The sequence below is a fragment of the Cryptomeria japonica genome, chromosome 10 (assembly GCF_030272615.1).
Source record: "Cryptomeria japonica chromosome 10, Sugi_1.0, whole genome shotgun sequence".
NCBI classification, from domain to species: domain Eukaryota; kingdom Viridiplantae; phylum Streptophyta; class Pinopsida; order Cupressales; family Cupressaceae; genus Cryptomeria; species Cryptomeria japonica.
This window is the reverse complement of record NC_081414.1, coordinates 657950027-658022115: the sequence shown is the minus strand read 5'-3', so window position 1 is coordinate 658022115 and position 72089 is coordinate 657950027.

The window sequence follows — 72089 nt, the reverse complement described above, 5'->3', positions numbered from 1 at the left end:
TTTTGGTTTGTCCTTTCCTTTGAAGTCCTCTTTGTTTTCTTTGAATAGTTTGATAACTCCTTGTTCAATTAAGACTCTTTCTGTTGCTAGGCCCTTTTCAATGACATCCTTGAATGTAGACAAACAAGCTTTTCTGAGATCATAGCCAATAGCCTTGTTAACATTTTGTGTGAACATCTCCACCATTTGTTTCTGCGGGATTTCACAAGAGCATCTGCTAGCTAAGTTTCTCCATCTTTGTAAAAATGACGCAAAAGATTCTCCTTCCTTTTGTTTAGTATTGCACAAGGTAGTAACTGAGACATCTGTTTCAATGTTGTAAGAGAAATGTTGAATGAATGCCTCTACCAAGTCGCCCCATGACTTAATACCGGGAGGTAATTGAGAAAACCATTCCATCGCTTGATCTCCTAAGCTCTGTGGGAACAACCTCATTAAGTATGTTTCTTCTGCGGCTACCTCAATGCAAGCTGTGAAGAATTGTCTTATATGTGCCTTGGGGTCTCCTCTCCCTCTATATTTGTCAAATTTTGGCGTTGCAAAGTGTGGAGGAAACGGAGGCATTGGAATGCTCTTATCAAAGGGATAAGGGCATATATCTCTCATAGTGTATGTAGGTTTTGATGTGCCCATGTCTTCCACTTTCTTTTGTAGATCTCTAATTTGTTGCTCCAAATTATTTTTGGGAGGAGATGGATTTCTTGTAGCATGTCCCATGTTTGAAACACCCATTTGAGGAGGAACTTGTTGCATATATGGATGATACTGATCGTAGACATGTCCATATGGAGGTCTATATTGTTGCGACATATATGGAGCACTTGGCATAATTTCTTGTTGAGGGACCCCATATCTGTTTTGTGTATATAAACCATATTCAATAGGCCTTTCATTTTCCATTGTGCTGCCCCCAATTTTGACATGAGGTCTCCTTGTGTCAAAATTTTGAGGATGTCCTTGTGTATCCACTTGTCTTAATTGACCCATATCTTGAGCATGTTTTTGAACATAAGGCCTCCATGATGGTCTTTGGGTGTAAGTATCATATATTTGAGCTTGTGTATGTGGGATTGCTGGTTTTTGAAGCAAAACTGATGGTGACTCCGACATCATATTATTGGGTCCTCCACTATTTGGTCTCCTTTGATCCATGTTATGTTGAGTTTGTTGTGAAGGTCTATTTTCCATAAGTTGAGATAAGTCAAAATCATGCGGTATTTTGGCTCCACTTTGTGCCATCATGTTTAGAAAGTATTGACGATCTCTCCTCATTATCTCTTCAACCAATCTATTGAATTGAGGATCCATTATAGATTCTTGTATGTCTGCTGATAGTATTGAAGAATTGTCCACATTATCATTGTGTGTAGCGTTGTGTATAGCGTTTGCGCTTTCCACATTTGGATTGTGTCTATAAACATTCATGTCTGGTAATGTAGTGTGCTTAGGATTGTAGAATACATCATTGTCATACTCATAAGAACTCATGTTTACGGACCCTTGAGCTTCTTTAGCTTTTCTCCTAGATTTTTGAAGACGGGTTTCAACCATGAACTAGATGTTAGACCAATATGTGGGAGACTAGACGAAAATGACAAGAGTATGGAAGACCAAGAGTTGTATGGAATGTAAATGAATCTGAAGTTTACTTGCAATGTCCAAAGTGTAAGACCAAATATGTATGTAGTAGAGTAGGTGTGACTTCCAAAGAGAGGATAGTTTCTCTTGATGAGGTAAGCTGACCTTGACTCTAAGTAAGACCAAATGAGACCCAAAGGTAAGAAACCTTGATGAGGGACCACTTAGCAAAGTGTAGTAGTATGTAGTGTGTTGACAAAGTATGATGAGGACAAGCAAGTGACCTTTTGACTCAAGTTTAGACAAGTATGAATGTAAAATGAGGTATGAAGCAATGATGGACTGTGTAAGACCTTAGAACAGGCTGAATGCTAGATGAAACCTGAAGAGACAACCTAGGAAGCTCAAGTATGCCGAAACTGATTTTCTTTGTTTGCTTGACTGTTAAAGTTTTTCAAATCCTGACACAGACGCCTCTGTATACTTCACAGACGCGGTTTCAAGACACAGACGCTACTCTGTTTGACGCAGACGTGATTCTGAGATTTTCCTGTTGATGTTTGCTGGGACTGTAACAGTTTTTTTTTGCAATTGTGGACACAGACGCGCCTGTATACTTCACAGACGCGATTCCCAGACACAGACGTGTCTCTGTTCGACACAGACGCTGATAAAAACACAGACGCTATTCTATACTTCACAGACGGTTTTAACAGACACAGACGCGTTTCTGTAACCTTAGTGCAATCTTTCCTATCTGTGAATTTGTTTTGCTGTGACCAAATCTGATTTTTTTCGACTGTTTTTCGTGACAAGAGGACACAGTGTTGATGACCCAATGTTTGCAGACTGTTTAGACTCCAAAAAGTGTGTTGTTTGATGTAAAAAGTTTTTGCATACACTTGAAGACACAAAAGACACAATGTTTTGCTGTTTTGTTTTGAATGTTTGAGTGTTTAGCATAAGTCAAGCACAATTCTTATGGCTGGCCAGGACAATAGTTGTTGATCCCACATGGGGTTTTACCCCCGAGGCTACGCTATTCAGAGCGGATACTTAGATGCTTGACCTCACTGGCTCCACCCTCGGCACTCACTTCTCGGGTCAGCCAAGCATCAGTCCCCATGAAAACTCCCCATGGCGAACTTTGTATCTCTACTAAGAACCGTATGTGTGTGGGCCGCTACCAGAGGTCCGACCTCCTGCCTCAACAACTAGAAGGATTTGGGCATCTAAAACAAAATGGTGCTAGTAAGGGCATCCGCTCGTGTGGCCATACATGCGGCACTTTCAGCTCTGTAAATACAGAAGGCTCCCAGCCGGTAGGGGTTACGCCCTACAAATGATCAAATAAATTTGATCAAACGGGTTTATGGGGAGACATAGTGTCGGTATGAACTAATTAGCACACGTTATTCATAGTTTTCACCATGAATACATTTGATTATAGTGGCTTGGAAGAAGATGGCTTTTCTTTTGCTACCACTTGGGTCGTTCTCTTCTCACTAGTAGTCCTAATGACCACACGAGAAGACAGGCCCTCTAAAGAGTAAACAAAAAGAGCCTATTGCTCAAGACACAAAAGACAATGATTCAATTTTAGTGCACTAATTGAAGTGTTTGCTAAGCTATGAAACAAGGCACACAATAAAAATTACAAAACCCTAGCTAAGGCCCTGCAACAAAATTGTTAGTAGTTTGGGTTGTTTCAAATGATAACCCCTTCCTGCAAGCACACAAGTTAGGTAAATTTTAGAAAACCCAAAAAGACTTTGTGAAAAGGGGCCTTCAACAAAACGTATTTGCCTCCAAAGCAAGCTGCACAAACCAGGTTAGCTAGATCTGCAAAGGTTAGCCGAAAATAACCAGATCTGAAACCCTAAGTACAAAATCTGAAAACCCGAATCAAAGACTCTTGAAAAATTTGCAAAACAGAAAGCACAGACGCCTTTATACCAGACACAGACGCGTCTGAACTACACAGATGCGGTCCAAGGTCACAGACGCACCTCCCGAACACAGACGCGATAAGATCAGTCACAGACGCGATTAAAACTCTCAGACGCGATTCCAGAAACCTGCAAAAAATAAAAATCGGCAAAAACACAGGCGCGATTAACGATATCACAGACGCCTCTGAAACACAAAAACGCGATCTGAACGCTCGCAGACGCGGAAAAAATCTAAAATGTCATCAAAATCATCCGATCTGCAACTTCAAAAATGCAAAATCTGCAACAAAATGTTAAATGCAAAGGGACAAGAGTCCCACCGGGCATGCCAAAATGTATATGGTGAAAATGGATAACAAATAACAACAATATTGAAAGACTAAAATGGATTCAACCACCAAACCCTAGCCTAACAATGAACAAAGATCCACCATAACATATGAAGATAACCTAAGACAATGCAAAATAACTCAAAATCACAAAGATTATACCATCACATGTCCAATAGGGTTTTGATCTCCATTCTTCCTATCTCCATTGATCTTGCTTGATATATTTGCTCTCAGATTTTTGTATGCACAAGAGCTCAATAAAGAACGGAATGTGGTTGCCAATGTAGCAAATTGCATGGAAGATCATTAGCATGAGTGATTAGGGTAAGTCATTAGGGCATTAGGGTTTGACAATGAAGAAAGCATCTCCTTAAATAGAAGACACAATATGAAATGGAGGGTTAAGATTGAGAGGTGTGAAAAGAGAGGTCGGCTAGGATTAGAGGGTAGGTATAAGAAATACCAAAATAATGAAAGAGGTAGGTAGTGTAGGAATTAAGAGATGAATGACATGTGTCATGTGTAGAAAAGGCTAATGAATTAATTAAATAAATAAGGATTTATTTAATTAATAGAAGAAGTGGGATAGTTAAATAAATAAAATATTTATTTAATTTAGGAAAAGGATAATTTAAATAAATAAATGTATTTATTTAAATGAGAAATAAGGCTAGAAGAGGATAAATGAATTAATTAAATAAATAAAAATTTATTTAATTAATAGAAGAATTAGGCTTAGATAATTAAATAAATAAAATATTTATTTAATTAGACATGACAATTTTGAGTGTCTACAATATTTATTCATTTGGACATCAATTCATATCCATAAACCATTGAATAAATATTTACATATAAAGACAGTTTATTAGATAAATACTCTAATTGATCTGTTAAAAGGGACAATATTTACTTTGTAATCATCATCTAGAAGATTTATGTACTTGATCTTTTTTTGATCTTTAACATCTCCATAAAGCTAGTCTCTCTTAAAAGTCCACCTAGGAGAACTTGTCTCTAGTGATTTGACAACATCCTTATGGTATTTTAAAATGTTGTTAGTACTCCTTAATATCAAATAATTGAAGAAAAGAATATAATAGGTACTAAGTGTTAAATCACTCTTATCTCCTATTTTTCTTTTCTTTATATAACCTCTTACTGCCTTTTCCTAATGTCAGGTTCCAATATGTATTTTTATAATAACACTTAATTATCTTATTCTCAAGAATTTACCTTTTTATTTTATTATATTTCATACTTTTATATATTATTTAAGTATATTAGACTTGATTTAGGACTATTTAAGTTGATATAATGGTTATATGAGCCTATAAATGATCCACATTTGTGATACCTCAAAACCTTCTATATTAAGAAAATGTTACCATTAGCCCATATTCTACATTACTCCTACTACTTTGTTCTAACTTCTTAGTAGTTCTTCCACCTACACTAGTATACACCATGTACATTGTTTATCCTTTCTCCTATTTCTTGCCTTCTACATTACCCTCATGCCTATCTCATGCATCATTATCTCACTAGTCACAACATTCTTGGCCACTGCATTTCTACATCTACCATCATTTCTCCTATAATGTCTATTCCTTTCTCTAACCCTTTGTCCATTCCCATGCATATATTTCACCATCCTTCCTAATATGTCTCTTTATTAACTTGTTACTTCTTTCATCCCTCATATTTATCATTCCCATCCATCTTCCATATATTCCCATGCACATGCTTCATTATCCTTACTCTTCCATTTCTCTTTCCTAACCTCTTACCTCTTTCATCCCTCATAATTATCACAACCATTCATATACACACCATAATTTCTTTCAACCTTCTCTTATCAACCATTCAACCTCTACCCTAGATGTGTTAATTCATAACATGAATTAGGAAAAAATTGTAGAAGTAAGAACCAATAGGAAAGGTGAAGAAGAATTAAAAGATGCTCAATATAATCCATGGGCTTATGATAATATTGTTGTACATCCACTACCTATGAAATTTTTGGCACCTTCTTTCTTAATATATGATGCCAAGGGTAAACTTAGTACACATTTAAGGTCATTATCACACGAGTAGAATTTTTATATGAGGATAACTTCTATGTCAACTATTTCTAAGAAGTCTTAAGGATTATGCTATAGAATGGTTTTTTTACTACCCTTGTTGGGACTCAAATGTTTAATGTAATTTTTCTCGAGTCCCCTCCCTGCTATGTATCTTAACTCTTTTAAAATCATCACTGTAACTAATTTCAAATAGTCTAAATTAGCATCCCGTAAGTCAATTTTTTCTAAGTATTTCCTTGCATCATTCTTCTTTTAATAATAGTTGCAAGAAATAAAAAAATTTATATGTTTGAGGTTGTAATGCCTAGCAAAATACCCTAGAGAAATACACTAACTAACATGCAAAATAGAGATAACAATTTTTTTTTTAAAACATCACATAATCTAACACAACATATATAATCAACTACTCATATTCATTCAACCAACATACAATTACTCGGCATAGACATAATACACAAATCATGATACACAAGCGGAAATAAAACACATTTTAACATCTACCTTCCCTAGGGTATCTCAATGCCACTACTTTAAATACACAATTAACAATTCATAACCATTAATATCCATTCCTAACATGATATCATATAAATTTCCATTAACCAAGTGAAACCTAAACATGCTATCCATATATCTCTACATGCATACACACATGATCTGTCACTTTAACATAGATTATTTGAATCCATTTATGAATACTCTAACCATCCAATTAAGTTCATTTTTAAGCACCAATACAAAATGTTCCTAAGCCTAACCATTCATTTCCTTTAACATCAAATATAGATTTCAATACCAACTACTATTAAATAACCATAGGAATATGAACTAATTACATCATCTAAATACAAGGTACACAACCATATTTCAATGTCAATATTTCCAATTAAAGAATCATTCCCAAGATACAGGATACATAATTTTTCCTAAGTAACATCTACTAGATTCATGAGTACAATGTCCTTTACAACAATGAGCATAGCTCTTAAATACAATTACATATACATGTCTAATGAATCATGAACAATAAGCTACTATAAATATCCATCCATGAGCTGAAGAGATAAGAGATCCACATCCATGCAAAGGATCCAAGAAAAGCATCCACTGAAGAACATCCCAATGGAAGACACCAACCACCTGACCATGTGGAACCAAAGGAACCACCCCCCGTGCTAGGAGATGACACAAAATCCCACACATACTCTAGATCTAAGCTGACACCTATCAACCAAAGAGGAAAAAGCTCAAACACAACCAAAAGAAACATACCAAATAACCAAGAAAACCTCCAAAGGCGACTCTAGAATAAGACATAAGGAACTAGGACCAACATATAGGGAAAGAGTGCCATCTCATGCTACCACATAGGATACACATGTGGAACAGTCTCAACCTTTGAGGAAATCAAGGTAATACGGTTTACCTGATTACCAGATCTACCACCTCACTCCGGTCTCTGATCGATGAGATGGGTGTAGTAAAACACATTTATTATCTTACTTAGATGAATTACTCTACCCAATCCACCTAGAATTAATTATTATGTCATCACTTATCAATTACAATGGAAAACCTCCAATGAGCTATCCAAAAAGTATAGACCCTGACTCTCTTACTTAAGAATCCTAGAAGTTTATTCCTCATGACCTTGGTAAAGTCATGAAAGCCCACTCCCCTTACTCAAACAAAAAGGTTCACAAAACAAAATCCAGCTAGCCAAGATAGAACATCATATATCACATAGGTTACATAGACTGCACAACATCATAGATAAAAGAATCCATAGTGAGGTATCACTCCTCTTGCGACAATACAAGTGATCAAATAACAAATTAAAATATTACACCAGACATCCAAGAGTATTCAGAAATGAAAACATAGGCTCTAGACAAACCCCTAGAAAAGATTGACAATTGGAAAAATCCAATCTGAATTCAAAAAATCTTGAAAAGACACAAAACATAGAAGAAAAGATAGAACAACGCTTTTACTCTACAGTTTAGCACTTTTGACATACCGGATAGTGCATATACCTTACTTTTTAGTGCTTGCGATATACATAACATCGCTTCCATGATACAGATAAGCACATTCAAACTAATACAATGCCTTTAATGATTAAGATAGCGCTTCTGATAGGTATGATCATGCATATTACAAATAGGATAGCACAAATGATCAATGGGTTAGCGCTTATGCCATTTTAGTGCAAATACCCAAATACTCAGACTAAAACATTAAACTTACGGGAATAAAATAAATTCAAAGGCTTAACCAAAAGACTCGAAAATATAATCAAGAGGAACACAATCTCCATACAAACCTAAAGAACCAAGTATCAAGCTTAAATAACAAGCATATAAGGCTTATCCAAGATTTTCAGAAAACAACTCTCGACATTATCCAGACATGAAAACTCTCAGACAGATTGACTCAGACTCCTGAATTATATTACACAATATAGAGGATCAAATACAAAGACCAATCCTCTAATCTTTAAGCAAGAATTAACATACAGGGATCTAACAACACACAAGCAATATTCATACTGTCGGCCATACACAGCTATGAAAAATTTGTAGAGAAATAATTTATTTCCCCAACTATAGTTAAACTTTATAATAAATTTCATAAATAGAATTATACAACTATACAAACTATATAAATAAAATATTTTGCACAAAAATCCTGAGAAAGCACATGAAAGACAATCTTTTCAAATCTGAAAAATTCAAAGGTAAGAAATCCTCTGACCTGGTAAAAGCTGATAATGAAAGAAATAATTTGCTGAAGATAAACCAACAAGCCACAATCCAAATCCAAAATTGCAGAAAAATACTTTTGGAGCCAACCCCCTTGAAATCATAGGAAAGCAATTAAATAGAAAACCACAACCAAAACCATAGAATATGTCGACCAATAAAAATAATAGATAAAATATTATTCCTTACCAATCCATATCAAACTCTAAGGTAAATATGAATAAAATAATATTTAATTTATTTACCCAATAATTCAATCAATCATGGGAAAGAGTAGGTAGAATAATATTTAATCAACCCAAGAGGTAAATAATAAATCAATCAATTAAAATAATACTCATGGGCACAATTAACTATAAAGCCCAATAAATAAATACAATAAACCAAGGGCTATAAATAAATTAAAGCCTCAATAAAATATAATCAAAGGCTATTTAATTAATTAAATATCAAAGCCTTATTATTACAAAGAAAATAGTAATATCCATAATAATTCAAAAATCCCAAAAATAAAAAATAATAAACATCTAATGACTATAAAATCATTTACCAAATATATTTTTTATTATTGCCAACTATATTTATTTCTTTTATTATTATAAACTACATAAATCTATTAATTTAATTTGACATTATTAAACTATATAAATTACTTAATTAATTAATAATTAAACCAATCAATACACACAACACTGCAAACATGCCAACAAGAGACAACTCGAGAGATCACTCAACACTGAACTGCAATTCACACAAGATGGACACGGGTAATCAATCTTAAACCTAGAGTCTAGAATATGATTTTATGTCATCTTCAATAAACTTGCCATTGGGATAAGACACGCTCAGACCTATAAAGCCAGGTGGAGTCGATGTTTGATACCTACAAATCCTACATCCAAAAGCCATGATACAATATATATAATATATAATACAGGCAAGTGATAGAGAATCGCTATGGCACATCCCGCTCACAATGAGTGATGTGACATCGTCCCTATCACGAAGACAATAGAAGACACTCACAAACAATCAAGAAATATCATAATCAATCTCACATCATGAATTAGAGTTAGCACATCATAAAATATCATCAAATCATCATAAAAGAGTATAGACAACACATAGAAGGAGATACATATAAGTCATCAAATGAGCACCTATCATCATAATAACCCATATAACAATTCATAATGTCATCACCCTCATGGAATAGTAATGCCAAATGCAATATAATATGTCTAATATCTGAGACAAAGCATCTAAATCACATGTAAATCCACAATAGTATAATCCAGGCATCACAAACTAGTCTATTCTATGACATAATAGTTTATCGAAGCACAAAAGGAAAACATAAATCAAGGAGGGACACTACATCCTCCCCTCCTTATCGCAGGCTTACTCCTAGAAGCCTAAAACAAGTAGGGAAATAAATCTCTCCAAACTGCACTGCATCCTCCCAAACTCTAAAGAAACATCGCTAAGGATCCATTGGGCCCTTATCATCACCCTATTGTGAACCCTGAGGATCAACCCCAGATGTTGTAGGACGCACACAATTACCAAAGAAAGTTGCTCTGCCATGAGGTGAAGCCTCAATTGATGAATCCTGATGCATATACTGATGGACATCTGCTACGAAAAATATGCGATGAGGTCTACCTGCATCACCAATCATGGGCTTTGACGCTATTGGCCTCTGAATCGACATCTGAGTAGGCTATTGAGAGCAATCTCTCACGTAATTTCCTTGTTGAGCACAAGTGAAACAACTACCTCTGGTAAAACCACGAATGACTAAAGGCAAGCTAGGCTGCTGAAAACTACCTCCACTAGAGTTTCGCTGAGAACTCTACATTGGTTGATTGACATGAAAATAAATAGCACGCTACCTACTATGCTCTCTACAAGCCTATGATCCATGTTTACGGGAAGTATCCTGAGCTTGAGAGCTCTCCTCCTACTAACGATGTTCAACCTTGGATGGTGGAGGTTTACTCCTAGCAAATCCTGATAATTGAGACTGCACACCTCTCGCAACCGACCCAAGAACTAGAGCACTAACTGTCTGTCCACCTATCACACCACCTAAAGTTAAAGAAATATTCTCCTCTACTATCCATGCCTTCTCTACATCTATCTCCAAAGTCTTAGGTTCATGCATACGCACCTCACCACCAATATGATCACAAAAACCTCTCACAAAGTGCTGAATCAACATTGGCTCATCATTCACTATCCCAACATACTACTCAAGCTCAAAGAAACTATGCTTGTACTACTCAACTGTCATATTCGGCTATCTCAAATCATGAAACTTACCAGGCTTCCTTTGCCTCCAATGCTCTGAAAGGAATCGAGAATTAAACCGCTCAAGAAATAACTCCCATGAAGCTGTCGCAATGTCTAGGTGCAACTTCTTCTCTTCCATATGCCACCATGTCATCATAAAATCATGAAGATGTATAATTGCACACCTTGCCTTAGTGTTACCACTACACGGCTGCATAGAGAAACACCTACCCAAGTCCAGCAACCATGTCTCTGCCTCCATAACATTGCCTAAGCCATCAAAAGTAGGAGGGTGAGTCCTCATAAGATCCCTCATATGACCTATTGTAACCACATCTTGATTAGGTACTGCATCAACTCTCCTTTTCGAGCTGACCACAAACATTCCCTCACTCTTTCATTCTCTACCTCTCTATCTTGATGACTAGCATGATGAGATCCTTCTTGCTGATTTGCCTCTTGTTGTGGAACCAACCGATCAAGAAGTTCCTGAAGCACATTAACCAATTGTGGAATCGCATCACCATCTCGTGTTCCTTCCACCTATTGTTCATGCTGCTACTCCTCATGGTGTGACTCTTTTGAAACCTTAGGCCGAGGATTCATTCAAGTCCCCATGTGACCACCATGGTCATGAACTCTACCTCTAGCAAGCATATTTTCTAAGAGAGACGCAAAATACTATAAGATAAAATCTAAGGCAGCTAAATGCAAGAAAACAATGAGTAGGGATAAACCACTAGGCTACCCCATGCTAAAGTGATAACATGCACAATGGGCTCATGTGAAACCAAAGTACCTAGTGTATGAACTTGGGCTCTAATACCAAATGTAATGCTTGCCAAAATACCCTAGAGAAATACACTAACTAACATGCAAAATAGAGATAACATTTTTTTTAAAACATCACATAAGATAACACAACATATATAATCAACTACTCATATGCATTCAACCAGCATACAATTACTCATCATAGACATAATACACAAATCATGATGCGCAAGCAAAAATAAAACACATTGTAATATCTACCTTCCCTAGGGTATCTCAATGCCACTACTTTAACTACAAACTTAATAATTCCTAACCATTAGTATCCATTCTTAAATTGATATCATATAAATTTCCATTAACCAAGTGTAGCCTAAACATGCTATCCATCTATCTCTACATGAATAAACACATGATCCATCACTTTAACATAGATTATTTACATCCATTTATGAATAATCTAACCATCCAATTAAGTTCATTTTTAAGCACCAATACAAAATGTTCCTAAGCCCAACCATTCATTTCCTTTAACATCAAATATACATTTCAATACCAATTACAATTCAATAACCATAAGAATATGAACTAATTACATCATCTAAATACAAGGTACACATCCATATTTCAATGTCAATATTTCCAATTAAATAATCATTCCCAAGATACATGATACATCATTTTTCCTAAGTAACATCTACTAGATTCATGAGTACAATGTCCTTTACAAGAATGAGCATAGTTCTCAAATACAATTACATATACATGTTTAATGTGTTAATCTTAGAGGATCCGGTTAATATTGAGAGGGGGGTGAATCATTATTAAAAACAATTTCAAACTTAAAACTCTAACTTGAAAAACTTCACCTAATCAATCATAAACCAATAATAAACTCTTTACCACTACCGACAATCACTGATAATCAACTGTTAAACCGGTTTATCGGAACTTCTCATTAAGTGTTCATCAAAATGCATAAATTGAAAGTAAAACATAGCAACACATAAAAACATTCACCATATGAACACCATGCTTTTCACGTGGAAACCCAAATAGGGAAAAACCATGGTGGGAATCGGTACCCACAAAAAATATTCATCCTTTTGGAATGTGCCTTGTTAGAAGCCTAGCCCAGTTAGGAGCTTACAAAGATGCCCTACTAGGAGCATACCCTATTAGAAGTCACCCGGATAAGGGATATAGATGATGAGCCATGTTAGGAGCTTTCCCCTATTAGGATCAACCTCACAAGAGGATTTAACACTTAGATGTTGAGCTACTTGGTTAAGAGATTTACAATGTAAGGCTTGTTAGGAACTACCTGGTTAAGGGGTTTTGTTGTTGTAACTATTAGGATAACAACAATGAATGATCTGGGTATAACACTTAACTGCTTGCTTGATAGGATTGAATTCTTGCTCCAAATCTGCTACACTCTAGCATATCTCATACTCTTATTCAACTTCACACTCTTCTTGAATCCAACGACACAAAAAATGTCAATTGTACCAACATAAATAGCCTTTACAACTTAGTCGGTTACAAACTCTAAGACTTACAACATAAATCATCACAGATCATCATATGAATCATTACAATCAATTACAACTATTGAATGATCACCACATCTCGATCTGATACAAAGTGAAACCCTTAGAATACTCTTCTAAGGGCTTGGCTGATTTCCCAGAAATTCCATCTTCAAACATGCCAAAATATAATTCAAAAACTTCACGTGGTTTGTGCCACATCATCACCAACATTTGAACTTGATGTAGATCACTGCCAAACTAAAAATTATAACCAATTAAGAGGATTCTTTACCGGTCCTTAAACCCTTCTTAAACCCTAGAAAAAATAAAACAGAAATCATAAACATGATTTCTGATAACCAAAACATGATGTGGTTTTGGTCAGATACATAATACAATGATAAAAAATCGCATTCAAAACCGCAACACTTAAATCATCATTAATCGCCAGATCTAATCAAAACATTTCCTCGTTAACTGGTTCAGGCCCTAATTCCCAGTTCACTGTCTTCAATACCGATACGGCATTTTTGGAAGACCAAAAAGATTTAGATGACAAAATACAACATAGTAAACAATAGTTGACATTAATGACAACACAAATAACTGATCAAATTCATCCAATCATGGAATCTCAATCTCTTCATCACAATGTCATCACAAACAATCTTTTACTGGTTTAGTCATTATTGCTCATCTGCATCAGTTATGCCAATCATGCCAACATAATGAATCATGAATGCTAAGATACTATAAATATCCATCCACGAGTTGAAGAGATAAGAGATCCACATCCACACAAAGCATCCTTTAAAGAAAATCCCAATGGAAGAAAGGAACCAACTACCCAACCATGTGGAACCAGAGGAGCTACCCCTCATGCTAGGAGATGACACAAGATCCCACACACACTCTAAATCTAAGATGACACCTATCAAACAAAGAGGAAAAATATCCAACACAACCAAAGGAAACATACCAAATAACAAAGAAAATCTCCAAAGGCGACTCTACAACAAGACATAAGGAACTAGGACCAACATGTAGGGAAAGAGTGTCATCACATGGTACCACATAGGATACACATGTGGAGCCATCTCAACCTTTGAGTAAATCAAGGTAATACGGTTTACTCAGTTACAAGATCTACCACCTCACTCCAGTCTCAGATCCATGAGATGGGTGTAGCAAAACACATTTTTATCTTACTTCGATCAGTTACTCTACCCAACCCACCTAGTATTAATTATTATGTTATCACTTATCACTTAAAATGGAAAACCTCCAATGAGCTATCCAAACAGTCTAGACCCCAGCTCTCTTACTCAAGAATCCTAGCAGTCTATTCCTCATGACCTCGGCACAGTCATAGAAGCCCACTCCCCCTACACAAACAAAAAGGCTCACAAAACAAAATCCAGCTAACCAAGATAGAACATCATATATGCACAAGAAACAATATTGTATATCACATAGATTACATAGACTACACAATATCATAGATAAAAGAATCCATAGCAAGGAATCACTCCTCTTGCAACAATACAAGGGATCAAATAACGCATCAAAATCTTACACCAGACATCCAAGAGTATTCATAAATCACAACATAGGCTCTGGACAGACCCCTGGAAAAGACTAACAGTTGGAAAAATCCAAACTGAATTCAAAATATATGGAAAAGGCTCAAAACACAAAAGAAAAAGCAGAACAACGCTTTTAGTCTACAATTTAGCACTTTTGACATATAGGATAGCGCATATACCTTACTGTTTAGTGCTTGTGACATATAGAACAGTGCTTTCGTGATACAGATGATGGTATGATGAAAGAATAAGTATTCAGTAGAATACTGAGAGGGGTGGTGAATCAGTATATTGAAAAACTGATACAAAGTTCCTAAGTTCAAACTCAGTCAAACAAAGTAAACATATCTCAGTCAAGATCAATATTCATAGGAATACTTGACATTAACTGGTTTAACTATTATGCCAACTTTTAACACTAAACACCTTCAATCTTGTAAACATCAACAATGCTTAATCATAGCTCGACATATTCATCTCTCAATACTTATACTTAACATGCCTTATTAGAAGTTAATAAAATCAACAAATAAGATCATAGCCAGAAAAGCATTCACCACATGACACAAATGTTTATACGTGGAAAACCCAAATAGGTAAAAACCACAATGAGATCGGACTCACAAGGATAGCTATCTGAACTCTTTCGAAGTTCATCCTGTTAGGAGCCAAAGCCTATTAGAGCTTTACAATAAGTCCCATTAAGAACTAATTCTAGTTAGGAATCACCCAGTTAAGCGATTTATAAATATGCCTTGTTAGAAGCGCAATGCCCTTTTAGGAGTAACCTCATTGGAGGATTTAAGAATACAAGCTAATGGACCACCTTGTTAGAGGATTTAATGAGTAACCAAGCTTATTAGAGCTTACTTGGTTAAGGGATTTTACTTCTGCTGTAATTGTTAGAAAACAATAGGTTTTCTTGATCTGTCTGAGTACCAATATCTTTGCTTGATGAGATCCTTCTAAGCTTCAATCTGCCTTCACTCAACATGTAGATCCATTCACTGGTTGGGCAAGCACACACTCAACAATTTTTCTACCAATCTTGCCAACAACCTATACAAACAACTTCATCGACCTTAAATAGAAAATCAATTAGGTCGGTAACATAACAAAAAGCTAATTCTCATCATTGATATTACAAACATGTCAGTTCAATCTTGACCATTAGAAATCATGACAATCTCTTCACATTCTCCAAGACAATACCAATCATTCCATGATCACCACTCCATTGGACTTTGTAACTCTTCACATGCTGTGCATTAAATGTAATCCACTTTGCTCCTTCCCTATAAAATAAGAAAACATGCCAAACCAATTTTAATTTATGCTTATACAATGATCACACGTGTCTCCATCATTACCGCTCATCAAATAATAAACCAACAAACATGATTGGTTAGGGTTTAACAACTAATAGGATTTATCGGTTACATTACATAGAAAGGTTTAACCCTTTACACTGGTTCATTGATTCAACTTACAAAATTTACATACCAGTTACAACATCTTTTACAACTCTCTTCTTACCGGTTACTAGCCAATATAAAAAACAACAATATCAGCAATCACATGAATACCGTTTACTGGTTTAATTGACATGAATGACAACATATCATTAATGCAATATTTATGTTAAATACCAAACAAACTCAAAATGCTAACAATCTCCCTCTTTGGCATTGATTGCAATACAAATATAAACTCCTCTGATTGCTACTGAGATTGGTGAATAGGAATCCTGGTTTACATTACCAAGTATTCACCTTGCTCTATGTGTCTTCAGCCTACCACTAGTGAATAGGAATCTTGGTTTACATTACCAAGTATTCACCTTGTCAGACACATAATTCTTCTCCTCAATCACATAATTCTTCTCCCCCTTTGACAACAATGCCAAAGTGAAAGTAAAACATGTAATTCTGCTCTCACTGTGCATCAACATCATTCTATAACTTGATGCTCCCCCTGTGGAATACATCCACTCCTTCATAAATCCATTTAAGATTTTACGAGAAATTTAGGGATTGATGCAATCAACATCATATTCAACTAGCTTCATGAAGAGGGACAACCCCCAATTGACTTCTAAGAGACTCAAAAGTGGTCTTAGGTAGAGGATTGGTAAAGATATCTGCAAGTTGCTCCTTGGTAGAAACATGCTCCAAGATAACATATTTACTTTGAATGTTTTCCCTCAAGAAGTTATATTTCAATTCAATGTGCTTAGTCCTTGCATGCAAAATAGGATTTTTAGAAATGTTTATTGCACTTGTATTATCACACAAAATCTTTATAGGTTATGAGATTTTCATCTTCAAACCTTCCAAAAGGTGCCTCATCCACATAGCTTGTGTGCAATTCATATAAGCTACTACATATTCACTTCAGTAGTAGATTGTGAAGTGCAACTCTGCTTTTACTACTCCATGAGACCAACCTTCCTCCTAGAAAGAATGCTCCATCGGTAGTACTCTTCCAGTCATCAATATTTCCTGCCAATCAACATCTGTGTATGCCTTCAAGTCAAAATATCCACCATATGGATACCATAATCCATAGTCAATAGTACCTTTCAGATATCTAGATATTCTCTTAGTTGGCATCAGATGTGCCTCCTTTGGATTCTTCTGAAATCTAGCCATAATACCAACTGCATGGGCAATATCCGGTTGACTGTGAACAACATAGTGTAGTTTGCCAGTCATTGACCTATATTCCTTTTCATCTACAGACTTAGAAGCATCTTCCTTGGACAATTTACAACCTTTAAGCATTGGGGTTCCAACTGGTTTACAATCACTCATACCAAAAGTCTTCAAAACTCCTTCACATACTTGGATTGAGTAATGAAAATACCATTCTTCATCTGCTATATGTGTAAGCCTATGAAATTTTTTATTTCCCCTACTAATGACATCTCAAATTCATTTGTCATTTGATCTGTGAAACAATTACTCATGTCATCATTTCCTCCAAATATAATGTCATGTACAAATACTTCACTGACCAGTATATCATCTCCTTCAGACCTGAGATAAATGTTGTTGTCATCACTGGTTCTAGCAAAGCCTATATTCATTAGATGAGTATGAAGTCATTCATACCATGCTTTGGGTGCCTACTTTAATCCATACAAAGCTTTATACTATTTGCATACCACGTCTTCCTTATCTATCAATGCATAACCATCAGGCTGCTCTATATAGAGCTCTTCTTCTAGTATCCCATTCAAGAATGCAGACTTGACATCCATCTGGTATAATTTGAACTTCTTATGAGCTGCAAATGCAAGTAGTGTTTTGACACCTTCCAGTCTTTCTACTGGTGCAAAAGTTTCTCCATAGTCTTCTCTTTCTTCTTGCACATAACCTTTGCATACTAATCTTTCCTTATTGCGAATTACAACACCATCTTCATTTAACTTGTTTTTGAATACCCATTTAGTACCTATAACATTCTTGTTTACCGGTTGGGGTACCAGGGTCCAAGTGTTGTTCTTCTTAATTTGTTCCAACTCCTCCTCCATAGCTTTCACCCAATGATCATCGCCAAATGCCTCCTTATCATTCCTAGGTTCAAAAGTGGATATCATGCAAGAGTTCTCTCTTATTCTCCTTCTAGTTAGTACTCCAACATCCTTATCTGCAATTATCTGTTCATTACTGTGATTCAGTCTCACATACCTAGGAAAAACATGATTATTCTCTTCAGGTTTAGCTTCTTCATTGTCATCTTCCTTTGAGTTTATTTGTTCCGGTTGAACAAGTACATCAGGATTTGCTTTACCGGTTTTTGATTTAACAGTTTTATGTTCCGAAAGCAAAATTCAAGGGTCTTCATCCTTCTTCACAGAACTAGTTCCTTCTGATATTTCAGGACATTCATCTACATGAACATCAACACTCTCAACAATTTTTTGTGTCTGGTTGTTGAAGAATTTATAGGCCTTACTCTTGGTGGAATAGCCAAGAAATATGCCTTCATCACTCTTAGCTTCAAACTTGCTTATTTAGTCACCTCTTGTAATAAAACATTTGTTACCAAATATTTTAAAATAGCTAACATCAGGTGATCTCCCATACCGGTATTCATATGGGGTCTTGTCCTTACCTCTTTTCACCAGAATTCAGTTCATTGTGTAGACAGTTGTACTTACAACTTCTTTCGAAAAAGTTTTTGATACACCTCCTTGTATCAACATAGCTCTAGAAGCTTCAACCACTAATTAGTTGTTTCTCTCTGCCATACCATTCTACTATGGTGTCCTTGGTCATTAGCATCACAATATTTAGTAAACTCTGCATAAGTGAATTCACCGCCTTGATCTATTCTTAGACATTTTATGTTTTTGCCACTCTCTTTCTCAGCTAAGGCTTTGAATGCATTGAATTTGCCAAAAGATTAATTCTTATCCTTCAAGAATGTGACCCACACCATCCTTGAACAATCATCAGTGAATATCATAAAGTATCTGTCACCTTGAATGCTTCTTGTTCTTATTGGTCCACATAGGTCTGTATGAACCAAATCTAACAAGTGCTCTACTGAGAAGGACTTTCTCTTGAAAGTTGAAGAAGTCATCTTTCCTTGTTGACATTCTTTGGAAAGAGCATTAACCGGTTTGTCTAGTTGAGGCAGACCTCTTCATGTCTTAGAGTTGCTTACTTTAATAATATTGTCAAAATTTATATGACAAAATCTCATATGCCAAAGCTAGCTATCATCTATTTTTGTAATCAAACAATTGATAACTTAAGGATTGAGATGAAATAGATTACCTTTGGTCTGTTTCCTAGTTGCAATCAATTCACCTTTGTTGTCAAAGATTTTGCATATACATTTCTAAACTCCATTGGGTAACCTCTGTCATTAAGTTGTGCCACACTTAACAGATTATGCTTTAGGCCTTCAACCCAATAAACATCATCAACACTTCTTTTCCCATTAAGAGAAATAACTCCCTTAACTTTTACCATACAGGGTGAGTCATTGAGAAATCTAACAACACTGCCATCAAATTCCTTCAGGGAAAGAAATTTTCTCTGATCACCGGTCATGTGATGTGAACAACCACTATCAATGATCCAATCATCAAAGTTATCCATTTTGGATACTAGTGCTTCTGATCTGATACTTCTTCCTTAATTGCTACAAACACAATATCTTCACTAGCATCATCATCATATTCATCATCAGTAATACCACTATCAATAGCTACAAGACAATCTCTCTTGCCTTTACCCTTGTACTTCTTAAATTTATCTCTCTTGTAATCATTTTCACCATTAGGGCAATTTGCTGCTATATGACCAATCTTGTTGCATGCAAAACATTTCAATGGTAGCTTACCTCTATATTTACCAGTGCCTCTAGGCAATCGTTTTGCCAACAATGCTTCAAGTTCCACTAAGTTGTCTTCATCATCAACATCTCTATTGGATCTAGATTCATAACTATGCCGGTATCTCTACTTCTTCTCACAGATGGGTTAGAGACAGAAGCTCTGAATGCAAATTCTGATTTCTATACACTACCATCATAGCGATTTAGTTCAAAAGCAGTAAGTTTGCCAATAATAGAGTCAAGAGTTACCTTTGTCTTGTCAATGGATTTCAGCTCCTGAATAGCTGCAACTCGGATAGCATAGACCGGTAGCAAGGTTCTCAGTACCTTACTAATTATTTTGGCATCTTCCACTTTTCCTCCTGCACTCTTTATTTCTCCAACTATCTCTTTGATCCTTTGACCATACTGTTGGATGTTCTCACCTTTAGACATTCTCACGTCATCAAGCTTGCCTCTTAAACTCTCTTCTTTAGTAATCTTAACATTCTCATGAGCCCTATAGATATCTTCAAGTTTCTTCCATACTTCATATGTAGTTTCAAGACCATGAACATCTACACATTCAACATCAGACATAGAACTGATAATAGCTTCTAATGCTTGGTGATTTTCCTACTGTTCTTTCTTCTGAACATCACTCAAGGGTCCAGTAGGTGTAGTATACTTATGTTCTATATGATCCCAATACTAACTACCAAGACTCTTAATGTAAATCTTCATTCTGTCTCTCCATATTCTATAGTTATCTTTGTTAAACTTCAGACCTTCTTTCTTCATCATGATCTACAAGATCTTTTCCTCAAGCTATTAGGCTTTTAGATTGAGAGGACCTAAGATGCTCTGATACCAATTGATGGTATGATAAAAGAATAAGTATCTAGTAGAATACTGAGAGGAGGGGGGGGTGAATCAGTATATTGAAAAACTGATACAAAGTTCCCAAGCTCAAACTCAATCAAACAAAGAAAACATATCTCAGTCAAGATCAATATTCATAAGAATACTTGACATCAATTGGTTTAACTGTTATGACAACTTTAACAGTAAACAACTTCAATCTTATAAACATCAAGAATACTTAATCATAACTCAACATATTCATCTCTCAATGCTTCTACATAATATGCCATATTAGAAATTAATCAAATTAACAAATAAGATCACCACCACAAAAGCATTCACCACTTGACACAAATGTTTATACATGGAAAACCCAAATAGGTAAAAACCACGGTGAGATGAGACTCACAAGGATAGCTATCTGAACTCTTCTGAAGTTTGCCCTGTTAGGAGCCAAAGCTTGTTAGAGATTTACAACAAGTCCTGTTAAGAACTAATTCTGGTTAGGAATCACCCGGTTAAGGCATTTACAAAAATGCTTTGTTAGAAGCATAATACCCTGTTAGGAGTAACCTCGCTAGAGGATTTAAGAATCCAAGCTAATGGACCACCTTGTTAGAGGATTTAATGAGTGACCAAGCTTGTTAGAGCTTACCTGGTTAATGGATTTTACATCTGATGTAATTGTTAGAAAACAACAGGTTTTCTTGATCTGTCTAAGTAGGACTATCTTTGCTTGATCAGATCCTTCTAAGCTTCAATCTGCCTTCACTCAAAGTGCAGATCCATTCATTGGTTGAGCAACCTCACACTCAATAGGTTTTCTACCAATCTTGCCAACAACCTTTACAAACAACTTCATCAATCTTAAATACAAATCAATTAGGTCGGTAACATAACAAAAACCTAATTCTCATCATTGAGATTACAAACAAGTTAGTTCAATATTGACCATTAGAAATCATGACAATCTCTTCACATTCTTCAAGACAATTCCAACCGCTCCATGATCACCACTCCATTGGACTTTTTAACTCATCACACGTTGTGCATTAAATGCAATCCACTTTGCTCCTTCCCTATAAAATAAGTAAACACGCCAAACCAATTTGAGTTTATCCTTATACAATGATCACATGTATCTTCATCATTTCCGCTCATCAGATAATAAACCACCAAACTTGATCGGTTAGGGTTTAACAACTGATAGGGTTTACTAATTACATTACATAGAAAGGTTTAACCCTTTACACCGGTTCATCGGTTCAACTCACAAAATTTACATACCGGTTACAACATCTTTTACAACTCTCTTCTTATCAGTTACTAGCCAATATAAAAAACAACAATATCAGCAATAACATGAATACCATTTACCGGTTCAATTGACATCAATGAGAACATATCATTAATGCAAGCTTTATGCAAAATGCCAAACAAACTCAAAATGCCAACAATAGATTAGTGCATTCAGACTAAAACATCGCCTTTAATGATTAAGATAACACTTTTGACATGCATGACAACGCATATGAAAAATAGGACAACACAAATGATCAATGGGTTAGAACTTATGCCGTTTTAGCGCAAATACCCAAATACTCAGATGGAAACATTAAACTTATGGGAATACAATAAATTCAAAGGCTTAACCAAAAGACCCAAAAATATAATCAAGAGGAACACAATCTCCATACAAACCTAAAGAACCAAGTATCAAGCTCAAATAATAGGCATATAGGGCTCATCCAAGATTTTTTAGAAAATAACTCTCCCTACATTATCTAGAGATGAAAACTCTCAGGCAGATTGACTCAGACTCTCGACTTCTATTACACAATATAGAGACTCAAATACAAAGACCAATCCTCTAATCTTTAAGCAAGAATTAACATACAAGGAGCTAACAACACACAAGCAATATTAATAGTGTCGGCCATATAGGGCTATGAACAATTCATAGAGAAATAATTTATTTTCCCAACTATAGTTAAACTTTATACTAAATTTCATTAATAAAATTATACAACTATACAAACTATATAAATAAAATATTTTTCCCAAAACTCCTGAGAAAGCACATGGAAGACAATCTTTTTAAATCTGAAAATGCAAAGGTAAGAAATCCTCCGACTTGGTAAAAACTGATAATGAAAGGAAGAATTTGCTGAAGACAAACCAACAAGCCACAATCCAAGTCCCTCCAAGTAATCCAAATCCAAAATCGTAGAAAAATACTTCTGGAGCCAACCCCCGTGAAATCATAGGAAAGCAATTAAATAGAAAACCAAAAACAAAACCATAGAATATGTCGGCCAATAAAAATAATAGACAAAATAATATTCCTAACCAACCCATATCAAACTCCAAGGCAAATATGAATAAAATAATAGTTAATTTATTACCCAATAATTCAACCAATCACGATGAAAGGGTAGGTAGAATAATATTTAATCAATCCAATAAGTAAATAATAAATCAATCAATTAAAATAATACTCATGGACGCAATTAACTATAAAGCCCAATAAATAAATATAATAAACCAAGGGCTATAAATAAATTAAGGCCACAATAAAATATAATCAAAGGCTATTTAATTAATTAAATATAAAAGCCTTATTATTACAAAGCAATATTAATAATAATATCTATAATAATTCCAAAAGCCCAAAAATAATAAACAATAAACATCTAATGACTATAAAATCATTTACCAAATAATTATTTATTTATTTTATTATTGCCAACTATATTTATTTCTTTTATTATTATATACTATACAAATCTATTAATTTAATTTGACATTATTAAACTATATAAATTACTTAATTAATTAATAATTAAACCAATCAATACATACAACACTCCAAACATACCAAGAAGAGATAACTCAAGAGATCACTCAACACTAAACTGCAACTCACACAAGACTGACAAGGGTAATCAATCTTAAACCTAGAGTGTATAATATGATATCATGTCATCTCTAATCAACTTGCTATTGGGATAAGACACACTCAGACCTATGAAGCCAGGTGGAGTTGATGTCTAGTACTTGCAAATCCTGCATCCAAAAGCCACGATGCAACATATATAATATATAATACAGGCAAGTGATAGAGAATCACAATGGCACATCCCGCTCGCAATGAGTGATGTGACATCATCCCTATCACGAAGACAATAGAAGACACTCACCAAAAATCAAGTAATATCATAATCAATCTCACATCATGAATTAGAGTTAGCACATCATAAAATATCATCAAATCATCATAAAAGAGTATAGACAACACATAGAAGGAGATACATATAAGTCATCAAATGAGCACCTATCATCATAATAACCCATATAATAATCCATAATGTCATCACCCTCATGTAATAGTTATGTCAAATGAAATATAATATTTCTAATATCCAAGACAAAGAATTTAAATCACATGTAAATCCACAATAGTCTAATCCAAGCATCACAAAAGAGTCTATGCTATGACAAAATAGTCTATCGAAGTACAAAAGGAAAAGATAAATAAGGGAGGGATACTACAAAGGCATTATCTAGTAAAATCTTAAGTCTATGCAGGTTGTTGGACTTTCATACTTGTAGGTTTATCTATCTTGATATGTTATTCACCTATCCTCACTTTTTCCCTTTGTCCTTATCAATTCATCAAATTTATTACATGAATGTTTACTTTTTTGTATTGTAACTTGCATATGCATATAGTGTTATATGACTGCTAAAGTGGGGTCTAAATGTCGCATTATAGTGTTATATGCATGCTCTATTAGCACTCATTATAGTATGTTTCATTAAACTATGCATTATAAGAGTCTCATATGCATTTAATTAATAATTATTTTAAACTATAAGTCCTTTGTTGATGTTAACCTCATCACACTCTCATTTGGCTCCTTAATTTTAAGTCTACCCTTTATCTTTTAATCATATTGATTTATCATAGATCCTACCCTATTTCAAATATCAAAACACGTTTTCCTTACCTAAACATTCTGTGTTGTCATGCAAACATCTTTTTGGCATTAGGATCCTGTTATTTTGTACCCCAAAGAAGTTTTCCTAAAACTGTATGGACAGGTGCACCCCAAGCATCCCAATCTAACAAATTTCTCTATGAATTGTGGGAGGATAATCAGGTAGTCATATCCTATTCAAATCTATCTCTATGCAAAAAAAATAAAAAAATCTAAGTCAACTATCCATCAAATTAAACTTGGAATCTCATATACATAACAATTCTTTCCTCATTTGTGATATCTATCTAAAATTATCAATTGAAGGTGAAAACTGGAGATATCCTTATGAAGTAATGGTGCTACTCTTAGGAGGAATTTCAAATCTAAAAAATATTCATCATCAAATCTTCATCAACATTCATCAACCATAGAAGCTTCAAGAGATATTGGATGAAAATAGGGAATTATCGACTGATGATTGGCTTGTACCTCTTCTTAAGGGATTTGGTATGGTTTCATGTTGCTCTCAATATTTATTTCATTAAGCTTTAGATCTACATTTTTTTGTTCAGGTTATGTCATTAATATGTTATTGCATTCAAATCATATCATTTAGGGTTTTTCTCTAATATATTTGAGTAGACTCTAGATTTTATTTATGCACTTTAGCTCATAGAAATCTTAGACACACTTAAGGTTCAAGAGAACACAGACTATTTCAATTTCAATACTGACAATTTGTGGAGGTGGGAATCACCAAAATAGGTGGTTAAGAAAGGAAAACCTTTATATAGCCATGCCCCCCTACCCTCTTTTTATTTTACAAGTGCAACTACAGGTTTCTGACAAAGATAGGAGATCCTTAGAAAGATACAGATTAGTACCATAAATTAGGACAAAATACCCTAGATTAGGGCACTTTAGTCTCCCCTATCAAAGACCAAGGTACTCCAGGAATCCTAGTCCTTAGAAGTCTACACCAAATTTGGGGTGAGTAGAGTATAAGGTATTAGAAGGCTAGAGCACTTTGGGTGACTTGATCAAGTGAATTTGGCCATAGATTTTAGTAGCAGGTGCACCTCTATATTTAACGTTCATTTCTATACTTGTTGTGAAGTTTTTTTTTTCTATGCATTAGTTTGTTATAATATTTTAGATTTTCATTTGCATCATATCTAGATCTTAGTTGAATATTATTTCAAATCCATACACTTTCCAAAGAAGAAAAGGAATAGAATTTGTAATGTACCATTTGACTCTCTTTGTCAAGAGTTAGTCAAATTCAATCACATCTTTGTGGCTTCATATTCTAATGCTTGTGTGAAAGTGGATCTTAACGTTAATCCTACCTTTCTCCATGTTCATCCTAAACAAATATTAGTACTAAAATTTCTTCATCTACTTTGTTTATAGGATATACTACATCTTCCTCTCCTATCTGATGACACAAAAACATTGACCTCAATCCAAGGTTTAATATTATGTTATATGCAGTAAGCCTCTATGCGATGCAATAAAAAGGGACAAATTATATATGCATTGTGTAATAAGTATAAATTAAATTATAGTAAATTATATATATTCTTATATATATAACCATTACATTATATATTAAAGTTCCTAATTGTCTTATAGATGTCTATTTTAAATTTTGCATTCTTTACTCTCACTTAAGTCATCTTCTTTATCTCATTTGAATCCAATTTGAATATAATTCACACTCTTATGTCCTACTTTTCCCTTGTTTATACAACCTCTCAAAAAAAAAATTGTAATTCGAGGTTCCATCATATATTTTTATAATAATATTAAAATATCCTATTCTCAAGGATTTACCTTTTAATTTTATGAAATTTTACACTTTTATAGTTTTTTTAAACATATTAGACATGAATTAGGTCTCTTTACATTTTATATAATGGATATATGAGTCTATAAATTTGAACTCATATTTGTATTACCTCAAAACCCTCTAAATCTATCCAACACTACCTTTAGACCATACTCTACATTGCTCCTACTACCATTTTATAACCCTGTAGTAGTTTGATTGTACCTACACTATTACACACTATCCATTGTGTATCCTTTCACCAATTTCCCATCTTCTTCTATATTACCTTCATGGTTATCTCATCCACCACTATCCATCTAATCACAACACATCCAACATCCATCCATTCCCATGAATATGCTAACACTTTTCACAACCATGATTCACATACAGATCAAAATGGCCTTCAACTTTCTCTTAATCCATCCTCTAGCTTAGATCTACTAATTCATAATAGGAATTAACAAGAGAATAGAGTAGAGGTAAGAACCAATAGGAAAGTTAATGATGATATCAAAGATGGTCAATATATACCATAGATTTATTATCACATGAAGAGAATCAGTATATGAGCATCACTTCTATTACTATATCTAATAACTCTTAAGTGTTATGCGATAGAATTGTATTTTTTATTACCCTTATTGGGACTTCAATGTGTAATTCCATTTTTTTTGTCCCTCATCTTCTCTATTTATTAATTAGTTTAAAATCACCACTTATAACCACTATGAGATATTCTAAGTTGATATCCCATGTGATTCATCTTTTTTGTAAGTATTGCCTTGTGTCATCCCCACGTGCTAATAGTTGCAAGAAGTAAAAAAGTTGGAATTTTGAGGTATTTTCTAATCAAATCCTATCTCTATTCAAGTTTTTGGACATTTAAACTTGTAGGTTTATCCATCTTGATATATCATTCACCCATCTTCACCTTTTCCCTCTACTCTTGTCAATTCATCAAACTTCCCCTTCTTGGCATGCCTTTTCTCTCTGTGATGTGGTGAAAAATTAGGGTTTCACCAAATTGTATAGTAAAACCCTTGATTTTTACTTAGAAACCAATTATATTAAAGAGGGGTGAACCCTATAGATCTAGCCTCAAATAATCAAGGATGGGGCTAAGAATTCCTATTGGATTCACTGGATTAGATTTTGTAGACACCTAAAATTGTCATGTCTAATTAAATAAATATTTTATTTATTTAATTATCTTAGCTTAATTCTTCTATTAATTAAATAAATCTTTATTTATTTAATTAATTCATTTATCCTCTTCTAGCCTTATTTCTCATTTAAATAAATACATTTATTTATTTAAATTATCCTTTTCCTAAATTAAATAAATATCTTATTTATTTAATTGATCTCACTCCTTCTATTAATTAAATAAATCTTTATTTATTTAATTAATTCATTAACCTTTTCTACCCATGACACATGTCATTCATCTCTTAATTCATACACTACCTACCCCTTTCATTATTTTATTATTTCTTTTACCTACCCTCTAATCATAGCTGACCTCCTTTTACACCTCTCAATCTTATCCCTCCATTTCTTATTGTGTCTTCTATATAAGGAGATGCTTCCTTCATTATCAAACCCTAATAATCTTTTATGCACTTGACTACATTACAATCCTACTTGCAACCACATTTCATTCTTTGTTGAGCTCTTGTGCACATAAAATCTAAGAGCAAATATATCAAGCAAGATCAATGGAGATAGGAAAAATGGAGATCCAAACCCTATTAGAAATGTGATAGTATAATCTTTGTGATTTCATTTGATTTGCATTGTCTTAGGTAATCTTCATATGTTATGGTGGATCTTTGTTGTTGTTAGGCTAGGGTTTTGTGGTTGAATTCATTTAGCCTTTCAATATCATTATTATTGTATCCATTTTCACCATATACATTTTGACACGCCCAGTGGGGCTCTTGTCCCTTTTGCATTTAACATCCTTGTTGCAGATCTGACATTTTCAGTAGCATTTTGATATTTTCGCATCTGCGTACTTTTGGATCGCGTTTTTGATTTTCTAGCGCATCTACAACATCTAGAATTGCGTCTGTGTTATCAGCAATATTTTATTTTTGAAGATTCTGGAAATCGCGTTTGCGTTCCTTAGTCGCGTCTGCAATGTTTTTAGCCATGTCTGTGTCCAGAAGTCACGTCTGCATTCTGGAGCCGCGTCTGTGTCTCACAGAACCACGTCTGCGTCATGAAGTCACGTCTATGTCGAGGGTAATCGCGTCTGTGTTCACCGGTTGCAAATTTTGGGTTTATTGATTTAGTTTTGGGTTTTTGCATTTAAAGTTTCAGATCCGGTTTATTTGGAGCTAACATTTTCAGATCTAGCTAACGAAATTGGTGTAGCTTGTCTTGAAAGCAAAATCGTTTGGTTGAAAGGCCCCTATTTTCACAAAGTCTTTTGGATCTAAAATTTACCTAACTTGTGTGCTTGTAGGAAGGGGTGATTATTTGAAACAATCCAAACTAATAACAACTCTTTGTTGCAGGTCCTTGGCAAGGGTTTTTTGGATTTTTATTGTGTGCCTTGTTTTCATAGACTAGCAAACACTTCAATTTGTGCACTAAAATTGAATCATTATCTTTTGTGTCTTGAGCAATAGGCTCTTTTTGTTTAATCTTTAGAGGGCCTATCTTCCTATGTGGTCATTAGGACTACTAGTGAGAAGAGAACGACCCAAGTGGTAGCGAGGAAAACCCACCTCTTCCGAACCACCATAAACAACTATATTCATGGTGAAAACTATGGATAACGTGTGCTGATTAGTTCATACCGACACTATGTCTCCCCATAAACCCATTTGATCAAATTTATTTGATCATTTGTAGGGCGTAACCCCTACCGGCTGGGAGCCTTCTGTATTTACAGAGCTGAAAGTGTCGCATGTATGGCCACATGAGCAGATGCCCTTACTAGCACCTTTTTGTTTTAGAAGCCCAAATCCTTCTAGTTGTTGGGGCAGGAGGTCGGACCTCTAGTAGCGGCCCACACACATATGGTTCTTAGTAGAGATACAAAGTTCACCATGGGGAGTTTTCATGGGGACTGATGCTTGGCTAACCCGAGAAGTGAGTGCCAAGGGTGGAGCCAGTGAGGTCAAGCATCTAAGTATCCACTCTGAATAGCATAGCCTCGGGGGTAAAACCCCATGTGGGATCAACAACTATTGTCTTGGCCAGCCATAAGAATTGTGCTTGACTTATTTGAAGCATTCAAAACATTCAAGACCAAATAGCAAAACATTGTGTCTTTTGTGTCTTCAAGTGTATGCAAATTTTTTTTTTTTTTTTAACATCAAACAACACACTTTTCTTGGAGTCATTTTGAGTCTAAACACTTGCAAACATTGAGTTCTCATGAACACTATGTCCTCTTGTCACGAAAAATAATCAAACAGTCAGATTTGATCACAACAAAATGACTTCATAGATTGGAAAAAATTGCACAAATTTTGTAGAAACGGGTCTATGTCTGACATAATAGCGTCTATGTTGTATAACCGCATCTGTGAAGGGAAGAAACACGTCTGTGTTTACAGAATCAACATTGCAATTTGCACAAAATCTCAGAAACACGTCTGTGTTGAATAGAGCCATGTCTGTGTCAGGAAACCGCATCTATGAAGTATATAGGCACGTCTATGTTCAGAATTGAAAAAACTTTTACAATCCAGCAAACAACCATAGTCAGTTTCGGAATTCTTGAGCTTCCTAGGTCATTTCTCTAGGGTTTCATTTAGTAGTCAACCTGTCCTTGGGTCTCACATAGTCCATCATTGCTTCACATCTCACTTTACATTCACAATTGTCTAAACTTGAATCAAAAGGTCACTTTCTTGTCCTCACTATACTTTGTCAACACACTACATACAACAACACTTTGCTAAGTGGTCCCTCATCAAGGTTTCTTACCTTTGGGTCTCATTTGGTCTTACTTAGAGTCAAGGTCAACTTACCTCATCAAGAGAAACTATCCTCTCTTTGGAAGCCACACCTACTCTACTACATACATACTTGGTCTTACACTTTGGACATTGCAAGTAAACCTCAGATTCATTTACATTCCATCCAACTCTTGGTCTTCCGTACTTTTTCCATTTTCATCTAGTCTCACACATCTCGGTCAATACCTAGTTCATGGTTGAAACCCATCTTCAAAAATCTAGGAGAGAAACTAAAGAGGCTCAAGAGTCCACAAACATGTGTTCTTATGAGTATGATAATGATATCTTTTTCAATTCCAATCATACTACATTACCTGACATGGATGCCTATAGAAACATTCCAAATATTGAGAACATGGGCACTACAAACAACAATGATACACACAATGATGATATGGACAACTTTTCAGTACATTTAGCAGATGTGGAAGAATCCATTATGAATCCCCATTTCAATCTATTGGTTGAGGAAATAATGAGGAGGGATAGACAATACTTCTTACAAATGATGGCAAAAAGTGGAGCCAAGATACCTCATGATTTTGACATGTCTCAAATAATGGAAAATCGACCTTTGCAACAAACTCACTCCAACATGGATCAAAGAAGGCCTAATAGTGGAGGCAATAGAGGACCACATATGGTACCTGAATAACCATCATCTTTGTTTCAAAAACCAAAGGTCCCATACACACATGGTCAAGCATATGATACTCACCTTCATAGACCATTATGGAAGTCTTATGCAGACAGATATGCTCAATCACATACCAATGCTAAGGATCAACCACCAAAGCAATTGGATATTCAAAGGCATGCTCAAAATTTGGACACAAGGAAACCCCGTGTCAAATTTGGGGGCAACACATTAGAACATGACATGCCTGTAAAGTATGGTATACATGGATAAAATAGATATGGCGTTCCTCAACATGAATCTATACCAAGTGGTCCATATACGCAGCATCATTATAGACCTCCTCCATATGAACATGTGTATGATCAATATCATCCATATATGCAACATGCTTCTCCTCCAATTGGTGTCTCAAGCATGGGGTATTGTCCAAGAAGTCGATCTCCACCTAAGAGCAATTTGGAGCAACAAATCAGGGACTTACAAAAGAAAATGGAGGACATAAATACACCAAAGCCAACATACACAATGAGAGACATATGTCCCTATCCATTTGACAAAAGCATTCCAATGCCTCCATTTCCTACACACTTTGTGATGCCTAAGTTTGATAAGTATAGAGGAAAAGGGGATCCTAAGGCACACATAAGACAGTTTTTCATAGCTTGCATTGAGGTAGCAGCAGAAGAGACATATTTGATGAGATTATTCCCACGAAGCCTAGGTGATCAAGCTATGGAATAGTTCTCCCAACTTCCACCTGGTATTAAGTCATGGGGTGATCTAGCAGAGGCATTTATCCAACATTTCTCCTACAACATAGAGATAGACATATCAGTCACTACTTTGTGCAACACCAAACAAACGGATGGAGAATCTTTTTCATCATTTTTACAAAGATGGAGAAATCTAGCCAGTAGATGCTCTTGTGAAATTCCACAAAAACAAATGGTAGAAATGTTCACCCATAATGTTAACAAAGACATTGGCTATGATCTAAGAAAAGATTTTTTGTCCACCTTCAAGGACATCATTGAAAAAGGCTTAACGATAGAAAAGGTCCTAATTGAACAAGGAGTCATTAAGATATTCAAGGAAAACAAAGATGACTTTAAGGGAAAAGACAAACTGAGATTTTGGAACAAAAACAAGAACATAGTCAATGATGGTGTTGTTGACGCCAACACAGTGCGACCCAAATTCATCTTTTCGGGATCAAGTTCTACAAACAATCAAGTGAATACTCAAACAACTTCTAGATCATGAAGGAAGTACACTCCCTTGGGAGAACCACTTGAATCAGTCTTCAAAAAGCTAGTGGCAAACAAGGTCATCACAGTTCCAGATTTTCCTCCATATGAACCAAAGGTCAAACCAAATTGGTGGAATGATGATGAGTATTGTGAATTTCATAAGAGAAAAGGTCATAAGATAGGAAATTGTCATCAACTGAAGAACATCATACAAGATCTCATTGATAAAGGTGATATTGAGATTGAGGGACACTCGTCTAATCAAGAACATGAGATGTTTAAGGAACCATTCCCAAAACATGACAAGGGAAAAGCTAAAGCCACAGAGGACCAAACCAACTATACCAGAGCATCCTAAAACTATGATTCAAGTATCAATCACATCTTGATGGACAATTATGTCTCTACCATTATCATCAAGGAAAAAATGTCTGAGAATTCTACCTGAAGACCCAGGATTGTCCTAAAAGGTGTTGGATCTTCTTTCGAGCCTACCTCTGAATGTAATGTCACAACCCGCTGAGGAAAATTCACTTTGCAGGGTGCTCCAGTCAAGAACACTACTTCCTCATCAACCAAACCTAGGTATGACCTTGTAGAACAGTTAGGGAAGACACCCACGCTCATCTCCATTCTTGAACTCTTGCGCATATCCCCTGCACATAAAGCCATTCTTGACAAAATCTTGAGAGATACCGCCATTCCTACTGATGTGAACGTGGACCAGTTTCAAGCCATGGTGGGACACCTTTCCATTCCACATTCACTTACATTCACAAAAGCCGATGACGCCTCCGTAAGTCAGCCACATAATGCACCGCTACATATTGAAGCCTTCATACACAAACATAGAATAAAACGAGTCCTGATAGATGGAGGAGCTGGTCTAAACATTTGTACATTGAGCACAATTAAACAATTGGGATATTCTGATAATGCTGTGAATTCTACAAATCAAATCACCATCAAGGCATATGATCATGAAGAGCATTCATCCAAGGGCACAGTCACCTTGCCTCTCAGAGTTGGGCCAGTTACGAAGGATGTGGTTTGTCAAGCCTTGGATCTAGATCTCACTTATAATATATTGTTAGGACGTCCTTGGATTCATCCGAACAAGCAAGTAACCATCATGATACTCAAATGGGACCCTACTACCTTTCAAAGATGGGGCGAACTGGAAGAGGAAGATTTATACAAAATGCTTTACAAAGACATTGAAGGTGACACACAAGATCACATCAGTCTACCATGTGAGAAATATGGCAAAGGCTTCAAAATTCTACAAAAATTCGGGTATGATGGAAAAAGCCCTCTTGGGTTACGAAAAGAAGGCATCATTGAACCTTTACAACCTGAATTGACATTTAAAAAGGAACGCTCGAAAGGACTTGGTTTCCTGACTTCCAAGGTCCACACTCAAAGGATAGAAGAAGCCTTACAAATCAAAGCTGCCAAAATTCAACAAGAGGATCGCTATTCCACAGACTCCAATGAATGGGAATGGGGCTCAGATAAATCCTCTAGTGACTATGAGCTCACCGAGACATTCAGAGAGCCAGATGAACCCACAAAAGAAGAGGAATTTAATAAAAGATTCAAAGTTGGTCAAGAAACAACCCATGAGGATTCCACATAGTCCTTGTCTCAAGGTCCTAGGTTGAAATCACATAGGATGAGAACCCCTGTCCCAGAATGTGCTACTAGTGATGATAATTTGGATTCGCTCACAATCGAGACTGATGAGGAGAGTGCCATTGATGACCTCGATAATTACCTTGACATACCTGAATATAACTGCATCTTCACTCTTAGCCCCGCTAACTTCAAAGACATTGAAGTCCTTCCCCTTGTTCACCACCAACTCATTGACTGGGATCATGAAGGACCTGCACAATTTGACACATTCCAAAATGATGAAGCTTTTATTGACTATCTTGGCATACAAGACGATCTCCCCCCTGGGGACCATAAAGCAGGATACAGTATAGAACTCAATAGCATGGCATATTTTGGTGAGGGTGTCGGACCTTCCAGTCGCAAAAATGTGAAAATAAGAACAAATCAAGGGTCTTATGGCGAAAACCACATTGTGGCATTGTCTGACCCCAAAAAAGTAAAAAGAAAGGATGTATCTAAGGGAAAAAACCTCTCTGAGGCACCCGAAGATGGAAGGCTCGACATTCTCCCAGCATCATATGAGGAAAAGTCATCCATGTTGGTAGAGGAGACTATCAAAACAAACATTGGTATAGAAGAGGTTCCACACAACATATTCTTGGCTCAATCGTTGACGGAGTCAGATAGGTCAAAATTCATAAGTTTCTTCAAAGAACGACAAATCAACTTTGCATGGTCATATGCTGATATGCCTGGATTAGATCCAGATTTGGTAATGCATCATTTGACAGTCAAACCGGGGGCAAAGCCAGTGAAACAGAAATTAAGAAAAATGCATCCACAAGTGGCATTACTAGTCAAAGCAAAACTTGATAAATTATTGGATGTCGGATTCATACGCCCAATTGATTATCTTGAATGGATCTCTAACTTAGTGCCTATCAGTAAACCAGATCATAGCATCAGAATATGTACAGATTTCAGAGACATCAACAAAGCTTGTCCAAAGGATGACTTCCCATTACCAAATATTGACTTGATTGTTGATCTCATGGCAGGTCATGAAATGTTATCATTAATGGATGGATTCTTTGGTTATAATCAAATAAGGATCACACCTGAGGATCAACACAAAACATCATTCACTTGTCCTTGGGGAACTTTCTGCTGGAATGCCATGCCCTTTGGGCTAAAAAATGCAGGTGCTACATATCAAAGAGCCATAACTACTATATTTCATGATCTCATGCACGTAACCATGGAAGATTATGTCGACGACCTCTTGGGCAAATCAATAGATAGAAATACACATTTGGACATACTTTCAGTCATCTTTGATCGGTTGGAAAAATACAAAGTAAGATTAAACCCCAAGAAATGTGTCTTTGGAGTAACCTCCGGGAAGCTTCTAGGATTCATTGTATCCAAAAGAGGAATCAAAGCTGATCCAGCAAAAGTCAAGGCCATCTTGGAAATGCAACCACCAAGAAATATCAGTCAACTTCGATCCTTACAAGGCAGACTCCAGTCCATATGAAGATTCATAGCACAACTTGCAGATAAGTGTAATCCTTTTCAGCACCTGCTACATAAAAACATCAAATTCAAATGGGATGATAACTATCAACAGGCTTTCCAGATGCTCAAAGATTATCTTCTAAATCTGCCAGTTCTGATGCCACCAGTTCTAGATCAACCTCTGTTACTATACATATCAGCTACTTCAACAGCACTGGGGGAACTCTTAGCACAACAAATTGCTAAGGGCAAGGAAAAAGAAGTATACTATATCAGTCGCACATTGGTGGGATATGAGCTAAACTACACACCAATTGAGTGTGCATGTGAGTGTGCATGTCTCACCATGGTTTTTGCTTCACATAAATTATGACATTACATGCTCACTCATAAGACTAATTTGGTTGCAAGGATAGACCCATTGAAATACCTTCTCAATAAAGCAACACTTACTAGGCGACTGGCCAAATGGATAATGATCCTGAGTGAATTCGACATCGAGTATGTGGACAGAAAAGCAATAAAAGGACAAGCCATCGCAAATCAATTAGCAGATGCTCCCATGATAGATGATGTTCCTCTAAGTTCAGAATTTCCAGATGAATCCATTTTAACAATGTTAGATGTGAAGCCATGGCAACTGTACTTCAATGGCTCATACACACAGCATGGGGCAGGAGCTGGCATCCTCTTTATAACTCCTCAAGGGGATTCTATACCAAAGTCATACTACTTATCATTTCCTTGCACTAACAATATAGCGGAATATGAGGCATTAACAACAAGATTATGGATTGTAGTTCAGTGGAAGATCCAGGAACTTCGTGTTTTTGGGGACTCTCAACTTGTCATCCATCAAGCAACTGATGATTATCAAACAAAAGATGAAAAATTAATGCCTTATAAACAAATGGTGGATGACCTGAAACAACACTTCACCAAGATAGATTTTGAGCAGATACCAAGAGAGCAGAATCGCGTCGCAGATGCCATGGCTACAATTGCTTCATTGATCGATCTACCTCCAAATGAGACCTGCTATGAGTTCTTGGTGGATAACCTTTTGGTTCCTTCATATGAGATCATGCCTACTGAGATGATATGTGTCGTCAGTCCTGAGTCCCAGTTATATGGTTCCATTTTCACATACCTCCATGACAATACCCTACCTCCTGATCTATCAAATAACCAACATCGCACTTTCATTCACCAATCGTCTCGATATGTCATTTTAGTTGATATCCTATATCGATGAGGTCTAGATGGCACTCTTCTTCGATGTTTAGAAAGCGACGAAGCTCAGATTGCGTTACATGAGGTACATGAAGGGATATGTGGTCCACATGCTAGTGGTCCTACCTTGGCCAAGAAACTCATCAGGACTGGATATTACTGGCCCAATATGGAAAATGACTCATATCTGTTTGTCAAGAAATGTAAGCAATGTCAAATTCATGGAGACCTCATACATGCACCAGCACAAGAACTTCAACCAATTGCGTCTCCTTGGCCCTTTTGTCAGTGGGGACTTGATCTCATAGGCAAGATTCACCCTCCTTCTTCCAATGGTCATAAATTCATTATCACTGCCACAGAGTATTTCACAAAATGGATTGAAGTCATGCCTCTCACACAAGTCATGGGAAAATAGATTGCTACATTCATCCTCAACTATATCATTTGTCGATACGATATTCCTGTTTCCATTATCACTGATAACGAGCATCCCTTCAAAAATCAGGATGTTCGTGAACTCTGTGACCACTTCCATATTTCCCTTCGTTTCTCCATGCCATATTACCCCCAAGGTAACGGTCAAGCTGAGGCGTCTAATAAAACAATCCTTAAAATCCTCAAAAAGACAGTCGACAACACTGGCCGTAATTGGCATATCCAACTTAATCCTGCACTTTGGGCATACCGCACAAATGTCCACACACCTACAGGAGCTACACCCTATTCACTTGTCTATGGCGCTAAAGACATCTTTCCTATTGAGTTCGAGCTACCCTCTTTACGGGTCTCTTTACAAAACATCATTAGTGATGAAGACTATAGGGTCTCTCGCTTACAAGAACTGGAATACTGGATGAACAAAGACAAACTGCTTTTAATCATCTCAAGGCTTACCAACAATGAATGAGTCACAGCTACAATCACAAGGTCAAGCCTCACACATTTGAGGTAGGTGATTTGGTTCTTAGAGAAAACCCCAAAAATTAGCAAGACAGAGAGAATAAGGGCAAGTTCGAACCAAATTGGCTTGGTCCTTACATCATTACAACAACATATGGATCTGGGGCATATCAGCTCTCATCTATAGAAGGTGAACCTTTGGAGGATCCTATCAATAGCATGCAGCTTCGCAAGTTCTACACATAGCTCTTTAGAGTATCCTAATTCAAAAAAAAAAAAAAACATAAAAACAAAAAAAAACATTACTCGGTGAAAACCTAGCAAACAGGCACCTTGTGACACAAAAAACATTGAAAAATCAAAAAAAGTAAAGAGAAATAATTTCGTCCAATGGTGAAAACCACTTCGGTGGTGCCCTGGGCAAGTACCATGGTGAAAACTGGGTCACCAGCACCATGTGTAGAGACTTTTCTCCTCCCTCCTTCAGGATTCACTTTCATCACTTCACTTTGCACACACTCACAACCTATTCATTCATAATAAACTTACCCATTCCCATCATGGCTTGTTATTGATCTACCCAAGATTGGTTAGCCATTCATAATAAACCTCCCTTTTTACCTCCCTTTCCATCCATAATAAATCAGATCCTATCTGTGGCTAAGGCAAATCCTACGTCTAGTGATGGGTGTGGAACTGAGAACATCACATGTTTCGAGGAGTACAGTTTCTTCCAGCTTCCTTCAGTCTATCTGTGCACAATTTGCAATAAAGCAACATTTGCATCACAGATCCACAATAAAGTTTCATCTTCTCCACAATAAAGTATCAGTTTCATGGATTCAGTCAGTTTCAGATGAGACAAAACAGTAACAATGGGCTTCAACAAATCAAATCTTTCAACAGACTCAAACAACATTATGGTTTAGTGCTATCTATCCTTTTTGTGAAAGTAAACATTGTGACCACAATCAAATAGACTTATACAAGTGACAAGAGATACTAAACTTGAGGACTACAGTGGATGTTGGTGTCGAGTCTTGGTTTTCTTTTTATTTTATCTTTTGGTGACATGTCTTTTAGCTTTTCCAGGATGTCTCTGACTAGAGATTCTATCTCTAGGATGTCTTTGACTAGAAAGGCGAGGATGGGGTATTGTCACCTATTTGTATTTGCTGTCTATGGATTGTCTCTTAGTAATGCTATGACTTGTCCAAGGATATGAGGACACTGTGAGTCTAGTGTGAACTGGGGCATTCCTTGTTTGCAACTGTCTTATCTCCATGCAAACGAGTACAATGACTTTTTGGGTTGAACATATGCCTTGATTGTCATAACCTACTTGCCATAATAAAGCTCAATGATGATAAATCACAAGAAGCTCTTTCACTTTCATATCTTCTATCTTCCATCCCCATTTCTTGATTGACTTCCATTGTCCTTCTTGAGTCCATGTAGCCTACTATCACATGACTGAGTATAATGACACACCAAAAACATTTGCATTTCATGTAGTTGCACCTACATTATCACATGTTAGCATTCCATACATACATATAGATATCACAACTACATCACATCCTAGACACAACACTTGCACAATTTACATTTGCATTATCATATTCATCTGCATTACATACATTCTCATTTGCATCATGCATACACATATAAAACATAAAAGAACCAAAAAAAAAAAAATATTGCATTGCATCATGTACATATTTGCATCCATATCATAAACATCACATAAGAATATCTCATCACATAGGTACACACACATATAGCTACTGCAAAGATGAATCATCTCATATATATATATATATAAAGTGTCATGATACAATGATGTCAAAATCATATGGCTACAATCACCCGAAGGTGTCTACATCATCATACAAAAATGGTACAATACTGATACATAGGGAGCCCTCTATGGCTATGATGAACTCCCTCCCTTGGAGCCACCTGGCCTCAATGGAATCTGAGCCCCTGAAGGACCCACCCCAGGATCATCCCTCCTATCCCCTCTATCTAGTGGTGGTGGAGGACCCATAACCCCACCACTCGATGCCTATCTCCTCCAGCTCCCTCTCGTAGTTGTCGCTATCCGCGATGGTCTATGGAAGCTCCTCACCCGCTGATCCACTAGCACTGCACCATAATAGAGATCCCGCCAGTAGGCAATCTCCTCCCTTGCCCGCAAGACATAGGCATATCCGGCCCCTGTGTCCTCTGCTACCTGGCTCCCGGCCCTCAGTGCTATCTCAACCTCTGTGTAGTGCTGAATGGCCTAGTCTCACTCTTGTTTAGTATCTCAAAGTTTCCTCCTGAGCCTATCCCTCTCCCTCTCCAACTCCTAGATCTCATCTGCCTGTCCCTGGCAGATCTCCCTTAGCTCCGTCAACTCATCCTCCTCTGCATCAGCCCCCTGTGGCTCCCTCTGTATGGGTGCCTGCCCCTATGCCTGTGGCTATACTGGTACTTGTATTGGTTCCTGTACTAGCACCTGTACCTGCACCTGTTTGGGACCCTGTGCTGCTGGCACCTGTAGCGGCAATCCACCGCGACCCCTCACCACTCGAGCCTGCCTATCCTCTCCACCCTCCCTCCATGATGCAACCCTCCTCTCTCCAACTACCCCCCTCCTCCTTTGTCAGCCTCTACCCCCATCAGCTCCACCATCATCATCATCCCCACCACCATCTCCATCTAATGGCTCTCCTGGATCCGTCAGGCATGGGAATGGATGCTCGACCCAGTATGTTGTGTACTCGACATCCATGCTGGCATCCTCGATCTCTGGCCACATGTCCCAGGGTAGGGGCATCATCTCTATAAGCTATGTAACAACCTAATCATATGATAACAGGGGCCCAAATTGCGCCTGATCTCTCACAGTCTGTGCATACATTCCTGAACCCTGTGGCATCCGCTGGATCCTACCGAACTGCCTGCCAACCCTGTCCACTAGCTGCCTCTCCAGCACATAGGGCGTCCGCCCAATCAGGTACCTGCTCTAGAAGGTGTAGTGAAGCTCTACTGCATCATCCTCCCATTGCTCGCATCCTAGGTATGGCCTCCATATGACCATGTCAATATCATCAATCACCCACCGCCAATGCTCTAGCCTGCCAATCCATGGCTTCGACGTGATCATGTCGTATAAATGTACAAAACTGCGTCCATGACCTTTACCTCTGAAGTGTATCGGTCTCATCACTAGCAGATGCCCATAAGCCCACACCTACAACAATGTTACCCCATAGCCCAATCTCACTGATCCGTGGTATACAAACTGATGCAGCTCATAGTAGAGGTGTGCTAGCACACACGGTCCCCAGGCATATCTGGTGTGCTATGTCACTAGTGTCTCCAATGCACCTCCCCAACCTACAGCCAACCCCCGTGTCACTCTATCAGGACACAGGAACCCACTGATCGCTCCTCCTATCACTGCTGGCAGCGCTAATCCTGTAGCTATCATAGTGTCCCAAGCCACGTGCCTTGCCCTCATCTCCAAAACTGGGTCCTGGAACAGTCATCTCAGGGCCTCCCTATCTCCATCTCGATCATATGGGATCAGCTCCCCATCAATTGGTATCCTCAAAATCCTATATACATCCTCGAGGGTGACTGTCATCTCCCCCATCAGCAAATGGAACGTACAAGTCTCGGAGTGCCATCTCTCCGCCAGCGCAGTCAACAGTCCCATGTTCACCCAAAACTCAGGCACATACAACACATGTCTCAGTCCCATAGCCTCGATCGTAGCTCTCTCCTCGGTTGTCAGCTCAGGTCGCAACCTCTGAGTCGATGGGAATCTCTCTCGTGACTCCAACATAGGCAAATACTCCTGCAGTCAAGCAAATCAATCATGTCAGTCATCGTGGCATTCCCTGTTTATCACAAAATGCTACTGTTTATCTAAATGCATATGGCATTCTATCCTAGTGACACTCACTGTTCATCACAAAGTGTTTCTTCTATCCTAGTGGTACTCCCTGTTCATCACAAAGTAATACGTGTGTGACACTCACTGTTCATCACAAAGTGTTGCTCACATTTGCACTCACTGTTCATCACAAAGTGCTGCTCATATTTTAGTACTCCCTATTCATCACAAAGTACTATATCTTGGTACTCCCTGTTCATCACAAAGTGCCTTGATCTATTCTAGTCTTCCCTAGAGGACCTGCTTGAGTGTATCCTCTCAGCAGTTTATCCAATCGACAGTGTATGTTCATCATAGAACTGCTGATTTGACCTAGAAGACACAAATTCACATTTTTTTGACACAAACACGCTTACCTAACATAAACACACTTGAAGACTGCACAAACGCACCTGAAAAACACAGATGCACCTGACAAACACAAACATGCCTATGCTTTGCACAGACGTGCCTGGGCGAGATAGACATGCCTTCTTGGCACAGACGCGCCTAAACATCACAAATGTGGCCACATTTGGCACAGACACGCTTGGCACAAACACAGACGCGCTTCGCAAGCACAGATGCGCCTGGCACCAATGCAGACATGCCTAGACGTTTTTGGATCCTATTCTAAGCGCATTTATTGCCCTATCTACCATGCATTAATGACAATAATAAATGCATCAAAGTGTTTCTATTTATCCTAGTGGTACTCCCTGTTCATCACAAAGTACTACGTGTGTTGCACTCCCTGTTCATCACAAAGTGTTGCTCACATTTGCACTCACTGTTCATCACAAAGTGCTGCTCATATTTTAGTACTCCCTGTTCATCACAAAGTACTATATCTTGGTACTCATGTTCATCACAAAGTGCCTTGATCTATCTTATCCTAGGGCCTATGCTTGAGTGAATCTTCTTGAGTAGTTTCCTAATTGGCAACGTATGTTCTATCACAGAATTGTCAATCCTAGCCCTATTTGCTATCCTAGTTTTCCTTAGAGGACCTGCTTGAGTGTATCCTCTTAGCAGCTTATACTCTACCTAGCATGCATTAATGACAACAATTAATGCATCAAAGTACGAGGAGGTTTGGTGGTACTTACCGGTTCTCCTGCCTTTGCTAGCCTCTGAAATCGGTGAATGCGGTCGAATCTGTGAATGAAGGCCATCTCTGCTGACTGCTACTGCTCTATTTTCGCTCTGCACTCTGCTCTCGTGGATGTGTGGATGACAATGAGGATGTATTTTCCCCCATGGTCTATCTAATAGACTACCCTAACCCTAGCCCTCACCTCCCGAGTTAGTCTTCTTTATCCCATGACTCTGTCACTTTATCCGGTCAGTCCATTCTAGCCTCTCTTTCTTATCGAGAGATTGTCTACAATCTTTTTAGACATTTTCATCCAATCTCTCGAGGGGGCATATCATTCCCATCTTGGGGTAACTCTGTATCAGTTCATCTTATCTTCTTTGAAACAACGCGACAAGCTGCATTGTCTCAAAGAGGGGCAAAATGTAGACACCTAAAATTGTCATGTCTAATTAAATAAATATCTTATTTATTTAATTGATCCCACTTCCTCTATTAATTAAATAAATCTTTATTTATTTAATTAATTCATTAACCTTTTCTACCCATGACACATGTCATTCATCTCTTAATTCATACACTACCTACCCCTTTCATTACTTTATTATTTCTTTTACCTACCCTCTAATCATAGCTGACCCCCTTTTACACCTCTCAATCTTATCCCTCCATTTCTTATTGTGTCTTCTATATAAGGAGATGCTTCCTTCATTATCAAACCCTAATCATCTTTTATGCACTTGACTACATTACGATCCTACTTGCAACCACATTCTATTGGGCTAGGGTTTTGTGGTTGAATTCATTTAGCCTTTCAATATTGTTATTATTGTATCCATTTTCACCATATATAGGTTTTAATACCCTCTTTTAATTTGAATTGTGAAAATGCTGAAATTAGGGTAAATGTGTTGAACTTCCAGTGATTACGCATAAACAATGAACTACAATCATCAAATAGAGCCACACACTTGGATATGAGAAATATGAGGGCGTTCAATTTTATTCCTAAAAGTACATCCTAAAATGTCGAGACTAGAATACTCGTCGCTTTGGTCCTCCACACTTTTGTCATCCAAAGGGGAACCTATTCATCTCTGTGAATAAAATCGATCCTAAGAGTTACAACTTCGTACGTGTTCCGAGACATAGTAGAGAAGGGAAATTGGTTGGGAATAGGGGTTTGCCTTAGGTCAAACCCTGATTTTGGAATTAACCAAATGAAATGTAATTGAATTGTTGTAGTGGAAATGGTTTCCTGTTGAGTGGAATGCCAAAAATATCTTGAACACTAATGTTATACCTTTTTATGGAGTTTTATTTGTCTCCACAAGGAACTAGGGTTTCATATAGTCTTCATAAATATAGAACATGAATATCAACTCCAATGCTTGAATATTGACCTTACTTCTACTCCAATGCTTGAAAAAAGAATAATTGCTTGATCACTTGAATTTGAATGAATACTTGATTGCTTGAATTTTCCAATTGATTGAATGTATATCAAAATGAGATGGCTAAGCCTCCTTTTATACATGCTTGTAAAAAAATAACATAATTTTTTGACATGAGCTGACATGTGAGATTGAGGTTCTCTCTCTAATCATGTTACCATTGAGAGGCCCAAAAATGGACCCTGATTGGGAGGACTAGAGCACCCGTGGTGTTCTAGTCTTTGAGGAGAAAATTCCTAGTGACTTGGTCTGGATCAATTAGGGACACAAGAAGTTGGGGAATAAAGTGTGCATGATGAAAATTTTGAGCTTAGTGCATGGTGTGAGAAGAATTAGGGCTCCAATCAGGCCTCGAGACACAAACGCCAAGGTGAGGGCCCAAATGATGACAAAATTCTAACTAAGTACAATTTAGGATGCTACATTTAGCCTCCACTTCAGTAGAAGTATGAGACTAAGAATTCTCTTAGTGAAGTAAGAAGATTTGCTTTGAAAAGCTTTTATGAAGCCACCAAAGAGAGAAGATACAGCAAGCCTCCAATGGGCTTTAGGATCTTACTACTTCAATATCAAGATAAAAGGGACATCATAAGAGATAGAGAGAAAAAGAATGACTAATAGAGCCTAATAGGGTTCACTTACTTTGAGTCATAAAAAAAAAAATACCAAATTACAAAGCAAAAGGTCTAGCTTGCAAAGTAACTTGAGTATTAAGATATGTGAAAGTGTATGCAAAAAGTGAAACAATGAGTAGAGTGTATGCCCCCATGTTAAAGAGATTTTATATGTCTCATTGGGAGAAATTTCTTTAAGGTAGCTTGCATAAAAAAAAAGCATGTTACCACAATGATATGCCCCCAAGAAAGGAAAAATCAAAGGATAATGGTCACAAAACATATAAGGGTTCTATTAAATTTGGGGCCAGTATGCTCTTATGATAAATAATGTATATATATTTTCATTGAATTGAACTCATCCCCCAAAGGAAGTAGAACCATAATGGAAGAAGGACACATGTGTTTTTGAGTCAACAAGGAAGAGATCAAAAGAGATCTCAATGCGTTGCATCATCCTCAAGTAGACAAAACTAGGGACAACAAATAAAAGAAATAAGAAATAAATAGAGGAATGTTATGAACAAGCAAGAGAGGAGAGAGAGATAATATATGGCATGAATGAAGCTAATCAAGAAAATCATCCACCTCCCAATCTTGTTGAACATTGTTTTGGGAAGATGGACAAGATTTAAGAGGAGAAACTTTGAGCATGGAAGATGGAGCTATTGCAAGTCCCAAACAAGGACCATTCTCTAATGACGAGCTACTTTGTCTGTTACCAGGAGCTAAGATTAATTCTTTTGAAAATTATTTAGATTAATCATTGTCAACATCAACAAGATCATATTAATCATTAGAATCATTAGTATCATCATTGTTAGCATGAACATCATTTTCATCCATTTCTTAGTCAGGATTAATAAAAATAGGATCTCTAATATGAATAGAACATGAGCCATCATCTTTCTTAAAAAAATTTAATCTTGGATATTTAGGTTGAAATTCCTCCCCATGGTTACACGAAGGCTAGAAAAATGGGACCAAGTCAACGTACATTGTCTTTAGGGAGGAAATGGCTTGAGAATAAATTTCATGAGCCCTAGCATGGAATCTTTGTCGATGTTCTCTCACATAATGGTTTCTTTTAGTTTTAGTTTAGGGTTGTGAAAATATAGGATCAATGCAAATAGGTTTATTCTCTTCCTTTAAAGGAGGAATGTGAAAAGGTCTAATAGGTTGAAAGAAAGGAGATGTCAGATGCTTCCCTTTGCAAGATGTAGGAGCCATGACTACAACATAATGAGGAGGAATAGAAGGTGTAGGAAGGAGATCGGGTCCATCATGAGGAGGAGGAATAGGTCTAGAATCTCCAGGCTTACTCAAAGATAATATCATCTCATTCTTCCACGTTTGATAAGATTGAAAGAGAGCATCACTACGAGGCTTAAAAGGCTCAAATATTTTAGGCAAAAAATAATCAAGGTTAACATCTTTATGCCTCACTGTGGGTTGATACATGTTATGATTGATTCTTATGATTTTGTCATTATGAGGGAATTTTAAGCATTTATGAATAGTAGAAGGAATCTATTTCATGGAAGAGAGCCAAGGATGTCCCAACATCACACACAATTGATCCAATGTAGGAATAATAGAAAAAATGATATCTAAGCACTTAGTACCAACCTCAAAATGAAGAACTTAATAGAACCAATCATAGGGTAAGAGAAACCATCATACACCTTAACCACCACATCCAATTTATCATATGTTACTTGATGAAATTGTAAAGTATAAAGATATTCTTTAATTATGGCATTCACCATACACGTTGGATCAATGAGAACCCCTCATGAGAGTTTGTCATTGATATTCACAATGATATATAGTGGGCCATTAGGTGCATCAATAGTCTCACTAGGATCAAAGGGTAATGCATAGATCCTTAGGAGGTGTAGGTTTATAAAAAAATATTCACCACATTCAAAGCCAAGTTCATTGAGAGAAAAATCAAGATGCTCTAACTCAACCACATTAGTAGAATGGAAATGAAAAGTATTAGTAAAGATTTGGAGATTTTGATTAGGAGGAGCTACTGATTTGTTTCCTTTGTAATTTACACCTACTACAGATATGGTATTGTTATCAATAAAGCCTTGAATCCTACTCCTTAATGAATAACATTTTTCAATGCCATGACTAGGTAGAAAAGGTTTGGATGTATCAATTGGCTTGATGGGAGGAAGTTTCAACACATTTTTTTAACAATTGTGTCATAATGTTATGCAAAGACTCAGAAAGAGGAGTAAATTCTTTTCTAAAGTATTTGGATAAAGGAGGTACACCTGATGTCGCATCTGCTACTTTATTATTGATGTTGTCATTGAACTTGATGTATCCCTTGTTTGTTTTAAAATTCACAAAATATTGTTGAGCATGTTCTCATTCTTATCAACTAGAGCCATTGAAGGTGATGATTCAAAATTACAAACTTGAAGCTAGGATAATTATGAAGCACTGTGCACAATTGCATAAACAAGAAAACTTTGAAAAAAGAAGTTTATCCTTAATGTCTTTTTGTAACCTAGAAATAAAAATTCTTTGAACATCTTGATTAGACATAGAATAAGCAATTTGAGAATACAAATATTTATATCTACCAATAAAATTAGTTACTTTTTCTTTAACACCTTGCTTACAAAGAATCAAATTAGTCAAAGTAATTTTAGGACCAATATTATTGTGAAATTTTTGAATGAAAGCATTAGCTAATTATTGAAATGATGTAATACAATAAGGAGGCAAAGAACAATATCATTGCAAATCTTTTTCCCTAAATGTTCTATTAAAGAATTTAGCCAAAAGTGTTTGATCATGAGAAAAGTCACTAAACAAAGTTTGAAATTTTTTTACATGACTCAAGGCATCACTCTTTCTATTGTAAAGCTCCAATTGAGAGACTTTCATATGTTTAGGAGGGACAACATGGACAATGTCATCAAATAATGGGCTCGCATTATCAAATGTGGGTACATTAAACTTAGATTGGGTAATGGAAGATAGTTGTTGTTGCAAGGATGAAATGGTTTGGGCTAAGTTGTTGATGCTTGTTTCGGTGCATGGATTGAAATTGGACATATTGGATTGGGATGGAGTAGTAACATTGTTGTATGTAGGTTGAGGTTGAGAGTAAGGAGGTGGAACACTATGATACATAGGTATGAGAGATGATTGAGTCACAAATGAAAGACTCATGGAAGGAGGTACATGAAATAAATTTTGATTCAAAAAGTTTCCCCCTTGAGTAACATATAACATGTGTACTATTAATATTTTGTGTGGAAGTAGTCATGATAGAAGATGTGAATGTAGGCACTAGGCAAGGATGTAGGCATATGAATATAATGATTAACTTGGCTAGTAGCTTGAGTATAACCAAGGAAATCAACACAAATTTTCATAGGAATGATATTAGTGTCAACAATATGAGAAAGGGCATGCAATAAATCAACATGAAGTTTATCACTTTGTACGATTCTTTTTAATCCTTCAATCAATGGGATTGCCTCACTTTCGGGGTATTGCTGACTCATCCATTGTTCAAATACATTATCAATCTTCTCCAATTGATCAATGAAAACCCTAGTTAGTGATTCATCCACATCATGAGAATTATGAAAAGAATGGGGATAAATGACATCATTTGTTGGATTAGAGGAACCACTAGCATTATCATGAAATAAGTTATCCAAATTAGCATCCATATCCGTAGTAATTAAACCTTGGGAAGATTTAATTCTACAAATTCTTCTCATAGGAACATTGTAGGTAGGACTAATGGTAGTAAAACTCATGCACAAAGGAGGGAAATTTAAATTGCAAATTGAAATTTGTGATTAAACAATGCAAAATTTTATAAAAAAGATTGATTAACCAATGAATTAAGAAATTTGATTTGTGATTGTGAAAGATAAATGCATCTAGATCATAGCATAGCATATCATAAAGATTTGATGTGATGATTTAAAAAATTATGCAACCCACATGTAAGTTTAGAATTATAAATTAGGGATTTTGTAAATTCAACCACTAAATTTATGTGATTCAATTGAAAATTAAATCTATGAATGTTTTTTTTTTTAAATTTGAAATTGCATATAAGTAATCATATCTAAAATAATAAATCCAAATTAGACAACCCACAAGCTCAATTTTAGAATTAAAAATTAGGGTTTTGTGAATTTAACTTGTAAATGTAATTCAATTGAAAATTAAACTTGCAAATGTAAAATTGAATTTGAAAATGCATAAACACTCAAATATAAGAAAATGAATTAGAAATTAAGAGTGTAAGATGTCAAGTTCACCAAAATGTGATGTGGTGAAAAATTAGGGTTTCACCAAATGACATAGTAAAAGCCTTAAATTTTACTTAGAAACCAATTACATTAAAGAGGGGTGAACACACCAAATCTAGCCTCAAATCAACAAGGATATGGCTAATAATTCCTATTGGATTCACTGGATTGGGATTTGATAGGCACTTTTATGTTGAATTATGAAAATGCTGAAATTAGGTTAAATGCATTGAACTTTAAGTAATTATGCATAAACAGTGAGCTAAAGTCATCAGATAGAGCCAAGAACTTGGATCTAAGATATATGAGGGTGTTTGGGTCTATTCCCAAAAGGTCATCTTGACAAATTGGGACCAAAATGCTTGTTGCTATGGTCCTTCATACTTTTTGTTATCCAAAGGGGAACCTATTTGTCTCCATGAATAAAGTCAATCCTAATAATTATACTTTTGTACTTGTTCGTCCACATAGTAGAGAAGGGAAATCGGTTTGGATTAGGGGTTTACCTTGGGTCAAACCCTAGTTTTGGAATAAATAATGAAATAAAAAATGAATTTTAATTGAATTGTTGTAGTGGAAATGATTTTCTTTTGAGAGAAATGTTGAATAATGTTTGAAACACTAATGTTATACCTTTTTATGGAGTTTTATTTGTCTCCACAAGGAATTAGGGTTTCATGTAGTCTTCATGAACATAGAACATGAACGTCAACTCCAATGCTTGAAAGAAGATTACTTGCTTGCTCACTTGAATTTGAATGATTGCTTGATTTCTTGAATTTTCCAATTGATCGAATGCATATCAAAATGAGAGTGGTAAACCTCCTCTTATACATGCTTGTCGAAAACAATTTCATTTTTTGACATGAGCTGACATGGGATGTAAGCTCCTACTATAATCATGTTACTATTGAGAGGACCCAAAATGGGCCCTAATTGGGAGGACCAAAGCGATAGTGCCCTGGTCCTGACCAATCAGGGACACAAGAAGTTGGGGAAGAAAGTGTGCATGATGAAAATTTTGAGCTTAGTGCATGGTGTGAGCAGAATAAAGGCTCCGATCAGGCCTTAGGACATGAACGGCAAGGTGATGGCTGAAATGAGGACAAAATGGGAAGAGAGTACAATTTAGGATGTTACACTCTCATGCCTACCTCTCATTTCTTTGATATTAAAAATTTTCCTTTCTTTTGAATCCTTTGAACATCCCCTAATTTTTTACTCTTGACTTGATTTTTCCTTAAGTTGTTCATTAGAGTTAGAGTTGTAGGATTTCCTCTACTTGGGTACTTGTTTCCTATGATCCTAATCCTACATGTTTAAAAGTTTTCAAATAAGGGTTTCAAAATTCTAAACATCCCTTCACATCATGCATTCTTCACCTACTCGAAGCTCCTAATTCTGAAACCTTTTCATTAAGTACTCTTTTAGAGTTGGACTTTTAACTTTCCATCTCCCCAACTACTTTTCATAATGTATGTCTGATTCCAACCTATGACATTCCAAAATTATCTCAACTTTTTGGGATTGTTTTATTAGACTCCCCCCCAATCCACACACCTTAATTGTATGAGTTATCTTTGACCATTGAAGTTTGAGACTCCAACACATTTTACTATCCAAACTCACCTACCCTCTGTACATACTAAAGATAATCTATGATTAAATTTGATATAGTGAACACTATAAAAATGTTTGTCCACCTAGAAATCATTATTTGTCAAAGGGTTTATATCATTCTTAGTTGATTATCACATCATCTAGGTTTTTATCATTCTTAGTCTATTATCTACAAGTTGTATATCAAAATGATACTTATACATATACTAATTTGACTTTTCATGTAATGGTTAGTCATCAAGCCAATCTACGGGTCTACTAATCTATAAATTAATTCTAGTGCATTAATAGATGTGCAATTGAGCTATAAATTAATTGAATATATTATATTAATAGCTTATATATATATTTTATCATATATCTTTTATAATAAATATTTCCACAATAGTTTGTAATGACTTAGGGGAATGTAAATTCACAACTATATATATCATCTCACCAGATTAAATAGTGCGACCATACTAGAAGTTTGATATATGTATGAAAACATCTAAAAATTACAAATACTTGGTAAAATGGTTAGGTTTTATTGCACAAGGGTCATTGTTGTTATGATATAGATCATTAAGTATGCACATTATATTTTATATAGTATGCGATTTCACTAAAATAAAAATATGGTTTTATTGATGCTGTATTGAATATTTTCTTTTTTAATTTTGTATTCATGATTTAATTGCCCAATGGAGTAGGCACTGATCCATATTGGTTCAAGGTCAAACACTTTTATTTAAATAGTGTCACTTTTCTAGTTTGTTGTTGGAGTAGATTAGTGTTAGTTTAAGTTATGTATGTTTTTTAATGATTTAATATTGTTAATTAGGGAATTATTTTAAGGTATCCTAAATTCCAAATATTAAAAAAAATATGTTTATTATATTGGAAACTTGCCACAATGTATGAAAAATTGAAAGATTATTATAAGAGGTTATAATATTTCTTGAACCCATAGATGTATATGCAATGTGTATTATTAGCTATATATAACTCTAACTTAGCTAGTTGATCTTAACCCAGTGATAAATATTTGGGGATATAGCAACTAATTATTGTTGTATTGTTATATTTTAATAGATGTAACACCTTATTTAGGACACCTCTAGGAATATTGCATTTCACTTAAGTTAACCTTAAAGTGTATAAATATTAACCACTAAAAATAGGCCTTCAACAATCCAAAAACTATTAAATACGGTATTGGCATGGTGTGATGGTGAAGTTATGGTGTTGCTATTCTTGCCAAAACCATCATATATCCTATTAATTATTTATTAGTTATATATCCCTATAGGTATTGGCATGGTGTGATGGTGAAGTTATGGTGTTGTTATTCTTGCCATAAAGATTCATAATTTTGGGTCAAAAGCATTTAATTTTTTTATTCAAAACAAACCATCATATATCTTATTAATTATTTATTAGCTATAATTTATTTGATTATTTACATACAATTAATTAAATACATATTTATTTTTAGTTGATAGACTTCCCCATGAGAAAGCCTCACAATCCAGAACATTTTGAACAACTGGGATTGTCATCACTCCATTCATCCCATTAATTATTATTTATTTGATTATTTTACATACCGTTAATTAAATAAATATTTAATATGAATCAATAGACTTCCCCTGTGAGAAAGCCTCACCATCATAAATATCTTGAACAACTCAGATTGTCATCACTCCATTCATTAAATACTTTGACTGATGGGATATTTAATTATTACATTGGGTGGCCGCTAAGACCTCATTCAAGCATGATTGGTTGGCTTTTAAAGTTCAAGGTTTTTAATTGGTTTTATTTTTTTCATGGTATTCTCTTTCTATTATTTATATTTCACATAAGTTAATTTACTTGACACAAATCATGTAAGCTTTGTTCATGTTAAGATTTCTTTATAAATTGGTTAAAAAATGATAAAAAAATTGTGAGAAAATAGTTTATATATAATTTATTATAAATTCAATGAATGCAATAGTATCATAAGTTAATCTATTTGACATGAATCATGTAAGATTTTTTCATGGTAATCTTTTAAAAAAAAATTGACTAAAACATGAGAAAAAAAATTATATTCATTTCTAATTTGTTGTTAAATAATTTATTGGCAACTCTTTAGAAATTCCATGAATACAATAGTATTGCCCGTTACAAGTATGTCAAAACATATGCAGATTTTTATTACTATATAATAGTTGCACAATGTTAAATGCATTTAAGTTTTTACCTTAATCCTTGAACATTGTATAGGTACAAGTGCTAGTTGTTTAATTAATTTTGCAATTCACACAATGTTAAAATGCATTTAAGTTTTTACCTTAATCCTTGAACATTGTATAGGTACAAGTGCTAGTTTGTTTAATTAATTTTACAATTCACCTCTAAAATATTTTATCATTGCCCTTAATTTAGTTACACAATGTTAAAATGCATTTAAGTTTTTACCTTAATCCTTGAACCTTGTATAGGTACAAGTGCTAGTTTGTTTAATTAATTTTACAATTCACACAATGTTAAAATGCATTTAAGTTTTTACCTTAATCCTTGAACCTTGTATAGGTACAAGTGCTAGTTTGTTTAATTGATTTTACAATTCACCTCTAAAATATTTATCATTGCCCTTAATTTATTCACATGGATCATAATATATAATTGGGTCATCATGTGACCTCTTTCACATTTTTTACTAAGCTTGTCTAAATTCATTAATCTTAACCGTAATCTTCATTCAATCTTAGCCATCCATCATCAATATAGCCTAGGATTGATTTTGCATCTTGAGAATTCTATAAAGCAGAGGTCTCATACCTCATTTGCATATCTTCTTTTTATTATGATGTTATGCTGTCCAATTTTCTATCTAAATCTTCTTCCATAGATTTCTGCTGAAGATATTTGTATCCAATCTTCCATTATCTTATCAGGCTCAATCTGCTGCAGATAAATAAAGATTTTAGGTGAAGGTATTGTGTCTTTATTATTGATTTTACCTTAAATTTATTAAGTGTGGCAAATAAAATATGTACCCTATAGTCCATGAGAAGAAATTATTGACCATAATATTTATTGTAATATTCTCTTTCATATTGATTTTCTCTAAAAGGCCATGCAAAGAAATTATTCCCTAGCATATTTATTGTAATTTACCATTACAAGCTTTATATGTTAACCATCTTACAAGTAGGAAAGATGCACTATGTCGGAAGTTATCTATGAATTCTATTAGTGTTTGTCTTAATGCAGTGATTCCAAACACAAACATCCAATCAGGCATAGCTTCAAAGTCTAATGAACAAATTGTAGATCAAAAACTCAATTTAAAGAAAAAAAAAAAGAAACTATTCACCAGCATATTTATTGTATTTTACCATTATACATTTTATATGTTAACCATCTTATAAGTGGCAAAGTCATCTATGAATTGTAATATTGCTGTGTTGTTGCAGTGATTCCAAACAGAAAAATCAAATTAGGCATGGATTCAACAGGTAAGGAGCAAATTGGCCGGCGGCCTCAATTTGGGGCCACAAACTCTGCTGATGTAAGATTACAAATATGAGGGAAATCCTCTTCGCCTTCATTCTCAAACTCTTCAAGCTTCGGATTTTTTTAAGACTTTGTTATCAGAGCGCTGGTCTTCAGATATCCGACCCTTTGAAATTGAGGTAAGCACTGGTCAATCCTTTGAAAACTATTTAAAATGTATTGAGATGATGTATTCTTCTACTTCATCTCATCGTTTCTTCGATGTGGATGAATGCCTGGCAATTCTATCTGTTGCTTCGGAATTGTTAGTGGATAAACATATGTAGCAATGCATGAGATATCAGGAAGCTGTTCGTTGGAACTCTGAGCAAGAGTCCAAAATTAGAAATCTATTGTCCTCTCCGAATTTGAGCGTCTTGGCCGATTTGAACGCACGGCTTGATAAACAGAACAATAACTATTTAGACTTTGTGAGAGAGAATATTAAAGCAATGATAACTTTTCTTTCCAGTTGTGACTGTGCCGAAAAGAAACAACCAATTATTCGAGAAGCGGTGGGCAGATTTATAGTAGAAAATTTGCTGGAAGATGAATCTTCAGGGATCGCAGAAATGTGCAGGCATATCATTCTAGAGGAATTTAAAGCTAACATTGCAACTGCTGTGACATCAAATACTGAAAAAAATCCGGCAGATGGGAGCATTCTTATTTTGCCCTGCTGTGGCCCTTTACTCTAATTGAGCGCTGTGACGGGACGACAATGGAAGGCGCAGTGAAGAAATGAAACTCCCCTGCAAAGCCGAGTCTTGAAGCCACAGTGACTCCCGTTCAACAATTATCTTACCATTTCCTAGAGCCTCCAGACACCCCAACAGAATACTCAGAATAGTTTCCCTCCTGCATACAGTGTATCGATTGATGTGGGCAGGGTTCAGTTTTTCACATAGTATCCTCACTGCGGCTTCCATGGTCGTCCTATCACACAGAACAATTACATTAAAGGGTCACAGAAGGGAAGGATCACTTCTATAGATAGACACATTAAAATTGAAAACGGTAGGCTCGCGCATATTAGCAGTTTTAGCTTCGAAAGCCTCTAATAAATCGGCTCACTGCTTCTGGAATATTTGGTTGCCTCTCATCCACACAGTCTTCAATGGAAAGAAAAGAGATCATTGTTTTGACATTCTCTATGACAAAATCTAAAATGTCATTCTTCTGTTTATTAAGCCTTGCATTCAAATCGGGCGATACGCTCCTATTCAAAGAGGACAATAGAACTCTGATATTAGACTCTTGCGCTGAATTCCAACGAACAGCCTCCAAATATGCCATGCATAGTTGCATAAGTTTATCCACTAGTAATTCCGAAGCAACTGGGAGAATCGCCAGGCATTCATCCACATTGCAGAAATGAAAAGAAGAAGAATACATCATCTCAATGCATTTTAGTTTTCAAAGGATTGAAAAGTGGTTACCTCAATTTCAAAAGGTCGGATATCCGAAGACCAGCGCTCTGATAACAATGCCCTCAAAAAATCCGACATTTGAAGAATTTCAGAATGAAGATGAAGTCGATTTCCCTCATACTCTTCTCTGTTTGGCCACAAATTGGTCGTCATTTGTTGATCCACAGTTTGCTCGTTAGGTTTTTTTGAATCCATGCCTGATTCGATTTTTCTGTTTGGAATCACTGCAACACCACAAGCAATAATACAGTTGATAGATAACCTCTCCATACTCTTCTCTGTTTGGCCCAAATATTCGTAATTTCACATCGGTGGAATTTGAATCCATCATTTCTTGATCCACAGTTTACTCGTTAGGTTGTTTTGAATCCATGCCTGATCCACATCTGTTTCTTGCCATAAAGGTGAAAAATTTCTGTCATGGCCTACACAGTTCATCTGTTTCTTGCCCCATATAATAAAACTCGAGAAAATCGTGATGATGAAAGGAAAAGATTGAAGGTAAATAAAATGGAAGATAAATGTAATAGACACAATATTTTTATTGAAATTTTTTATTTCTGCTTAGATTGAGAGTTGAAATAAAGTGAACTCTGATTCCAATTGATTTGTTCTCTAATGGAAGATTAGATAGAAATTTCTTCAGCATAAGGTTATGAAGAATATTTAGATAGAAAATTGGACAACATAAATAATGATGATTGAAAATATGTAAATGATGTGAGAGGCCTTTACTTTATAGAATTTTCAAGAGGCAAAACCAAGAGCAACGATAGATTGATAATGGATGGTTAAAATTAGAGTGAAAATTAGGGTTAAACTCAAAGTTGTAATCATGGGACAAGTGTCAGGTGATGGATATAATCTAGGGTTAGGAATTGCATTAAAGCAACATTCTTGAAGGGCTAAGATTAAGAGGTTTAGTTTAGAATGAATGGATGGGATGAAAAATTAGTTTGACTTTTGTGAGGTGTCTAGATTCAATGAATCCATACAAGATTTAATTAAACATATGAAAGCGAAAATTGTCATGCCATAGAAAATTTATATTATAATCCATGTAAGCAACTTAAAGGTGAGATTGAATGGACAATAATAAAGAAATAAAATTAATTTTTAAATCAATCTAAATAAATAATAAATATCTATTTAATTAATGGGATGAAGTGAAGGGCAATTTAATAATTAAAAAATAATAGATATATACATAATTACATCTAGGATAGAATGAGACAAATGATGAAATTATTATAATAAATTATATGTATTTAATTAAATAGAATTAAATGTAACTAGGTATGCACAAAAACAATTGTCTACATTTTGCCTTTCTTGAGACGATGTTGCAACTATTTTGAGAGTGAATAATACTTATACACTTTGACCTTAAATTAAACTTAATAAATTATATTCATAGAGGTGCCCTAACAAGATTTTACAACAACAATTAGTAACTATACCCAAATTATTACTTGACCATAAGTATTTGTGACTAGGTCAAGATCATTGTAGATACATTTATAGATTCAAGAAATCTTACAACTCCTTACAATAATCAAATAATTTTCATAGATTGTGGCAAGGTCTAAACATAATTATTTGAGTATTTTAGCATTTAGGATAACTTAAAATAATTTCTTGGTTAACAATGCTAAATAATGAAGAACATACATAGCTTTAAGTAACACAAATGTACTCCTACAACTAGATATAAAAATTCTACTTTCTAAATAAAATTTTCCATTAAGTAACGAAATTATGAATACCAAGTTAAAATGGAATATATTCAATACAACATCAATAAAATCATATTTTTTATTTTAAGAAAACCAAAATTTATATAAAATATAATGTGCATATGCAATAATCTATCTTAGAACTACAATGACTCTTGTGCAAGAAAATATGACCATTACAAAGTATTTGTAATGTATAAGATGTTTTCATTACATACATCAAACTTCTACTATAGTTGCACAAGTGAATGTGGTGAGAAGAAATATATAGTAGTGACCTTGCATTCCCTAGAATCTTTAGAAAATGTCATGGAGATATTCATTATAAAATATATACAATAAAAAACCTTTATACACTATTATATAATAATTTCAATTCATTTTTGTAATGTAGAAAAATTTAGGATTTCCACCCACAAGAATGAAAACCACAAATTTTTCACTCAGTTGTGACCGAATCACACTTTTCTCACACTAAAGGGTGACCGAATCAGAGTTTTCTCACACCAGAGGGGGATGATTGGTCTCTGTGAACAAAGCTTAATCTGAAGAGCACAGCTCCATAGCTATTTCTTGCACACAAAAAGACGAGAAAAGGGGTAGGGATTAAGGGTTTCCCTAAGTCAAACCCTTGTTCGGAATCAATCTTGAATGAAATATTGCAAATGCTTGAAATAAATAATTGTGACTTTTAAAAAGCAGTCACAATTCTATAAAAGACATTCTTCAAAAGAAGACTTTTCATTAATTTCAAAACAAATTTTTTGAATTGCCATAAAAAGAAACAGATTTCACTATAGAGTCCAATTAAAGAATCTTTAATAGTTGACAATGCTTCTCTCGATTCAGCTGATACAAAGAAGCATGCCTTATGGATGAAATCACATAAGATCTACTAATTCGAAATCTTTTTTAAAAGAAAAAATGTGGATACTAATAGGGAGGTAAAGCTTCACAGATCATTGAATTTTAGGATCTACTAATTCTAAATCTTTTTTAAAAGAAAAAATGTGGATACTAATAGGGGAGGCAAAGCTTCACAGATCATTGAATTTTATGTACATAGAGAGTAAACTGAACTAAGAATCTAACAAAAGACTGGTAAAAATGTTGGTCAATTAAATTGCAACGAGTGAAATACTCCTAACAGTTGACTGAAATAGAAATGGGAAAATGCTACTGTCATGATGACTACTAGAAATAGAGACAAACAACAAATTTCGTAGTCTGTTGATAAAACTGCTAAAAACACGTGATGACCCTACTGTGTATGACTGAAATAGAAACAGAAATGGCAAAATACTATGATAAAGAAGGAATGAAGAATTGACGGGGCAAATAGGATAAACTAATATTTTTCATGTGTGGAAGGCTTGTAGGGACCACATTACATGTTAGGGTTTTACAGAAATCTAAGAAAGTGAATGGTTTGCATTTTTTAGGAGTTTAAAATTGTGACTATGCGCAGGGGATGTTGGTACATTACTGTGACATCACAGGGTTGACATGATTTTCCCTTGGTGTTCTCAAACGGGTAAGCACCCTAGGGACTTTCCCTTTGTAGAGTCGACTTCTTTGGCATGCAAATCACTCTCAAAATCCTAAAAATTGAAAAGATGTATAAATGATATAGGAATTAGCCAAGGGATGATATAACTTACAAAATCAAATTGCCTGCAGAAAATTTGATGGAAGTAGATTACCTACAAAAATATGACCAAATTTGATATTTTTATTTGTCTTTATTTTAACTCTGCGGTTTCTAATCTACTTAAATTAGCCATTACAATTGTTTTGAAACGTAATACAGTGGTGTGGGGCTATGGTTTCATCGCATGCAACCTAGAATGACACCAAAGGAGGAAGAGGAGACTTGTATAAATATAATTATATTTATGTTTGAGAGTGGATAAAAGATCTTTGGATCAAGGAATTTTGACATATAACAATATTATTACATAAAGGGAGGAAAGAGAAGTCTTCCCCACTCAAAATTACTTGCCCTCAAACAAGTTCAATTCAAGAGGCTCCAAAATTCGTGATGCTCCTCACATGGCATCTTCATCAAGGTCTTTTCATTAGAATATACACTTCTCCTCATCTTCCTTTTTTCCACATCCATAGTTAAGTCCAAAATAAAGGTTATTTTTCATTCTTCATCCAATGGAGTGATACACCAAATATTAAAGACATTGTGAACTCTACTTTTCTTTAAGTATTTCCAAATTCTATGCTAGTTGACCAATTTATCTCAAATTATTTTAAGACTTTTAGAAATGAGCTCTAAGCTTTCCTACTCTACTTATATGGATGGATTATTGTCTATAGGGATATAGGTACACAAACACCTTGTTTGGAGCACCTTACATGCCTTATGCTAAATTGATATTTCTAATTTTTCTAATTTGAAAGTGAATTACTTAGATTTATAATCCTATATTTTATTGATGGCATGGCCTATTTATGATCCTTATCTTCCGTTAAAGAGTGCTCATATAAATCTTAAGATGGGAACCTAATCTAATAAGAATAAAATCTATATTTATGCATCTATTGAAAATAATATATGGATAATTCTCATTATAGTAAATTTGTAATTATATAACTAGAATTACACTCATGACAAAGCAATTTTATAAATTAGCTTGTTAGTTTGGCCAACACGAAAAATCCTACACAAAGTTATCTAATATGATTTAAAATATCTTCATTGATTATACATAATGATATCAAATTTTATAAGATATTAGCGCTAAAATTTCTTCATCTACTTTGTCAATAGGATATCTCCTCTTCTTTTTCTACTTGATTATGTAAAAATATAGATTGAAGTCAAATGTTTAAGATTAGGTCAAATATGTAGTAAAACTCAATGTGATGCAATAAAGAGAGAGAAATGAGATATTTGATAAGTATAAAACAAATTATACCATGATAAACTCTACATTCATTTATATACACCCATTATATATTAAGATTCTTCAATGGCTTATACATATCTCATATTATATTTGCCATGTTTTACTCTCACTTATCATCTTAAGTATTTAATATAAATTTACTTCATATATTTCATACTCTTACCTCCCATGTTTCACTTAGCTGTATAGCCCATTAATACCTTTTCACAATTCCATGTTCCATCGTATATTTTTATAATAATACTTAATTATCTCATTCTCAAGAATTCAAATTTTTATTTAATTATCTTTTATATTTCTATACCTTATTTAAGTATACTAGAAATGTGATTTAGGGCTATATAAATTGTATATACGAGTCCATAAATGCTCTAAATTATATTTGTGGTACCTGAAAACCTTATATATATAGCCAACACTACCATTATCCCATATTCTACATTACTCCTACTAACGTTATCTAACCCCACAATAGTTCTCCCACCTAAATTAGTATATACCATACATTGTGTATCCTTTTTTCAACTTCTCACCTTCTAAATTACCTTCATACCTATCTTATCCACCACTATCTGACTAATCGCAACTACTCTTGGTGATTGTATTCCTACATCTACCATCCTTTCTCATACAATGTCCATTCCTTATTATATCCCTATATCAAATCCCATGGTTACATTTCATTTTCTTTCCTATTCTATGTCCCTTTCGTAAATTATCATCTCTTTCATTCCACATATTTCTCAAACCCATCCAACCTCTATCTATTCCCATGTGCATGCTTTGTTATTCTTACTCCTCTATTTCACTCTCCTAACATATTACCCCTTTCATCCCTCATACTTATCACACCTATTCATATACACACAATGATGGATTTAAGCCTTCTCTTATCAACCATCCACCCTTCAACCTAGATGTGCCAATTCATAATGAAAATAGTAAAAATAAGAAACAATAGGAAAGGTAATGAAGAATACAATGTGATAATATGACGAAATAGTAAGGATTCAGTCAACTACTGAGAGGGGGAATGAATCAGTAGATAGAAAACAAACTAAACTTTCACCAAACATAATCCCAACTCAGAAACAACTTTCTAAACTAACTGGTTTAGACATTGTATTAAAAACTATAATTGCACTGTCAAACTTTACCGATTGACCAAAACATCAATGATACAATGTAACAAATTTGAAACTCACATACCATTTAACCAAAATATTAAATGACTTTACTAACATTAGTAATATCTCATTTCAAATCACTTACGGTCATCTAAACATATCTAAGTGGATTTACCAGTTAATCATATCAACAATATCAAAACACATCCACAAAATCATTCACCACTTGACACAATGATTTTTCACGTGGAAACCCAAATGGGAAAAACCATGGTGGGGATGAATACCCAAAAGTATTTTGAACTCTTCTGAAGTTTGCCCTGTTAGGAGCCAAGCCTTGTTAGAAGCTTATACAATAATGTCCCGTTAAGAACAGATCTGGCTAGGGACCACCTGGTTAAGGGGTTGACTACAATACCCCATTAAAGGCAATAGCCTGTTAGGAGTAACCTCGGTAGAGAATTTCAAATCCAAGCTAATGGATCACTTGGTTAGAGGATTCAAACAACACCTAGCCTATTAAAGCTTACCCGGTTAAGGGATTTAACTGTTGTAATGGTTAGAGAACAACAGGTTCTTTGTTGATCTAGTAATAGCACTATCTTTCTTAATTAGATCCTTTTATGCTCTTATTTGTCTTCATAACATTCTGCAAACATTCTTTCTGGTTGGACAACAATCACACTACCACACTTAACCAAATTGCCAACACAATTATAAACAACTTATCGACCTTAAATACAAATACAATAGGTCGGTAACACATCACAAAACCTACAAATCTCATAGATATTATAAACATATTAGTTCAATCATAACTGTTGGATTACATAGCAATCAACTACACATTGTTCTAGACAACTTCAACCGCTCATGGATAACTACACATTGGATCTTGTAGCTCATCATGCTTTTTCCACTTCATTCTATGCATTTTGTAAGGAAGTTAAGTAACGGAAACAACTTCCTACACTAACCTTGAGAGGAGGATAATGCAAAACTTTTTCAGATCATTACAACAGTTACAGAAAATAGAAATAGACATAATAACATTCATACCACAACACAGTGATTTATGTGGGGAAAACCCTTTCGGGAGAAAAACCCCACACTCCAAAAGCAACTCAATATTTTATTCAACAATCAAAACAGATTACAATATACTTGCAGAGCAAGCTCTTCGCGGGAGTACCACTAATCAGAGATTCAGAGGCAACTCAATATCCATAAGACTCTTACATACAACCTCTATCTCACGCACCTCATATATAGGAGATACAATACAAGAAACCGTCAAACGGTATTACAAAACCATGGGCTAAAACCACCCAATGAGGTGTAGCCAACCTTATCTCCCTTCTATATGCCCTATAACACGTGCTCCTCCTTTTTACAGCTCATTTATGTGTCCAATACAAAATTATTTTTCCTATTTCAGGAGTACAAACTTCCGGAGGCCATAACTTGAGAACCGGGTGTCCGATTGACGAACTGTTTGAAGCATCAGAAAGCTCGCGAAGTTCTCTATCTCCTCGTAACCCGCTACACTAGTTAAACCCACTTTTTAGGATATTTTGGAGCCTCTAAAGCCCTCAAAATTAAGTTTAAACAGTTTAATACACCCCTCCAAAATGGAAATTTTAATATCTTCAAAACTGGCTGTGATCTTGTGATGAAACTTTACCGAAATGCTTATCTAACCATCCAGAAGCTTCAAGGAGAATTTCACACCATTTCATGCTCAAATGAAAACTTACTATAAATAGTAACCTCACATAAATGCAAGGTTGAGACACCATTTTTCCCAACAAATCTCCCACTTGTCAAACACCTTGCAAGAACAAAGGGAGTATCAACACAATAAATCAATTCCTAGGGGCCATGAGGCCCATAGACTCCGAACACCATCTGAACTTCTCTATGCTCACAGCCTTAGTTAAAGCATCTGCAACATTCATCAAAGTTTCTACCTTAACTAGCTTCACCCTTCCATCTTCGACCATATCTTTGACAAAATGATACTGAACATCAATATGTTTGGTCCGAGCATGAAATGTCGGGTTCTTAGCTAGGCAAATTGCACTCTGACTATCATAGTAAACTGTCACTATACCTTGTTTTATTCCAATATCTGAACACAGTCTCTTAAGCCAAATGGCTTCTTTACAAGCATGAGTAGCTGCCATATACTCTGCTTCAGTAGTGGATAAAGCAACCACAGCTTGTCGCTTACTCATCCAACTAATTGCACCACCAAACAATGTAAACACATAAGCACTAGTGGATCTTCTGCTATCAATATCACCTGCCCAATCTAAATCCACATAGCCATGGATATCAAGAGAAGTCATGTCTCCAACTAAATTACCATGATAACGCAAAGAATACTTTGAAGTACCCTTCAAATATCTGAAGACTCTTTTGACTGCATCCCAAGAAACTCTACCAAGATTAGACATATATCTAGAAAGTACTCCCACTGCTTGGGCAATGTCTGGTTTAGTACAGACCATAGCATACATCAAGCTTCCAACTGCACTCTGGTAAGGCACTCTGCTCATTTCTTTCATCTTCGATGGGGATGTAGGACAATCTAAAACAGATAGTTTCGTTCCAACTGTAAAAGGAACACTCAATGGTCTACAATCCTACATGTTGAACCTCTGTAACACTGAATTCACATCCTTGCTCTGGCCTAGCCATAGCTTTCTATTCACTCTATCTCTTCTAATTTCCATCCCAAGAATGTGCTTTGCTGCACCAAGATCTTTCATTTCAAATTTAGCAGCGAGCTAAGACTTCAGTTCTGAAATCATACCTTTCCCTTTACCAATGAATAACATATCATCAACATACAATGCAATGAATAGGAAATGATCACCATCAGATTTATAATAAACACAGTGATCGGATTTAGAATGTTCAAATCCCAAACTCAACACATATGTATCAAATTTTTGGTACCACATCCTAGGACTCTATTTGAGGCCATACAAAGATTTCTTCAATTTACAGACCAAATTACTTTTTCCTTTCACCACATAGTGCTCTGGCTATGTCATTTAACTATCCTCCTCCAAATCACCATGAAGGAAAGCAATTTTCACATCCATTTGCTCAACCTCTAAATCATAAGTAGTAGCAATAGAAAACAAAAATCTAATAGATGTCATTTTTGCAATAGGAGAAAATATCTCACTGTAATCAACACCCTCAACCTAAGAGTAGCGTTTTGCAACCAACCTTGCTTCATACTTCTCAATGCTTCCATCTGAACAAATCTTTTTCTTGAACACCCATTTACAACCAACAGGTTTTCGTCCTTCAAGCAATGGTACAAGATCCCATGTATCATTCTTTTTCAAAGCTGCTATTTCTTCTTCCATAGCAATCTTCCAGGATTCTGCATCATTCATACCTAATGCCTCTTCTACATATTTCGGTTCATCCACATTAGTATTCAAAGCAAAAATACATCTCCAATCATCAGGTGAATACCTTTCAGGTGGTTGTCTATGTCTTGTAGACCTTTGAACAAGATGAGTTGGAGGTTCTTCCTCCTCTTCTGAAGATTCGGAGCTAGACGAGCTCTCCTCAACTTCTTGCCTATCTAGGGGTCTCGATTCAACTCTTTTAGGTGTAGAAGGAAGTTGAATCACATCTTCTTTTTTAGTCTGTTCTGGCTGTAATGTAACAGAAGGAGACTTAATTTCTCTAAAAATAACACTTCTACTATAAATTACGTTTTGTGCAATAGGGTCCCAAAGCTTGTATCCTTTCACACCATAGTTGTACATGATGAAGATACATTTCACAACCTTGTTCTCCAACTTTGTCCGCTTCTCCTTTGGCACATGTGCATATGCCTCGCAACCAAAAACTCTAAGATGTCTCAATGAAGGCTTGTGACTTGACCATGCTTCCATAGGTGTTTTATCAACAAGAGTTGATGTAGGAGACTTGTTAATCAGGTAGCAAGCAGTGGCAATAGCTTCAGCCCAAAACTTTTGTTCGAGACAAGCACCACTCAACATACTCCTAGCCTTCTCCATCAGTGTCTTGTTCATTCTTTCTGCAACTCCATTCTGCTGTGGAGAATATGGAGTTGTCTTTTGCCTGTTAATTCCACAGTCTTTACAGAATCTATCAAAATCATTAGAGCAAAATTCACCGCCATTATCAGTTCTCAAAAATTTTATTTTCTTTCTAGTCTGCAACTCAACCATTGCTTTAAATTCTTTAAAACGACTAAAAACTTCAGATTTACTCTTTAGAAAATATACCCATGTCCTTCTACTAAAATCATCAATAAATGAAACATAATATGTGGATTTTCCAATCGAAGGGACATCTACTGGACCAAACACATCAGAATGAATAAGATCCAAAACACCACAAGTTTTATGAGAACTCGAGTAAAACTGAACGTGGTTTTGTTTTCCATAAATGCAATGCTCACAGAAATCAAAGCCAAGATTACAATCATTCAAACCTTCAACAAGGTTTTTATTTTTCAAGGTCCTTAGACCCTTTTCTCCAATGTGGCCAAGCCTATGGTGCCATAACATAGTCTTCTCTGTAGGTAACTTTTCTTCAGAAGAAAGAGAACCCTTAGGTACCCAAAAACCATTTCCATCTACTGAAGGTGAAACCTTCAAATCTTCTAGTGAAGTATCCACAGATTTACTTTTTACAGAAGTGCTATTACACTCAACAGTGTATGCTTCAAGCTTATACAAAGTGTCAAACCCGACACCTCTAGCAATTACCATAGCACCCTTAATCATCTTACATCCTGCTTCAGAAAAGACTACCTGCACACCTACATCTATCAGTTTGCTCACAGATAACAGATTTCCTTTTAATCCAGGGATATGCAGCACACCATTAATCCTTTTTATTCTACCATCAGAAAACCTGATTCTAACTTTACCTCGACCAACAATGTCTAAAGGTGAATCATCACCCAAGTACACCTTACCTCCATTAAATTTTTCATATTCAGAAAACTAATCTCTATTGGAAGTCATATGAAAAGATGCGCCTGAGTCAATTAGCCAGCCATCATTACCTGCATGAGTTGCTAAAGCTGCAATGAATGCATCACCATCTTCCTTCTCAGACTTAGAATCAGAATCAAACTTTTTCTTTTTCTTCTTCTTCTTTTCTTCTTTGCAGTCCTTACGGACGTGACTTGGTTTACCGCAATTCAAACAAATGACTTTGGACTTTCCAGGAGATTTCGATCTCCCTTTGGATTTGGACTTGTCGCGCTTCTCATTCTTCTTGCCTTTCTCCTTAGGTCTTCCATGAACAATTAGGTCTTCCATGAACAGTTAGGGCTTCCTTTGAACTTATGGATACCTTCCTCTGCATCTCTTCACCAAGTAGGGCACCCACCACATCTTCAGATTTCAAAACAACAAAAGTACTACCGATAGCCATAACAAGAGAATCCCATGAATCAGGCAAAGAGCAAAGCAAGATCTGACATTTCTCCTCCTCCTCCATCTTAACACTGATAGATACCAATTGAGCCACTAGCATATTGAATGCTTCCAGGTGATTTGCAATCCATCTTCCTTCTTCCATCTTCAAGGAATACAACTTCTTCCTTAAGAAAATTTGGTTTAATAAAGATTTCGCTTGATACATTTCACCAAGCTTAGTCCATAGCTTCTTTGCAGAGTTTTCTTCATGGACGTTGATCAGAATAGAGTTTGCCAGGCACAATCTGATTAGACCCTTGGCTTTTTAGTCCATAACATCATACTAAGCTGCCGCAGTAGGATTTGAGGGCCTTTGGACATTCGCATCAATAGCATCCCATAGATCTTGATCTATTAGCAGATCTTCCATCTTTAGCTTCTACATCTCAAAATTACTTCCATTAAATTTCTCCGCCTCTATTCTCCTTGATAAACTCGCCATCTAAAAATTCCTGCAACAAGATCAAAAAGTGTCTTATGCACAAGCTCCCACTCAAATCTAGATTAGTTCAAAAAACACATCAACCCACAACTAAAACCAAAGGTGATCAGGCTCTGATACCACTTGTAAGGAAGTTAAGTAATGGAAACAACTTCCTACACTAACCTTGGGAGGAGGATAATGCAAAACTTTTTTAGATCATTACAACAGTTACAGAAAATAGAAATAGACATAATAACATTCATACCACAACACAGTGATTTACGTGGGGAAAACCCTTTCAGGAGAAAAACCCCACACTCCAAAATAGCTCAATATTTTATTTAGCAATCAAAATAGATTACAATATACTTGTAGAGCAATCTCTTCACAGGAGTACCACTAATCAGAGATTCAGAGGCAACTCAATAGCCATAAGACTCTTACATACAACCTTTATATCACGCACCTCATATATAGGAGATACAATACAAGAAACCATCAAACGGTATTACAAAACCATTGGCTAAAACCACCCAATGAGGTGTAGCTAGCCTTATCTCCCTTCTAGATGCCCTATGACATGTGCTCCTCCCTTTTATAGCTCATTTATGTGTTCGATACAAAATTATTTTTCCTATTTCAGGAGTATAAACTTCTGGAGGCCATAACTTGAGAACCGGGTGTCCGATTGATGAACCATTTGAAGCGTCGAAAAGCTCGCGAAGTGCTCTATCACCTTGTAACCTACTATGCTAGTTATGCCCACTTTTTAGGACATTTCAGAGCCTCTAAATCCCTCAAAATTAAGTTTAAACACTTTATCACACCCCTCCAAAATGGAAATTTTAATATCCTCAAAACCGGCTGTGATCTTACGACGAAACTTTACCAGAATGCTTATCTAACCAGCAAGAAGCTTCTGGGAGAATTTCGTACCATTTCATGCTCAAATGAAAACTTACTGTAAATAGTAACCTAACATAAATGCAAGGTTGAGACACCATTTTTCCCAACACATTTGATCATTCCCAAGATAAACGGTTATCTTCATGCACCAAGACCACTTTCAAACTCATCACGTAGAACATCATACATGGCATCTTCATCTTTAATCATCACAACTGATTCACCAAGCTCAATCGGTTGGGGTTCTACTTCTCAACTGGTTAGGGTTACTGGTTGACCACTCTACTTCAAATGCCAATACTAGTTTCCATCACTTCTTTACTACCGGTTGCATTACTGCATCAGTACCGGCTGCAATACAACTCCATTACCTATTACTATTGATATAAATGCACTATACTTCATCAATGCAATATTCACTTAATGCCAACAATCTGCCCCTTTGGCATTGATGACAATACAAATATCAACCCTTTGATTGTGATGATTGGGAGTAAACACATACACAGTCATAGGAATCCTAGTTTACATTTTTTCATATACTCTCCTTCAATTATATCTTCATGTCTTCAGCTGATAACTGGCTATTCAATCATATAGAGTTCTTCTCCCCCTTTAACAACAATGGCAAAGTGAAGGGTAACCATTCCATGCTTCACCGATCTACAACAAGTTGCTCCCGCTATGGAGTAGCTCCACTCTACACCAATCCATCTTCAAGATTTCAAATAAGCTCAGGGACTGATGTCTTCCACATCTGCTTAGTTGACTTCATGTAGGGGTACAACCCCTAGCTTACCTCTAAGATACTCAAACTTAGCCAGTAGGAAGTGGTTTAGTAAAGATATTGGCTAGTTGTTCTTTAGTAGATACATGCTCTAGTGACACATCTTTACTTTGCACTTTCTCTCTCAAGAAATGATACTTCAGCTCAATATGCTTTGTCCTAGCATGCAACACTGAGTTCTTAGAAATGTTTATCACACTGGTGTTATCACAGAAAATCCTTACCAATTCTGATAGCTTCAACTTGAAACCTTCCAAGATGTATTTCATCCAGATTGCTTGGGTACAATTCATATATGCTGCAACATATTCAACTTCTACAGTTGATTGAGAGATATAACTTTGTTTCTTACTACTCCAAGACACTAGTCTTCCTCCAAGAAAGAATGCTCCTCTGGTTGTACTCTTCCTATCATCAACATTGCCTACCCAATCTGCATCTGCATAGAATTTTAAATCAAAGTCTCCTGCATATGGATACCATAATTCATAATCAATTGTGCCTTTCAGATATCTAAAAATTCTTTTGGCTGCAACCATGCGTGTCTCCCTCGGGCTTTTCTCAAATATGGCAACCAATCCTACTGCATGAGCAATGTCTGGTTTGTTGTGGACAGCATAATGTAGTTTACCTATCATTGACCTATACTCCTTTTCATCCACTCATGCAGAATCATCCTCCTTAGACAGTTTATAGCCTGTAACCATTGGTGTTCCAACTGGTCTACAGTCTCCCATTCCAAAAGTCTTCAATACTTCTTTCACATATTTGGACTGTGTGATGAAAATACCTTCCTTCATCTATTGGATTTGCATACCTATGACAATTTTTATCTCACCTACCAGTGACATCTCAAACTCATTCTTTATCTCATTAGCAAAATCATGACACATTATCATTTCCTCAAAAAATGATATCATCAACAAATACCTCACTTACCAGTATCTTATCTCCTTCTGACTTGAGATATATGTTACTATCTTCACTGGTTCTCTGAAAACCTATCTTCACCAAGTGAGATTGAAATCTTTCATACCATGCTCTAGGTGCTTGCTTTAGTCAATATAATACCTTATGTAATTTGCACACCATGTCCTTTTCTACAGTTAAAACATAATCATCTAGTTGTTCAATGTAGACTTCCTCTTCCAATATTCCATTTAGGAATGCTAACCTAACATTCATCTGATATACTTTGAATCATTTGTATGGTGCAAATGCAAGTAGAGTCCTTACTCCTTCCAATCTTGCAACTGATGCAAATATCTCACCATAGTCTTCACCTTCTTCTTCTGCATATCCTTTGCATACCAGTTTGGCTTTATTTCTGATCACTACTCCATCTTCATTCAATTTAATCCTTAATACCCATTTTATACCTATTACATTCTTATTCTCTAGTCTGAGTACCAATGACCAAGTATTGTTCTTCTCTATCTGGTCAAGTTCTTCTTCCATTGTGTTGATCCAGACTTCATCTGCAAATGCTTCTTTTGTAGTTCTAGGCTCAATGGTGGATATCATGCAGGAGTTCTCTCTAAGCCTTGTTCTAGTTAGCACACCTACATTCATGTCTCCAATAATCTAATTGGGGCTATGATTGAGTCTAACATACCTTGGAATAATATGATCTTGATTCCCAGGTTCTTCTTCTTCTTCTTCTTCTATTGGACCTTCCCGTTCTGGTTGAACTGGGGCTTCTCTGATATGTTCACCAACTTCTGGCTTCATCAATTCCAGTTCCAAAAAAAGTGTGTAAGGTTCTTTTTCCTCCTTATCCTCACTAGTTTCTCCCGATTTCTCAAGAAACTAATCAACTTGGACATTAACACTTTCAATGATGTTCCTAGTCTGGTTGTTGTGACACTTGTAAACTTTCCTCTTGGTGGAGTAACCAATAAATATGCCTTCATCACTCTTGGCATCAAACTTACCAACATAATCACCTCTTTTGATAAAACATCTGCTACCAGAAATCTTAAAGTAACTGACATTAGGTGATCTACCATACCTATACTCATAGGGAGTTTTATCCTTACCTCTTTTAACTAGTATCCGGTTCATTGTGTAAACAACTACGCTGATAGCTTCTCTCCAAAATTTCTTAGCTACACCTCCTTGAATTAGCATAGTCCTAGCAGCTTCAACAACTGACCAGTTCTTCCTTTCTGCAATACCATACTACTATGGTATTCTAGGTGCAAAAAGTTGCCTCTTAATTCCATTGTATTCATAGTATCTAGCGAATTCCTCTGAAGTAAATTCACCACCTTGATAAGTTCTTAAGCACTTTATCTTCTTTCCACTTTCATTTTCAACTAAGGCTCTGAATGCCTTAAACTTGCTAAATGCTTCTGTCTTGTCTTTCAAGAATGTGACCCACATCATCCTTGAGCAATCATCACTAAAAATCATGAAATACCAATCACCTTGAATACTCCTAGTCCTCATTAGTCCACAAAGGTCGGTATGAACCAAATCTAGCAAATGTTCTACTAAGAAAGATTTGCTCTTGAAGGTAGAGGATATCATATTCCATAACTAACATTCCTTGCACAAAGCATTCACCAGTTTGTCCAACTGTGGCAAACCTCTTACTGATTTGGACTTAGTGACTTTTACAATGTTATCAAAATTTACATGACAGAATCTTTGATGCCAAAAC